The 72089-nt window shown below is 27.2% G+C and overlaps 2 protein-coding genes and 1 long non-coding RNA gene across 5 annotated transcripts in view; 2 read left to right on the forward strand and 1 right to left on the reverse strand.

Annotated features, from left to right (window-relative positions):
* The window catches only part of LOC135925028 (casein kinase II subunit alpha-like), a 10316-nt gene extending 3319 nt beyond the window's left edge, over nucleotides 1–6997 (forward strand). Inside the window, exons 8-13 of the mRNA XM_065460164.1 lie at nucleotides 384–485; nucleotides 2969–3069; nucleotides 3389–3678; nucleotides 4176–4310; nucleotides 4525–4602; nucleotides 6500–6997. Coding sequence (XP_065316236.1) covers nucleotides 384–485; nucleotides 2969–3069; nucleotides 3389–3678; nucleotides 4176–4310; nucleotides 4525–4602; nucleotides 6500–6594 — 801 coding nt within the window. The 3' untranslated portion in view covers nucleotides 6595–6997. The remainder of the gene's footprint in view (nucleotides 1–383; nucleotides 486–2968; nucleotides 3070–3388; nucleotides 3679–4175; nucleotides 4311–4524; nucleotides 4603–6499) is intronic.
* Nucleotides 6998–12246: 5249 nt separating this feature from the next.
* Nucleotides 12247–38924, reverse strand: LOC135923467 (transcription initiation factor TFIID subunit 4-like). Of its 3 annotated transcripts, XM_065458225.1 has the most exons (13): nucleotides 38767–38924; nucleotides 38640–38724; nucleotides 38398–38594; nucleotides 37987–38076; nucleotides 32492–32590; nucleotides 24653–24952; nucleotides 23772–23971; nucleotides 19788–19957; nucleotides 13524–13654; nucleotides 13282–13407; nucleotides 12868–12921; nucleotides 12576–12764; nucleotides 12248–12441 (listed from the first exon to the last, which is right to left on the reverse strand). In XM_065458225.1, exons 1-13 carry the CDS (start codon nucleotides 38794–38796, stop codon nucleotides 12334–12336), a joined length of 1779 nt encoding a protein of 592 aa, XP_065314297.1. In that variant the 5' UTR covers nucleotides 38797–38924; the 3' UTR covers nucleotides 12248–12333. The 3 variants fall into 3 exon arrangements, with proteins under 3 accessions (XP_065314296.1, XP_065314297.1, XP_065314298.1); XM_065458224.1 differs by having other exon boundaries at nucleotides 12247–12441; nucleotides 38398–38724; XM_065458226.1 differs by lacking the exon at nucleotides 38767–38924 and having other exon boundaries at nucleotides 12249–12441; nucleotides 38398–38598; nucleotides 38640–38669.
* Nucleotides 38925–64357: 25433 nt separating this feature from the next.
* Nucleotides 64358–64623, forward strand: LOC135923651 (uncharacterized). The gene is made up of 3 exons (XR_010571256.1): nucleotides 64358–64468; nucleotides 64512–64529; nucleotides 64581–64623. It is a non-coding gene; the product is annotated as an uncharacterized LOC135923651 (long non-coding RNA).
* The last annotated feature ends 7466 nt before the right edge of the window (nucleotides 64624–72089 follow it).

Here is a 72089-nt window from a genome sequence, read left to right on the forward strand (position 1 = left end):
TATGTTTAGGAATTTTTTAAGATCATGCAAACCTTATATGATAAAGGTTAAAATCTAATTAAAAATTATGAAAAATGTCAATTTTGAAATATTGGAAAAAGTTAACATTAAATACTCGCATAAGAATTTATATTAAATAAATGATTTTTACATAAAAGGAATGTTACTTATAAGGCACTATTAAAATTTCCATGCCAAAATAATATTTACCTTTAAGTTAGGCTAGAAAATATACTATGTGACTGATTAGTAGTCATATCTAATAAGGGGTATCTTAAAAATTGATTAGAAGTTTATTTTTTTTCTAAATAATACACACCCTACATTTATAATTTAAAAAATCAAAACCTGAATATAAATGTTAACATAACAAATATTTCAAGCAATATGACTATTCCTTAGACTTATGGAGTTTGGGATGCATGCTAGCCAGTATGATATTTCGTAAAGAACCTTTCTTCCATGGGCATGATAATGATGACCAAGTTTTAATTTTTATTGCTTATATTGAGTGCTTAAATGTTACTTAGAAGGTATAGCATTTTGGTTAGAGATTGATATAAACTGTCACAACTAAATAGCCTATACCTCATAATTATTTTTACCATCACTGGATAAAAATTATTTTTTAGTTATCTGCCCCTGCCTGTAATAATTTTTTCATGAAAGGGAATGACATAAATTTGCCTGATTATCATTTAAAAAATTTTCATCTGGCTCTAAGCTATTTTTGCTTTGCTCATACACTGGGCTTTTTTTCCCTGGTGACCTCTTGTCATTATTTTTATGTTACTCTGTGGGAAATAGTTACACAAACTATTTGTTTGCAAAAAAATGGTCACAACTTGTTATATTACTTTTCAAAATAGTAGCCTTAAATTAAATGTTAGAAAAATTTCCTAGATATTATCTTAAATAAAAGCTATATACTATAATTATAATTGAAAATTGCTGTTATCAATAAAAATCATGAAAATTTAGAATTTACTAAATAAATTATCTTATAAAATATACATTTTTTAATATATTTTAACTTTGGTTTTCAAAATTTTAATAATAAACATGAATGTTTAGACTTAACACAACTTTTGCAGTGTTAAAGTTACATTCAATTAGTGCCAATGATGGAGTGTAAGTGTCAGAAGTGTTACACAAAATTTTAGAAACTTCCAAAAAATAAAAAAGTGATATAAAAAATATTATGAAGCTCATGACAAATCGACCTTAATAATCCCAAAACAACACCAATTTTAAACCATTAGTATATCATCATAGATAAACATGGTTAGAATTCATATAAGGACAAAAGTTATGCTATTAATTATATTGAAATGTTAAATAAAATGCAAATAATAAGTGTTATTATTGTTAAGTGCATGTACAGCCCATTAAAAAAATATTTTCAAAAATAAGCCCCACTTAAGTCCATGCAATAATTTATTGAAGCAATTTTATTGGCCAATATTTGGCAACATAATTTTAAAAATTGAGACTGCTTACCTTTCCATTAGCCCAGACTAGTTTGTTCATTTTTCTTCCAGCATCATTCCAATTTAATAAAAGCTGACTTTAAGCCTACTGATCCCTGATTTATATTATTTTAAGGGATGCACTAATACCAAAGGCAATACTTTGCCAAACAATAACAATCCAAAATTTTATTATTATTTTTTTAATTCTTAAATTTCTCATTTATTAATTATTTTTGTTATTCCAATTCTTTTTCACAAGATAGTTAATTTAAATCAATAATATTAAATAATTTGTAAACTAACAAATCAAAAAATAAAATTAATATAATTTTGGGCTTTTTTTATATAGATAAATAATTTTTACTATAGTAAATTGTTGCAATATAAATCAGTGATATGGGCATAAGTTTCCATGAATATTTTATATAGGAAACAGTAGTTTCTCTTTTGAATTAACCTAGTTCTCACTATTTCTTAAATAATTACTTTTAAGGCCTTAAATCTATAGCAATATATAACTTACAACTAAGGGTGTTCAAATCCTGATTTAGGTATATTTTTAAAACGACCCAATTAAGATTTTATTCATAATTACGTAAGCCTGGATTTGCTCATAGATGAGAGAAAGGGTTAGACAACTACAATTCTCTATTACTTAATATTATTTTGGCTAAAATCTTGATTGGTTAATTTTTAAAATCAACATGAATTGGGCTTTTTAACACCAAAGAAGCCACTTACTTAATCAACAGTGCTACCTGGCATCTATATAACAACTACATCAAGAAATCATCCACTTAATATAACACAACCCTGATTTGGCACCTTTTCCATTTTATTTCAAACCATACCACTATTCATTCATTACAGTTATTATAATTGCTAGCTTATAAGCAGTAATAGAAGCTCAGAGAACCCATTTGTTGGGTTTTGCATTTAATAATACATACTATCTTTTGCTCAATTGAAATTGCAAAAGAAATAAAGCAGAAGAGAACCTAAAATTGAATTTTGTTTTACACTATATATAACAGAGTTGTTAAAAGATACTTTTTAAATGGATCTAGATACAGATACAACGTGTAAAATAATATCTAGATACAGATTATTTAATCAAAAATCTATCTAGATACAGATACCACATTTTTATATCTAGAGTATCTAGATCCTTTAACAACTCTGATATATAATAACCATGAATTTGCATAACAATGGTTGTTAAAATTAAAACAAATGTTATATATACAAATCAATATATAATATATTAAACTATCTACTAACGATTTTTGCATATCAAATTTTATTAAATCTTTATTTGCATAACCTTCCAATATGACATGTACTATCCATCAATTTTGTAAAATCTTATTTATGAGTGAGCGCCTTTCACATAATTAGCTTACCACCATTTCTTGATGGTTAATTTTTATATCTAAATATGACAGTATAATTAATCAGAGATATTATTTTTATGTCTCATAAATATTATGTTAAAGCTTGTTAGAATAGCTAAAGTTCTAGGGACAGAAGAACTATACGATTATCTGGACAAATACGAAATTCAATTGAGTCCTAGGTTCAACGAGAAATTGGGGAGGTAAATTTATTTTACCTTATTTTTTTTATATATTCATAATAATCTGTTTATTGGCAAATACATCATATGCTAGAAAATAGCTTAGTAGTTAATGTGAAGAATTTATAATAGGCACAAATTTTAATCATTTATTAAATTATATAGTATTAGTTATTAATTACATTGATTCTCTCTTATCAGGTGTCACTATCTTTCATTTATTTACTCCTCTCAACCATATGTCACTACTTCTTCCTTGAACCTTTTTATTTGTGCCTTAAATTCTCTTGCAATCATACATTCCTTAATCTTAAATCTTCCCAACTCGTTCCATTATAAGACACTCTAAAAAGCGTTGGGAAAGATTCGTTCATACAGAAAATTCTCACCTGGTTTCACCTGAAGCACTAGACTTCCTTGATCGGGTTCTCATATACGACCATGCAAAGAGACTCACAGCTCGGGAAGCGATGTCTCACCCTTACTTTACCCCAGTAGCCTCTAACAATAAGAATAACTCATTGCCAGTAGCCGGAAATTTTGACATGAAATTGGATGTTGGGACACAATTTAATCCATTAGAGGACATAGGTGGGAGTAAAGGCAGAGAAGATATTAACAATCAAAATGGTAATTACAAAATTTATTTATTACACGTTCCTATTATAATACCAGGGACCTGCATAAATACCATTTAAAAAAAAGACCTGGCTCAGGATTTTTAAAAAATATTCTGGCCTGGTTTGGATTTTTTTTCAACATTTTTTTCGGCCCAGCCCAGTTTTTTTAAAATAAAAAATTTTCAGGCCTGGCCCGGATTTTTTAAAAAAATGTTATATTTAATTTTGATTTTTATAACTAATAATAGCGATTTCAAATATTTGGTATTAAAATATATAGCCCAGCCTGGTCCGGATATTTTTTTAAAAAAATTTCAGGCCCGGCCCAGATATATTTTAAAAAAAATTAGGCCAGGCCTGCAGGTCCCTGATAAATACATAAGGCCTTTATACGCGTTTTAAAATTTATAATACTAGAAATGAATAGAGAGTAAATATCAATTCACTATACATATAAAATCAAAGATGAATATAAGATAAGAAAAAAAAACAACACATAAAAATTAGGTCCTGTGAATGTGATTCACTATCCCGCTAATCAAGATGCTGGAGATTTCGACCAAATCAACGAAAATTCTGTCAAGGATGGCGATGGTGTCAAGGCTTTTTTAGCGCCATCATCATCGGACAATTCGGATTCTAGTAAGAGAAAAAAATATATATGTGATTGGGGGCCAAAACTTTAGAGTACGAAGTTTACCAACTAGTGTTTAAAATAAAAATCGATAGTCTTCTTTTATTTGCAATTTGTAAAGAATATTTTCTATATCATTTTTGTACAATATGTTCCTTTTCATATTTTTAATTAAAATAAAGTCAGTCTACCTTTATCTAAATTAAATTTTTTATTACTTAGTAACCCCTTCACCATCAATAAATGTGTCCTTTTCGACGACTAAAAAGAGTGAGCCTATGCATTCGCTTAAAGAACTAGGTTGTATCTTTACCTGAAATTTTTTTTTAGTTTTTTTTCGCTCCAAATTATCATGCTTTATCATTATAATAGAGATGCACGATACATGAAGTTGACATTATTTTAAGAATCAACTGATTTCTAAAATTAATTTAACTAAAGTTTAGATTTTTTAAAATTTAGATAGGGCTCATATGAAAAATAACCTTTAAATTCTTATTTGTAGGACACAGCTTTATAATTAGATTTGAAGATGGGCCAGAACCTACCCATGGGCATTTCTGAAAAGATTTATTTACGCTAATTAGTCAATATTTTATGAAAGAATACTACAATGATTGGCCTAATTTTAAGCTTAAAAAGAATGAAAAATTACTCTGGTCCAAAGATATCTTTCACATGCCTGGCCTGACCAGATATTTTTGCCAGGCTTCAGGTCTGAATTGCATATTTCAATTTGCACATGTTCCTTTTTTAGGTTTTTAAACGTAGATATTAAAATAATTTAAATATAAAATATGTCCTAAGGAATTAACAATTCGGAATTCAATAGTAAAAAAAAGAGAAGAACCAGATTGTCCATTAACTAGTAACACTAATACCTGTGTTTCAGTATGGTATTGGATCATTTTTAAAGGTGCTATTAAAAAATTTAACCATTCATATTGATTTTAATTCAATAAAATTCAGTATTTAAAAGTCAATCACAAATTGCAACAAATTAGTCAAATGATAAATATAAAGATTATAGCCATAAACCACAACTTCAAGAATATTGTTTTGGAGGGAATTTTTTATGAGATGCTTAAATATTTACATAATCGTAATTATAGAGAGAGTTAGTATGCATGTATTAAATTATATATTTAAAAGGAGAATATATAAGAATTTTCTGTACTATTAAACAGTTGGTTACTCACTGAATACGGGGAAATTTTTGATATTATTTTTTTTATATAAAATAATAAATAAATAAACGGAGTATATTTAAAAATTTAAAAAAACTTGTGAAAATTTTCATAATTTCACAATAAAAACAAGGCGTGTTCTATGAAGCTATTAAGTTATGACTATTAAATCAAATACTAAATTATTAATCAATTTTTTAGAATAATTTTTTTTTTGTGAAAAAGGTTGATATTTCAGAGAAGAAATAGTTATTTTTAGATTTATAAAATATAAGTAAGCACTTGTTTAATTTGGGGCATTGTTGGGTTTGAAATCTTTGAAATTGAATGACCCATAAAATTAAATATAATTTAATTGATACTCATATATATAATATTGTTTTCAGTTATTATAATTTTATTAAAATTGTATCGCATAAATTACAAACAATAAAATAGTAAGGACTATTAAATCAAATACTAAATAATTAATCAACTTATTAGAATAAAAAAAATTTTATGGAAAAAGGTTAACATTTCAAAAAAGAAATAGTTATTTTTAGATTTAAAAGTAAGCACTTGTTTAATTTGGGCATCGTTAGGTTTAAAATTGTTGAAATTGAATGACCCATAAAATTAAATATAATTTAATTGATATTCTTATATATAATATTGTTTTCAGTCATTATAATTTTATAAAATTGTATTGCTCAAATTATTAAAATACCAAATTAGACAATTTATAGCTAAATTGTTAAAATTAAAATATGACTTCATTCTACCAGACCAAACAATAAAAAAAATTTTTAAATTTAAAAAAAAAAATAATGTTAAAAATTTCCCCGTGATTCAGTGAGTTACCGAATTGTTATATATAAGGAACCGGTTTTAAAACCCAATAAAATCTGTAAGAATAACTGATCCTAATATTCAGTTTTACATATATTAGAATCGAAAATCTGAAATCGTACATCTCTAACCATAATTTAGCCTACTTTTGTACGATTTATAATTTTTTTATTATTAATCAGTGGCACCACCAACAAATGAACCCTTTTCAGTGATGAAAAAGATCAAGACTCCATATTCACTCGAACCACTTAAAAAAGGTCGCATCCTTACCTGAAAAAACATTCTATTTCCCTTTCACAACACAATTTTGAAGGAGAAAATTTACTTACATTGCATCCTAACTCTTTATTCCCCGAATATGAAATTACAATTTTTGTTTGTTTTTATTCATAATTTCTCCGCTTTTTTTAACGTGTGATTAAATGTCATTAAATATATTGACCACATTTATTTACATGTATTCATCAGTGCGTTTAGAAAAATGATTTCATGAATTTCTTAAAAATTATTTTTCATCGTTTTATTATATCTCTTCCCTCCCATAAATTTTTCTTATATTATGTATAAAGATTTATTTAAACTTTTTTTTCCTTATGTTTTTTTAGACTTAATTTGATATTAAAAATAACTTTTTTAATAATATGAATATTAAATTTATGACACAACTAATGCATTATTTTGTTTACCCATTTCGATTATATATTATACCATTACTATATATAATAAATTTATTTACCAAATTATTTTACTAAAAATTCTTATTGTGTATCATTAGAATGTTTTAGAACTAGTGACAACAACTTTATTCGCATCCCCTCCCCCATCCTTCGAATACTTTTGGATATTATCTAAAGTTTACCTTTTTTTAGATATATAATAGTCCTTTTTAATCAGTTATTTTGAATATATTATGCTAAATTTTAAGCTTTCTTTTCATTTTAAAATTATATAAGTATCATGTAATAATTTGATTATTTTTTTTATCAAAGTACTATTTTTAGGTTCACTACTAGTTGGTATGATCTAATCAAATTCTGTTAAACCTAGTTTTTAGCAGAAACTATTACATAGCTCTTGGGTTTCGTCCAAAATATAGTTTATATGGGTCACTACTTATTGTAGTCATTCTAAGATCAGTTTTCTAATTTGCATAAGCAACTAAATTAACTTAAGTGGATATTTTTAATTACCGTAAAAGACATTTTGGCAATTTCTTTCAGTAAAATAAACGGCATTTTAAATACTTTATTCGACTAGGTTTTAAAGCAATCAAAACGGCTTAAAATTTCACAGTAAAAAATAATACTCGACAAAGTTACTAAACTAAAGATTTGAAATGGAAATTATTTTTTTAATTTCTCCATTTTTTATTAAAAAAATATATTTGTAAAACCAAAACCAATGACGAAATTTACACTTGAGTATTTTTTTCATGCCCGATTTGCACACTCAAAAAGGTAATAAAAGTTATGTTCAGCATAAATTTTTTTTCAAAAAAGTCCCGGGAAATTATATGCTTCACACACTATTTAATCACATTTTTTCAAAATATTTACAAATTTCAAAATTCATTGAGGGAATTCAATAATATAATATTGGGAGAAGACCTCCTTTTTAAGAACATTTTATGGAAGTTGAATTTAAAAACGACCTATAAATCATCTAATAATGATTAATGAAACGATCCTCCCGAAAAAATTTGAAAATCAAAATATTACGATCTGAATAAGTGCAAATTCATGACAGATATTTCATATCCAAAGCAAGCCTGTAACTGTAAGGAGGGTTGGGCTAATTTTCAAAAATCTGTATTTGAATATAAGCAACTGCAAATACACTTCAAAAAAAAGCAATTGAATATAAATATAAAATATACTCACAAAATTTTTTCGAAAAAAGTATTTGAAGTCGATTTTTATAATAAGAATAAAAATTAAGGTGAACATTCTCTAATTAGATTTCTATATTTATCATTAAAATATTTAGTGACATGGAAAATGTTTAGAAGCTAGCAATTCGCAATAAAGATATAAGGTTAAAAAGACTTACAGGTAAAGTGGGATTTATTATGGAACACATTTTCCTAATATTATTAGAGACCTGCAAGTCCGGGTACCCGGGCCGCATTTTAATTCGTCATTATTAGCTATAAAAATATAATATATTTTAATCCATGCTGGGTCTGAATATATAAAAACTGAGCCGAAATTTTTATTAAAAATCCGGTGTGCAGATCTGATTATTTTCACAATATATTCTCTTTTATTAATTTATATTTATAAATATTCATTTTGAGAAAATATGTATTTTCTAAAATATTTATGCTATCTATGGTTCATATATGTGTCAAATATTATCTACAACTTCCACGTGAATAAGTTTTATATTACATATCTCAACAGAACTATGCTTGGTTTTGACATTTAAAAAAACCATTAATCTGGGAAATTATAAGGAAAATTGTCCCTCATTTATCTTTACTAAAATTTTTACCAATATTAGAAGAATGCTCTAATATGAGAGCGATTCTCGCTAAACATTAAATGAAGTCCATTTATGTAAACAAATTAGTAAAATTTCGTCAACGCACTGAAGATGATACAATGATAATCAAAACCCTAAAAACAGGACATTCTTTTACAGGAATGATTTATTATGCTGCCACTACATAAGCTAGGCTTAATTCTAGATCCGAATTTCAAGTCTTAGGTTTTTAATAGATGAAGAAAAAGAAGATATATATATATTAAACCTTAAAATGCTAAATGAATAAAATTAGATATGCATAAGTATCTAATTCTTCTTACACATAAAAATCACGTATTCCAAGTGAAACATTAAGAGAATTTCAGGCGATTATGATGAAGCATCAACATCTACCGATAAAAGTTGTGAGAATGAACTTAAAAGATTCATCGCTCATAAAAATGACAATATTTTGAAGTTTTGGGAGCAGGAAAATTCATTTCCTTTTTTGAGAAAATTAGCTAATAAAATTTTGTTAAACCCAGCAAGCTCTTATAGTGAAATGTACAATTAATCTTCTTATTAGAAGAATGGCGAACACAATTGAAATATGACAACATAGATATTACTCTTTTTCTAAATAAAATTCGATTACCTTATTTCGAGTCTTGATATGAATTTTTATATGTTAATCCATTTAGCAATCTTAAACTTGAATTGGACAATACGAGCTCAGCTATGCTCTATGTAACAGGCTCAACATTCCCTTTTAATTACCATATAAATGCAGCAAATGTCATGATGATGATAATATGACGCTTCATCCTTTACATTGCAATCGTAATCCCGGCACTCGAGGTGCAATGGTCATTCCCAATGGTAGGCGATTGTGTTACACTAATTCCATGGTCACAAGGAAAGTTTATTGGGATTTTTCTTGTTTGGACATAAGGACGCTCTGAACGGAGGTCAATATTTTACTATCACCAAATGCAGTGCTGATTCTTCTAATTACATATTCATACCAATCATCTGCTCCACTTTGACAACATATGATGATTTGGCAAAAAAGTTTTTTAAAGACGTTGGCAGCCTAATCAGATATTCTGGAGAACCTCGCAAAGGCTTTTACTTAAGGTAGAGGATAGCAATAGCTATTATTAAGGCTAATTATAGTTCGATCTCTCCTGATGATTGGAGGAAGAGGATTTTGAATAATTATGCTGGTTCCGCTTTTATTTATTTTGTTTTATTATTTATGCTCAATATTGTCTTTTTATTATGATTTCTTTTTCTAATTCGTAATAAAAAAAAATTCAAAAATTGTAATTATTTATGTCAGTCTTGTTAACGCTCCTTTTTAAAAGTAGCGACTCCCGCTCCCGCTCCTACCTTCTCAAAAGGAGCGAACTCCCGCTCTCGCTACTACATATTAAAAGGAGCGCTCCCGCTCCAACTAATGGAGTGCCGCTCCATAACCGCTCCTTTGATTTTCATTTTTTTAGAAGGTACACGAAACAAAATCATATTTTTTTATCAAAACGTTTTATTTATATTATATGATATATCAAAATATTTATAATCTTTTATTAGCTTTTAAAAGTAATAAATTTTCTAAATTAGAATCTAACAAACACCCACGCTTCTCCCCTAAGACCTGTTTTGCGATACTAAACGCTCCACAGGAGCACTAGAGGGAAGCGGGGTATTGTATTTAATATAAATATTTTTTAATTCATGGAATTGTTCAAAAATAGTAATTTTGCTATCATTATTTAAAAAATATCTATCCAATATATTATTTGTTTCTTCTTCTATAATCTCTAATAAATCCATAATATCTAAAACTATTTTTTATTATATATCTATAAAATGAATATTAATATGACTTACAAGATTTTTCAAAAAATTTTCAATATAAAAAGGAAAAACTGATGTTTAATGTTTCAAATGATAGATGAAAAATCAATATAAAACTCGGCTCAACATTTAATAATGAATAAATTTAAATAAAATAAAATTTTATTTTCATTAAATTTTAATTAACAAATATTATTAATATTTAAAAAATAATATAATTTATATATTAAATTTAATTCCAGCCCTAAAAGGAGCTACTCCCGCTCCCGCTCCTCATTTTTAAAAAGGAGGGGCGCTCCAGCTTTTTTTGAAAAAATGTAGCGGCACTCCGGAGTGCCGCTCCTTAACAAGACTGATTTATGTTATATAGAATTAGAGAAATAAAAACTATTATAGAATTAATTCAAAAAAGCAAAACAATAAAGTTCGGAAAAATTTAATAACACCCTGAATTTCTAATCTTGATCAAAATATTGTCTTTCGTGAGCTGGCAGGTCGGGTAAAAATTTTTAGTATTAAAGCGTGAAAATTTTTTATTGCCACTTTAAAATCATCTGTCTTAAAGAATAAAAATAATTATATCATTTATATTTAATTAATATATTTATTTATTGTGCAGTCTTTCTTACTACATAACTTCAACTTGATTAATAAAATAAATGAAGATATATATAATTATTTTAATACTTTTAAATGGAAACTAGAGGATATCGCTTCATTAATTATTTTTATTTTAGCATAAATTATATTTAGCTTTCACTATATCATTTATTATACTGGTGATTATAAAAAAAGCGTCACTACTTGACCCTGCCTGTATTCTGTCGAATCTTTTTATATATCATTTCTGCTAGGTTTCTAAAAAGAAATATACGTGTTCAAGATTTAAATATTTAGGTTCAAGATTCGACTCTGTTAAAGTTCATAACAGAGTTCAATTGCAGGAAATTTTTGAAATTATATTTTAAAAGGATAATATGGAAAGCAATTGCAAACGTTTAAAAGTCAGACTAAACGATTTATACCCATAAGTTTTATAAGAATTTTATCTCATTTCACGGATTTATATATGCGATTATAATTACAATGGATCGTAATCACAAGTGATGGGAGAATGTTTTTTTTCAATTAAAGAATGATTATTTTAAAATGTAATAAAATTCATTTTTTTATTAGCTCATTAAAATAATTTAAAACTGAAGATAAAGGGTTTAATAAAATAGATTCAAAACCATAAAACCAAAATAGGATTCAGGAATTTTTAACTCTATTTGGCGGAAATTTTGATAACAAGATCTTAAAAACAGATTTTCTGGAAGAGATCTGAACACGCCACCGGCCAAACACTGACTTTCTTGTTAACAATTCTTTTTAATACTACTTGATTTTGCGTAAATGTTTATGAAAATATGTTGATAACAAATGATTTATATTTTAGTGTATCAAAATTTATATCAATTTTTTTTCTATTTTATTAAACTCATCAGCAAATATGAGCATAGTATTTTAAGAATAAGTAAACATAAAATATAAAAAAAATTATATACGTTTTTAAAAAGATATGTTGTATCAAACTTTTATTTATAATAATAATATAAATTATATAACAGTGTTAAATCCATATATTAATTACTAAAGATAAAAAAATAATACATCTTATATAATATTGGTCAAAATTCAAAATAAATTAACGCAAATAACATTTGTAAAGGAGGGTAGATCTGCATGTATCCTTTTCTTGTTCGAGGTATAAGATAAAATCTTTCAAAGTTACTCGCTTATTTCTATTTTTTAACTAAAAAAATATATAAATATAAATAATGTTTAATTTTTAAAAATAGTAAAATACATTAAATTTATAAATACACGCATAGTCCATCAATATATATTCATAATCAAGATTAAAAACACGAATTAAAATAAATTTACATTGCTTGATGTATTTAAAGTTCCGGTTCCATGGCTTAACCCTTTGATATCGTTGAAATTAGATGTACCGTCATCTGAATTGTTGAGAACAGAGTTGGTTAGAATTTTCTTCTTCCGTGGGCCTATGGCAGCTAAAGCAGTTAAATTTGCCTCCATCTGCCTAGTTTCTTCCATTTGAGCGATTTGCATCTTATTTTATTTTTGTTTAAAAAAATCAATCATCAAGATTTCAATTTTTATTTCAAGTATAATTTAGATATTTTATGTTTCAATTAAAAATCTTTATTATTACCTCCTTGACCTTTTGTTTCAATTTCAATTGTTCGGGGTCTTCATGCTTGGCACGCTAAATTATTAAAAGAAAAATTCAATAAGTCAAACTAATCATCATTTATAATAGTTAATATTCAATATTATTTTATAAAATTCAGAAATTTAGTTAGTAAATAAATCTGTGGAAAAGTTGGGTAATTAATATATTTTTGTCGCTTAAGCAAATTTTTAGCCGTTTAAAAAATCGGCTAAACCTCCTTTGCAGGGTTCTTCTTAAAAATATAGCAGCTCATATTTGAAAAAATCTATTATGAATTAAACGCCTTAAAAAAAATTTTCTACGGCATGTGCCTGAGATTGAGCCAAGTTAGCCAACATTTAGACAATACCCAACTATATCATAACTAAAAAATTTCTAAAAGAATTTAATTACTTTAGCTAAACGGAACAAAATTTCTTTCTCTTGTTCGTCCTTGCGTTTTTTTTCTAAGTGATCTATTTCCTCCAGAAATTTGAATTGAGCTTTAACGTCTGACACTGTCTCGTATCTATTATCCATCTTGAAAAAAATATAAAATAAATGTTAATGCTGAGAAACAAAATTGAATTTCAAAAAAGAAAACTAAAAAACAAAAATTTGTAATTTTAATTTTATGGGCTTCATTAAATCTTAACTTTATAAATATCCTTCCTGTGATCAGCTATGATAGAAAGCTTGGACAATATCATCTTAAATCTATTCTCTATCGCGTGGGATACAATCCTAGCCACGTCCGGCTCGAAGGAGGCCAAACCTTTTGAGCGAACTGGATAATCGATAAAAATATATAAAATATAATCGTGATTATATATGGGATTTTTATTTTCAAGTCGTAAGGAGATCGCCCTATAACTGTTGCATTCATTAAAGAGGTCTGCAATAAGTAGGTTTCTAGTTTAAAAATGTTAAACAGTGGTTGGGTGGGCCTTCGGGCTAAACCCCGCTCATTACACCTCTAATTCATTGTGTTATTTATCAAATTTTTGGAAAACAGATTTTGAACTAGCACACCCTATTTGAAAGAAAGGAAGTATACATTAAATAAATATTAATTGTTATATATATTTTTTTAGCTCTCTCCCAAAATCCTACCTACAGCCTTATCGTGGCGGGGGAGTGGCAACGTCTTTTGGCGGCAAATGGAGGTCTAAAAGGTTCCCTGTGATCTGGGTCTAGAATAGGATCACCGTCTCCTCGACGGGGTGTAAAAACCACTTAAAGAGGTTGATGTCAGGAAGGGCATCCGATTGTAAAAACCTTGCTACAAAAATTTCCCTATGGTTACAACAAAGCATGGGCGGGGTACAGCCCAAAGTACCCCGTGGGCCTCCTCATCCGCCTATGACAAAAAGAAGGATGGGAAACCTGGTGGAACCACTATTCATGAAAATGAAACCTATGACGGCCATAAACGACCTGATAAAAAGTGGAGAAACCAGTTTACGGGTGATCGAGTTAGGGTCGCGACATGGAATGTTTGGAGTATGACGGAAAGAGCGGGAGAAGTCGTCGATGTATTGCACAGAATACATATAGATGTGTGCTGCATACAGGAGACTAGATGGAAAGGAAATGGGACCAGAATGATTGGCAAGACTAGCGAAAAGTATAAATTCTTTTGGCAAGGAGGTAATGATGGTAAGGCTGGAGTTGGGGTATTGGTTGCGGAGAAATAGGTAGACAAAGTAGTCGAAGTGAGAAGGCTAGACAACCAGATAATGGTTATCAAGATGATTATTGGTAGAAAGCTATATAATATGATCTCGGCATATGTTCCTCAGGTTGGAAGAAGTGAAGAAGAGAAAGATGTATTTTGGGACAGTCTATTGGGGGTGACATCGAGACTGGCAAATGAAGAGGGGATTATCCTGGCTGGCGATCTGAATGGACATGTGGGAGCGAGTAGTGAGGGTTATGAAGGAGTACATGGAGGGTTCAGTTACGGCATGAGAAATTTGGAAGGAGAGAGGATTTTAGAATTTAGTGAGGCTATGGATATGATTGTTTGTAATACAATGTTTAAGAAAGAATCAGAGAAGCTGGTGACTTATAAGTCGGGTAGTACCAAAAGTGTTGTGGATTACTTGTTATTAAGGAGATGTGATCGATGTATAATAAAAAATGTGAAAGTGATACCGGGAGAGGAATGTATAAATCAGCATCGACTAGTTGTAGGAGATCTCACTCTTAAAGGTGCCAGGGTCACTAAAAGAAAGTTTGTCCCAAGGCTGAAGGTTTGGAAATTGAAGGAGGAGAATGCTAGACGTCAATTCAATATGGCATTGGCGATTAGGGAGGCGGAGGTGGCACAAGCATCTGGGGTGAATGACAAGTGGGAAGCCATGAAGAAAGCTTGGGTAATGACAACTGAGGAGGTATGTGGATGGACAAAAGGGCCGCCTAGACATAAGGAGACTTGGTGGTGGAGCCCGGAGGTAGCGAAAGCCGTGGATGAGAAACGGAGGTGTTTCAAAGTATGGTATAATAGCAAAGAAAATAGTGATAATGATATTTACAAGATGGCTAAAAGAAATGCTAAGAAATTAATAGCGAAGGCTCAAGAAGAAAAAAGACACGAGTTTGCTAAAGAAATGGAATGCGCTGATGGAATTGGAAATATGGTTAGAATGGCAAAACAGATGTCAAAAAAGAGGCAGGATGTGATAGGTGTAAAGTGTTTGAAAAATATGGAAGGAAAAATGACGATTGATAGTAGTGGTATTAAGAACACCTGGAAGATTTACATGAAAGGACTTTTGAATGAAGAAAATGAATGGAATAATAATATTAGTTGTGCAAAGGTAGAAGGTCTAGGGTGTAAATTTGGCAAGGACGAGATAAGGAGAGCAGTGAAAAAGATGAAGAAAGGGAAGGCATCGGGTTTAACGATGGTGGTATCAGAGATGTTTAAAGGTTCTGATGATTTAGGGATTGAATGGTTAATGAATTTAGCAAATCAGATTGTCACAGAAGGTACTATTCCCGAGGACTGGCGAAGAAGTATAATTATCCCAGTATACAAGGGGAAAGGTGATCCTTTAGATTGTGGGTCTTACAGAGCTATTAAACTCTTGGAACATGCAATGAAAGTATTTGAGAGAGTGTTAGAAAAGCGGATAAGGGAACAAATCAAAATTGATGAAATGCAGTTTGGTTTTACATCGGGAAAAGGCACGACAGATGCAATTTTTGTGGTGAGACAAATTCAGGAGAAGTATCTTGCGAAGGAAAAGAAACTCTATTATGCGTTTGTTGATTTGGAGAAAGCATTTGATAGGGTGCCGCGTGAGATTACAAGATGGGCCTTGAGAAAATCCGGTGTGGAGGAATGGTTAGTTACCGCAGTGATGGCAATGTATGTTGGAGCACAAACAGCAGTACGGACGGATTATGGTGATAGTGACAGCTTTGAGGTGAAGGTAGGACTTCATCAAGGATCCGTGCTGAGTCCATTATTATTTATCTTAGTAATGGATGTGGTGGCTAGAGAAATGCGTGAAGGACTTCCCTGGGAGATATTATATGCAGATGACCTTGTATTAATGGCAAACAGTGAGGGAGAATTGAGGGATAAAGTTAGTAAATGGAAGATGACTATGGAAGCAAAGGGCCTGAAAATGAATGCATCAAAAACAAAGGTGATGATTGGTGGGGAAAATCTAAAGATAGAAGAATCAGGTAAGTGGCCTTGTGGTATATGTGGGAAAGGAGTTGCTAGAAATTCTATCCAATGCACCAGATGCCAGAAATGGGTACATAAAAGATGTAGTGGGAAAAAAGGCAGTTTGCTGTTAGAAAGAATGACCTTTATTTGTAAAACATGCATGAAAGGGATACATAATAATGATAACCTAAAAAATGGTGGTCTGGATATTGGCAATGGGTTAACCCTAGAAAAAGTGGATAAGTTTTGTTATTTAGGTGATATGCTAAACGCAGATGGTGGTGTAGATTCTGCTGTTGTTGCAAGGATCAGACAAGCTTGGAAGAAGTTCAGAGAGATGTCGTCTATTCTTACAAATAAAAAAGTTTCTCTGAAGTTAAAGGGGAAAGTTTACGTAAGCTGTGTGAGGAGTTGTTTAGTTTATGGCGGTGAAACATGGGCAATGAAAGCAATTCACGAAGCCAAATTAGAAAGAACAGAGATGAGGATGGTTAGATGGATGTGTATGGTATCTCTGAGAGAGAGAAAAACTAGCAAGGAATTGCGAGCAAGATTAGGTATAGAAATGATTGGTATGGTAATGCGACGAAATAGACTAAGATGGTTTGGGCATGTGGAACGTATGACAAGAGATGACTGGGTAAAGAGATGCACAATGATGGAAGTAGGAGGATCAAGACCTAGAGGAAGACCCAAGATGACGTGGACAAAGATAGCGGCGGATATGAGAAGCTTGAATCTTACAAGTATTGATGCTCATGACCGTCAAAAATGGAAAAGAAAAATCAGAGGGAAAACTGGCCTACCCGGGTAAACCTGGAAATCGCCATAAAACGGAGAAGAAGAATATATATTTTTTTAGGTATAAATTAAGTATACACGGTAAATCTAAATATCCTCTTCATTAGACAGCCTAAACGTATTTTTCATACTAAATTTTGATAAAAATATAATACAAATTATAAAAAAAGGTCTAAAGGCAGGATTTCTAAAAAATGAATTAGGCGCTTATTGTATTACTTATATACTTCTTTACCCGAGAAAATCATACAAGAATAAAAGGGTTTACAGATTAGCATTTTAGGTGCGATAAACAGGCTAAATAAGCAAATATTTTAATATATATTTTATAAACATACCCAAAGTATGTAAGTAGCTCCATTAATAAGAAGTAGAGACCTACAAGGGTTTTAAAAAAATTTCGACGCAACCCGACTCATAGGGGAAAAAAATTTTCACCACACAATCATATAATTGCTTAAAGACAGAAGGAGGTATTTTTTTAAAAAAAAATTAAACAAAAAAAGTATCTTAATAAATCATATATTTGGAATTTAAAAGTAATGACATAAATTTGATATAATATCAAATATACGTTTCCATGATTTTTTTTAAAAAATATTTTAAATATTAAATTGGATTTCAACTGAGGTTTCTCACAATTCCGGGGAAAATGGAAGGTTTAGATTTGTATCCATTAAACTTTATATTCTACCTTTATTTTTGGTATCATGTTTGAAGCACAACGCGATGATATCTTCTTTTTCACTCCCAAATAACACTAAACTTGGCCTCGACCGCTTGAAATTTTTTACCTTACCTGAAGCTGTTTTATCCAAGTTTTAACAAACCAATTAATTTTTGAACCTTTAATTTAAAACCTTTTAAAATACTTTAATCGAACACCCCCCCCCCCCCCCTGAAATAACAACTATTAAAAAATGCTAATTGCACTATTGGTTATGGTTGGAAACATTACCAAGCAAAAAACTAGGAAACCACTCATCAGATGAACAATTAAGAGTTGTCACAGGCCACCGAATTGAATGTAGTATCGTTCCATCATAAATCCCAAAGGGAGGCATGAATTAAATTGTATATACAGTCAAGGTTGATTTGCAAGGCATTAGGAGACTCGAATATCAAATATGCTGGATCCTGATAATTTATAAAAAATTGATGATGGCCTGATGTCATATGTTTAACTTAGGTACATTGGTCTTTAGGTAAATTCCAAATTTGCGAATTTACATGCGTTTCTTCATTCCAAAATGTAAATTCTAATCGAGTTGATATAGCCAAGAAAAAAAATATTCTAAATTAACAATTATGTTTTTTTTACCAATAGTTATCTGTTTCTTTGAACATATGTCAAATAAAACTTTAATTTTTTAAAAAATATAGCCGACAAAATAAGAACCCTTACATCAGAATCCAAAATTTAATAAAATAAAAAATTCAAATATTATTTTAAAATATAATTATCCTTGTTTTTTTGAGAACTTGTAGTCCCAATTACACTTTTATAAAATGAGTTTTTTAAAAAAATATTTTTATTATTCATATTAATAATTGTTAAATGTATTTCATAAAAATATTATATTTATAGATATAAATTTTAAAAAAATTTCCACAAAGATTTTTTTTTGAAAATATTTCATTAAACTTAGTTCAATGATTTTTACCCATATTTTTATGTGAATCAGGGATTGAATATGCTGCCCAAAGCCCGTCAATGTTTATGAACATCAAACACATTAATTATTTTATTAGCCCGATTATCAATCATTTCATATACATGAGATGACGACTTCTTTCACACTCAGCAGTATTGAAGGATGCATTCAAACACTTAGGGGATTTTTAAAGTTGTCAAAATGGACATTTATACCCAGCGACTATTAAGAAATTTAATTTTCTTCTTATTTGATTTTCACGAAATCGAACCGATTTTCTTTTTGGAAGTTTATTGTAAAAACAAAAAATTTAAAGACATATTTGGAAAAAATTAAGAAAAAATTTTTAATTAAATTTTACATAAAAATGCCAAAATCTTCTATAATTCTCAGGCATAATCAATTTTTCAAGATGAAATCAAAATCCCGAGCCTTGCATAAAATTTTTGCCTAAAATATTGGGTTAGCCGTTTAACAACACCAAGACAAAGATATGCAAAATCCTTATTTTTAAAATTTTACCAAGTAATGGTCTCTGTTTCAAATATTAGACTAATGCTTTTAAATCATTTTTTTTGATTACACTTGATAATTACAAATCCAGACCCAAATTTTTTTCCCCAACCTACTTAATAAACGTCACGACTAGGAAATTAGTCATAAGAGGTTTAAAATTGCTTTTTTCTAAATAATTTAACCCCCCCCCCCCTCTCAAAGATTAATAAATCATGAAACATAATATAAAAGCGTAAATTAAAAAGAATATTAATAACACTAACCCAAAGAATCTATCCTATTTGACAGGAGAGGTAAATTGAGAAAAGTTTGATCGGCACAAGATCTGATCTGAAACCCAATGAAATCGGAAGAACCCGCCAAAATTCTCTGTTTTTCCTCACTGATGTTTATACCCCCCATTGCTGTCACATCGTTAATATCGTCCTCATCTCTTTACGAAGGGTTGGACGAAAAAATAAGAATAATTATTTGCGTAAAAAATAATGTCATATAATTGTGTAATATTCAATTTTTTGGTAATCTTATGACTTATTTCGGAATATTATATGGAATGTCTATTATTATTTCTATAAGCATTTCTAAAAAAGTCGAACGCGTTCGCGTTCAAAGTTCACCTTCAAAAGAAACGCGTTCACGTTAGTTCAAAACTTTATGATTTTTTAAATTTCATTTAATATTTAATTTAATATAAATAAATAGCATATATTTTTTAACACAATATATTAGCCATGTTTAAAATTAATAGTTTTAAGTGAATAAAAAATATTTTTATTTATTAAAATTTTTAATTTTTAATATATAAAAATTTTAAAATTTCATTATTTATAAAATATATAAATTTATAATAAATTGCGTTCAACTATTAAAATATAATCCCTAAAATAAATTCTAAAAGATATTAAGTATTTTATATCTATGAAATATATAATATTTAATTATTTTTACTTCTTATGTCTAATCTATTATCATAATTAGTGTTGTTAAGCGGTTCGTTTTAACCCTTGTTCCTTCTATAAATAAAATATTCAGGGTTGCGTAATATTATTTTGGATGAAATATTGAGTTAGCCGTTTTTAAAAATCGGCTTAAAACGAGCCATTTAACAACACTAATCATAATAATAATAATTTTAAGCATATGAAATACAATAATTTAATATAAATTATTAACAGGATACTTATAGTTATGTTATATAATATAATAAATAATACAATTAAATATATCTTTAAATTAGACTTGATGTTATCTTTGATCAAAACTTGAAGATTTTGAAACTGATATCATACTTTTGGACACATTTTAAGTTTATTGAATATATGATGTTACTGTTAGTTATTATTTAGGCCATGGTAATGTTAATTCAGAATCAGATGATGATGAAATAAAAACATCCATGCTTAGGCTAATCTATAAATAATAATATTCAAGTTAATAAACTATATTATAGGACAGAAATAGCGGCTGATTAAAAAAAATTCAAATGTAATAAAGGAAACAGCGGATTAAAAAATAACCCTTTTTCATAAAAAAAATTGATTATTATAAAATTAATATTTTTTATTTTCAAATAAATAAAAATGAGATTTTCTAAAATTAAACGAATGTAAAAATTCGAGTTCATAAAAAAAAGGAACGCGTGAACTTTCAAATTAAGGAACGTCGTTTAACATTTTTTTCACAAAATTTCATCATTTGACATTTTGATTTAATCTTTTACGTTAGATATTCATTTTTTTATAAATTATAGTTTGAGTAAATCAATTTATTATTGTTATATTTTTAATTATATACTAAAGTATGTAAATTTGATGGATAATTTTATTATATAGAGAAATTCAAAAATACCCTATACAACCATTTTTGTTTCTACTTTTTTCTGAATATTTCATATTAAAATGTTTAAATTAGCTTTTAAAATTTAGTAACAAGTTGTGATTTATTGAAGAGGTTTTTTTTTAAAGAAAGAGTAAAGCAGAAAGGGCATATATGTTGTGAGAAATTTAATTTTCGGTAGCGATGTTTTATGTTTCAGTAATATGGGGGAAATAGTGATGAAAAATATTGAAAAAAAGAAAATCGAAGTAGAAACTGAACAATCAGGAACCTGTTCTAGACATATTAAACAGGTAAGACCAAGAGTTTAACCGCTAAAATAATGAATAAAAGGGAAAAATATTTCAGTTGTTTTTCAAAAACGAATGTGCGAAAATAATGAATAAAAGAGAAATATATTTCAGTTATTTTTCAACAACGTGTCTTCACGAAAGTGATAAGGGAATAAAAAATTGGAAACAATATGTTAACAGAAATAAGATAAAGGAAAGTGATAAGGAGAGTATATGACCTAGAGGCCGATTTTTTTAAAATATACCCGGGTCGGGCAGGGCCTGATTTTTAAAAAATATCCGGGTCGGGCCGTATATTTTAAAACCAAATATTTGAAAACGCCATAATTATCTATAAAAATCAAAAATAAATTAAATATATTTTAAAAAAAAATCCGAGCCGGGCTTGAAAATTTATAAAAAAAAGACCCGAGCTGGGCCGAAAATAATTTATAAAAAGAAATCCGGGCCGAGCCGAAAAAATTTTAAAAAAAAATCCGGGCCGAGCTGTACAAATGGTACCTCTGCAGGTCTCTGATATAAATACATTTTAATTCTAATCTTAGATGGCTTCGTATTTTTGATTGGAAAATAAAAATTTGTGAGATAAGCGACTCAGCTTAATCTAGAAATTGGGATAATGATACCAGGGAAGAATCGGTATGAAAAAATAATCAATGATACGCCAGTCAGCCAACAATCATATAAGGTAAGGAAGGGATTACAAAGATCAGCATACAAGACCGTTGACTATAAGCTGCTAGGCATGTGGTGATAATCACCTCATACGATACTGTACAGTATCCGCTTTCACTGTAAGCAAAAACTCGTTATTAACTGAGCAAAATTAAGTTCAACAGAGGAACATAAAAGCGACGAATACAGCCCAGAGTGACTAAGCACTTCGAGGAAAAGGGTGTCATAATATTGTGCAATATTCAATTTTTTGGGTGATATTTTGACTTATTTCAGATTAGTATATTCAATGTTTTTTATCATTATTTGGTATAGTGATAAGGGTAGAAATCTAATTTTGTCTAAAGTTTATATTAAATATATTAAATTAACGTTTGACTATTCATTTTTGAGTTAATATTTTTCGTCTGATATTCATTTTTTATAAATTATAGTTAAGGTAAATCGAATGATTATATATTTGTATAATTATAAATTTCTATTATTTTTTTTATCGGAGTATATAAATTTCTGATGGATATTTTTAATTACATAAAGAAATAAAAAATTGTACCTTTTGTTTACCACTTTTTTGTTTTTAATTTTTTGAAATCACAATTTACAATTTCATATATCGAATAAATGGTTAAATCTAATTTAGTCAAGTTGTGATTTATTAAAATAATCAGCGTATCCTAACATGTATATGTTATATATATTAAAAACAAGTATATTACAGTAATGTAAATGGCTCGTCTTGAGCCGATTTTTAAAAACGGCTAACTCAATATTTTATATAGGAAAATATTATGCAAGTCTGAAGATTTTGTTCATAGAGAGAACAAAGGTCTAGACATATATAATATCGAAATTTCGAGACTTAGACAATATTTTTCTGGCTAAAATATTATGTTAGCCGTTTTTAAAAATCGGCTCAAAACGACCCGTTTAACAACACTAATAGTGAGTTCCAGAACTCTATCACAATAATAATGCTGAGCCTAACCTATTTTATTTTTACCAAAATCTCCTTTTTTTATGTGTGTATTCAAATTCACAAAATAATCCAAAATAATAAATCAACATTTTAAAAATATAAAACAATAAATAAACTAATAAATAATTTTAACTACCCCCACTCCTCTTGAAATTTTGATGATATAAACAAAAACATAATTTTAATTTAAATCATATTAATTAACAAGTTGAAAAATACGTGACTGATCATTAATATTCATTCAAATCTGATATTTTCCTTTATAACCATTTATTGAGCCAAGATGATTTAGAATGACCATATTTAAAATAAATCAAATAAAATATCGTCTGGGCCAAATTTAAAAAAAAATCAAAGCCGAGCCTGGGTTCCCAAAAAAATTAAACCTAAGCTTGGCCTAAAAATAAATGGGACTTCTTTCGAATATTTCCAGAGTACAAAAATATATAGTTATTACAACTATTCACCTAGTGGGAGAAGAGGGTTCTGCTATTTCGCTCTTGACCCGGCCAGCCATAATATTTGGATGGCTCAAAATGTTTAAAGTATTAGTGGTGGTATGATTGGCATTCGAAATGTAAGGCAAACTGAATGAGCTTTGGTTTCTTAAGATGCTATTCATTCCCAGGTTTTGGGTGACGTTGGTAATGGCCGGCAATTGTATAGGCTTTAGTAATTTTATTTAAAAAATAATCTAGAATCTATTTTTTCAGGTACACCAGATTCAATAAAATAAATCTACATGACCAATCAAACTATTTTTTTTTCTTCAAAGATTCGGTCCGATAATTTTCATTTTAGAAATTTGCCAAAATCCATTTAACACAGAACTCTAATATTTACTCACTTGAAATTTTTAGATTCTATATTTTATTAATTCAATTAAAAAAATATAAACAAAATAATACTACAAGAATTTGTATGAATAATTTATTTTCAGAAAAAAAAATATATTTATCAGCTAAAAGGAAAAATATATATTCATGTTTTTATAAAAATTCTCAAAATTTTAAAAAGTAAAAATCAAAAATTATATCGATTTAAAATTCTTAATTAAAAATAATATCATTATTATTAATATTTTTCCAACCAATCAACATTATATAATATTGTGATTGACATTTTACAATATTCCAAAAAAAACCTTGCATAAATTGATCAGATTACGACACCATTCAGAATTTTTTTTGAGAGCCAGGTCAAATCTGATCTGAATAAAACATCTGGCCCATGTTCATTTGATTGAACATGATCTCGCAAGGCTCTAAAAATAACTACAATTAGCTAAATTTTTCCAAAAAAATAACCAAACAAAATTATTTTTATAATAGTACACACCAAAACTAACCTTTAATACAGCAGGGCTCGATAAAATTTGATTTTGATTGACAACGGTATTGGCATTTATATTCGTGTTTAATTTTCCCATGAGGGATAAATTGCGTTGCAGGAGTTGCAGTTGTTGTAATTGCCCGTTGAAATCGGTGATGGAAGAATTGGCGGGAAAAGCAAGTGAAGGAGTGTTGGGAATGGACGAGAGAGGGTAATTTGGATGCAGTGTGGTTTGGGGGGCTGGCCCCGATGAAGTAATTGGCTTGTTGAAGGAAGTGTTAATAGCGGTTATCAGGGATTGAATCTGTTCCATATTCTGCATGTGTTTAATAGAAAAATTTCCCAAAGGTGAACATATTTGTTTAAAATGGTAAATATGGATGGAAATGCTTTATGTAAAAATTTTCCTTTTTAGAAGGGTAAAAATGTTGAAATTAATTTTAAAAAATATGATAATCAAAAGCAGAGATGCATCGATATTTTCAATATTAATCAATATACCCCCTGTAATTAATTCATAAATTTGGGCCTATATTTGCCTGTGATTTGATTTATTAAAAATCTAATAGAAATCTGAATCGATAAATGAAATATCGCGAATTTGCGGTGAAGTTGGCAAAAATGTCAAAATTCGCAATGCAAATATTAGCAAAATTCTATCGCCGCGAATTCGCGCTAACTGTCAATGCAGGGTAAATTATTAAAAGGGCGTATTCTTTAAAGAAAAAAACCACTCGTTATAAAGATTTTCATGGATGCGAAGTAAATTGTTTGCGAAGGCAACTTTAATTTCATCACAATTCTAATTTTTTTGTTGGTCATATCTTATTTATTTATAGCAATGATATGTATATACCACTTGATTGGCGATTCATTTATTAAATGCATATAAAAATGTCCATACATAGAAATCAGCTGTAAGTGCCATTTTGTGGTTTGCATGCCAATTAAATGACATATGTGCAATTCATTAATGATAAATAAGACCATTAATCAAAGCGGAAACCACAAAATGGCGCTTCAGCTAACACCTACATATATGGACATTATAAATTAATGAATCGTCAATCTAGTAGAATATATATACATCATTGATTATTAGATGGTCCAGAATTTGTTATAAGATGTATTAAAAATGGAATTGCGGGATATGAATGTACTTGTCAATAATATCTCATATGGGTGATTCCACGTCAAATCGACCAAAAAAACGAGATTTTCGGCCGACCATCCCAAAAATGAATGAAACTTGGCATGTTAGTTATTTATGTTGTAAATGTTAATAAAATTTAAATTTTAGAGTGCTAGCCCAACCAGATCCAAAGATATACGCCTTCAAAGACGAAAATCGCGAAGTGCGTGATTTCATTAAATCTTGTTATTTTAAAAAAATACTTAAGATAGTTACAAATTATATATCTTTTATAGCCCTAAAAATTTTACGTTGGAAAATATAAAAAAAAAATTTAAAAAATTCATGTGTTTTCTTATTTCCGGTAAAAATAAAAAATTAGCATTGTTAGGAAGGGATTTTTTTGGGTGTTAATATTCACTAAAAATGTTTATTACCTTTATATTAAACGATTTAATAAAAAATTTCGATAGCTATTTTTGTTTTTTTAATTTTATTTAAATTTTTATTATTTTTATAAATAAAAAAATGCAATTATAGATAGTGTTATATTAAATATTTTTTATAATATATAATTTTTAATAAAAATATGAATAGTATTATGATTAAAATTAAAAAATCAATTGAGTATAACCAAGAATGATGTCCTGGGGCGATATGTAAGCAGGCAGCCTATACAGATAGTATTTTATTGATGCTATATTCTAAAATAAACATATTTTAAAATTTTATATTCAAACTATTATAATTTTGCGCTTATTGATAGAAATGCCTAAGGCCATAATTTGTAGATATATCCTTTCATTGTTGTGGATATACTATCGTTATTATTTGAAAATAACGATTTTATCAGTTAATTTTATTTATTCCTATCATCGCTACCATTCAATCATCATATATTTCAAAACTTAAAATTTTTTACAACCAAATGAATTTATGATAATTTGTGATTTCTCTGAAAATTATGCATTTATAATCCAAGACGCTGTTCAAGGATTCCACTGGAATATCAAGCCACTATCCATCCTATGATAGCATATAATAATAATGGCAATATAGAAAACCTTGATTATATGGTAATATCAGAGTCACATCAACATAATGTTATTGAAATACATTTATACCAGACTAAAATGATAAAATTTTTGACCAATCAATTCAGCAAAAAGCCAAACAAAATATATTACTGCTCTGACGGAGTTACGAATCCTTTAATATCGGCAAAAGACAAATTATCAACATTCGAGATATTGTTAATTTGAAAGTCCTCTGCATATGAATATATTTTTGATTTAAGTTTACTTTAACTCAAAGGAAATACAGCATGTATTTCCCGAGTTCCTGGAATGGGAGGAACTAAATTGAATCTTTCTCGTAGTTTAATCTCTTGTAAATTGTATTGCTCGTTGGTTATATATGTAAAATTTACTAATGGCATGTTTTGTTTTGCAAATTGATATAAATCAACGTTAAAATGTGCAGAACTGATGCGCTGAAGGCTTGAACGTGATGCTAATCTTTTTAATGTTCCGCCAAGGCCGTCACATGGACCTTATCCATGGGATGTAGCTGAAAAATTCCATTCAGCTGCTACACCAAAATCTGATTCATAATAACACAGATTTATAAAAAAAATTCAGTTTTTATATTACGCAGCTGACTAGTCAGAGCATTAATATATTTTCCTTGACTTTTTGCTGAATTGATTTGTCAAAAATGTTATCATTTTAGTCTGGTATAAAGGCACTGCAATAACATCATGTTGAAGTGACTCTGATATTACCACATAATTAAGGTTTTCTAGATTGCCATTATTATTATAATATGCTATCATAGGATGGATAGTGGCCTGATTATTATTCCAGTGGAATCCTTGCACAGCGTCTAGATTATAAAGGCATAATTTTCAGAATCACAAATCATCATAAATTCATTTGGTTGTAAAAAATATGTTTAAGTTTTGAAATATATGATGACTGATTGGTAGCGATAAAGGAATGACGTAGCATAGGTGAATTTTTTCCAAAAAAAAGTTAAGAATTCTTGAGAAGATTTGTTATTGTTTCTAGTACCCACTGTTTAAAGGGTATATGATCTATGTCATTTTGGGTAAATACATCATCTAATTGTTCTTTAATTGAGAAAGAGTGACAATAGTTACAATCTCCCAGGAGGGCTGGATTGCATATTGCTTTGGCTAAAATATTTTTATAATCATGTCTAGCTAATAGTTTTGCCAAATTAGCCTCTACAAACATAAGCTTAAAATTTTAATGAATTACAATATACTGTATATTTTACTGGATCAAGCCAGAATACAATTATTTGGCCGTAAATATGCAAATTTAGAAAATCCAACATTAATTGGGTGCCTCTCTTTAAATCGTTCATATAATTCTTTTAAATTACTTAAAATTAATCTTTTTTGAGACTGCTCCCTTTTCCCTTTGATTATTAATGATTTATTGTCTTTCTTCTAGGTCATCATGCGGCGAACTTCATCAGAGGAGTAAAATTTTTCTATAATATTCACGATTTCCTGATCAATTGTTCGCCCAGGTTCTATATTGTGAGATAACATAAATCCTTTTAATTCTATTAGCTATTTAGATTTTCCACCAAGTAATTCGTAGCTTTGAACTCCATAATTTTTTTAAAGGTCCAAGATGGGGGCAGCATAGTAAGAAGTTGATATTTTTTTTCCTTAAAAATAATTGCATAATTATGGTTTAAATTTTGAAGAAGTTCGTCATTTTTTTTAAATTAATCTTTTTTGAGACTGCTCTCTTTTCCCTTTGATTATTATTGATTTATTGTCTTTCTTCTAGGTCATCATGCGGCTAACTTCATCAGAGGAGTAAAATTTTTCTATAATATTTACGATTTCCTGATCAATTGTTCGCCCAGGTTCTATATTGTGAGATAACATAAATTCTTTTAATTCTATTAGCTATTTAGATTTTCCACCAAGTAATTCGTAGCTTTGAACTCCATCTGAATTTTTTTAAAGGTCCAAGATGGAGGCAGCATAGTAAGAAGTTGATATTTTTTTCCTTAAAAATAATTGCATAATTATGTTTTAAATTTTGAAGAAGTTCGTCATTTTTATTATTTTGCATATCAAACACAGGAAGGCTGCTTCTTAATATGTTTTGACTTAACGCTTTTGTTATTTTTTTAAGTTTTTCTTGCGGGTATATCTTTTATTTTCTTCTATTCTTTTTTATTGGGGATTGACCCAATTCTTCTAGCGATATCCAACGTTGAACTGGATAGGGTTGGTTCGGGCTCTTCATTTCAGATGTATCTTCAATGGATTCCATATTTATCAAATATAAGCAACCTGAATGACATAATGAATGACCTATTGTTAATAGACCTTTGGATTTTTTAATCATGCTTGGTATCACCTATTATATATATTTAAAATACACTATATCCATTAATAAAAAAATATTATATTAGTAAAAATCCAAAATTAAAAAGATTTTAATCCATAATCTAAATAAACTTACTTTTTGTAGATTTTTTGAAATAGATTTGTGGCCCTCTCTAAAGAATGGATTTACAAAGTGATTTCATTATTAGACTTTTACTAATTTTTTAAAAAAAATTTAAGTTAAAAAAGAAACATTATTTTTAACCTTATGTTCTTTTAAATCATTGATTAATAATTATTTCCTATTTATCGATTAAAAAAAGTAATAGAAATTAAAGGAATAAAAAAAATGTAATAGAAAGAAAAGAATAAAAAAATGAAATAAGCTGAAAAAATCTTTTGTTAAAAATAATAACGATAGTAGATCCAAAACAATGAAAGGATATATCTACTAATTATGGCATTATGAATTTCTATAATAAGCGCAATTAAATACGATAAATAAGAGATATGTTTTTATAATAGTTTGAATATAAAATTTTAAAATATGTTATTTTACAATATAGCGTCCTAATAACATCATATCTAGCTGCCTACTTAAATATCGTCCCAGGACATCATATTGGTTACACTCAATTGATATTTTAATTCCAATACTATTCATATTTTTATTGAAAATTATATATTATAAAAAATTTTACTATAACGCTATCTATATTACCTTTTTTTATTTATAAAAATTTTAATAAAATTAAAAAAACAAAAATGGCTATCGAGATTTTTTTATCAATCGTTTAATATAAAGGTAATAAACATTTTTAGAGAATTTCAACATCCAAAAAAAATCCATTCCTAACAATTTTAATTTTTTATTTTTACCGGACCGGAAATAAGAAAACACTTGGATTTTTAAATTTTTTTGTTGATATTTTCCAACGTAAATTTCAAGGGCTATAAAATGATATATAATTTGTAACTCTATCTTATGTATTTTAAAAAAAAACAAGATTAATGAAATCACGCACTTCGCGATTTTTGACTTTGAAGACGTATATCTTTGGATCTGGTTGAGCAAGCACTCTAAAATTTTAATTTTATTAACATTTACAACATAAATCTAACATGCCAAGTTTCATTTATTTTTGAAATGGTCGCCGAATCACTGGTCGATTTGTCATGGAATTAATTATACTTATATTACTTGGTTTAAAATAATATATATATCATTGCTTTTTTCGTCTTCTTCAATAACCCTATATTATAATAATAATAATAATAATAATAATACGTTTTTCGTATCCCGATAAGGGTAATCGGATAATAAAAACATTGCGCGCACCTCTGGTTAAAAGGAGGTTAAATTATATTTTACTATGGCAAAATAATTCTTTTTATTATATAATGATTAAAAAACAGGCGGTAGCCAGGAATTTTCTACCGGTTGAGAATAATATTTTCTTTTGAAATTAATTTTTGGAACTTAAAAATTTAAAGAGGAATATATTGTTAAAAAAATATCATAGGTATATGAACCGGTATGTAAATAAGGGTAAAATATTCAATTAAGCATTATATGATGTAATAAATTTAATCTTCTTTATGATTGGGCAATATTTCAATATTTTGTTCTCTATTGGGGATTTAATATCGATGTATATTAAGATATAATCCATTCGAATGATTTTATGATGTCGTACTTTTGAGATAAATTTTTATTCTTTGTGATGAAGAAAAGGTCCTTTCATTTGCGCGTGTACTAATTGGTGTAAAATATACAGTAATTTTAATATATTTGGAAAAAAAATATTTTAAAGTATGATTGTGTATCTGAGAAGATGCCCTTCAGATACATTTATCATTCGAATAAAAATTTGCCATATTTATTTTTAATATAAAGATTTAGTAAATATTCAGGATATCAAGATAATAATATTAGTAAATTGGATAGATCTATTTGATGAATCAGAAATCGTTCATTGATTTGAGATAAAAATTTATCCCAAACCAAAAGTGAAATAAAAACAGTCATTTTAGTAAAACTAAATTGTCCCCGTTAATATTGGAAGCATTTGTTTGTCTAGGTGCAAGTCGAGTCTTGCGAATCTCAAAATCATATAATTTTGCCTTCGTCTCAACAATCACCTACTCGTGATATTCTTGGTCGATATTGTTTCTTAGTTTTTTTAAGTTGTAGAATTATATAGCGATTCTCACTATCTCAACCAAATTAAAATCTTTTTCTTTGAAAAATATTATATAAAATTGTTATATAATTAAATAATTTATTATACATTTTAATGCAAATAAAAATCAGCATGTATTGGTTTCAGGTAAAATATATGGTTTCAAGCCATTCTGATATTTCTACAAGGGATTTAAAAATTCTGTAAAAATTTTATGCTGAAGTTTCCATCTTGTCGGGCATGTTTTCACAGTTTATTTCACTTGCAGCACAAGAAGCTTAGAAATAATTCTTTTGAGTAAATTCACTTTGGATATCTAAACTTTCAAAGAACTCTAGAAAATTTGTTAAATCATATAGAAGAGATATAATAGGATTTTTTGGTGATAAAATATTTTCATATCCAATCAGTGTCTAAGGTTTAAAATAGTGATAGAATATACTTTAAATTTATATGGCAAGGGATATTGATACAAGGAAGAAATATTAATATCAATTTTAACTTTTTGTTCAAATAAGAATAGAATACAGTTTTTTTGAAATAAAATACTTTGCAATTCACAATTTATAAAAACCTTTTACATTTTTTTAAAAAATTCTACGGGGTTTGGAGGGGGGGGGTGGACTACGCGCCTGTTAAAGGATTTAAAGGAAGAAAAGGCTGATTTGATTGTTGATAATAATAATATAATAAGTAGGGCTGTGCCGATATTAAATATAGGATCGGATCTGTACCGATATTTCACGTTTTACAACAATATCGGATCGGGCCGATATCTGTAAAACCGATCCTATCTTTTTACTTTACTTTTTTTTGTTATTTTATGTATATTTATTTCACATTAATAATATTTTCTAAATAATTTTTTTTTAAAACAATGCAAATGCAAAACACCCCTTAAATTTTATTTATTTTTTAAAATAAATTTATAGTACTTTTTTTTTAATTATTGTAGAATTAAAAAAATAAAATTAAATGCATAATTCGATTTTTTGCATAAAAAATATTTATATCTTAATTACATTTAATTCAAAGAGGGGAGGTGAAAAATCAATATTAATCGGTATAGGGTCGGTTTTAATATCGGCGGATCGGATAGGTAAAAAATGTGCGGATCGGCACAGCCCTAATAATAAGTTATAAAAAAATCAATTTTAAAACGTTTTGTTTCATCAATATAGCTTGAAGTGATGGTGGCTTGATTCCATCAATAGTTATTTCGCCTTGGCAGAGTGATATTTGTAAATATGGGAGACTTTTCTATAATATAAAATTATTATAATCAATTAAGCTTTTAAAAAATAATAATAAATGGAAATCGATCTAGTAAACCTATGTATTGATCATTTAAAATATGATTTGAGCCGATATAGAGAACAAAATACCCTGAAAGTTCATGGGAAAATAAAGCATTCCTTTGGGGGAATATTTTACCATAGATTTTTCCCATTCATATATAATATATATTATGTGTAATAACAGAACAAGAGATAATCATATGCCTCAAGCATATGAAAAACAACAAAGCTAGGGGTCCAGATGATATTCCAATAGAAAGCCTTAAAGCACTAGGAGATGATGGAATGCATTTTCTCACAAATCTATACAATAAAATACTTGGAAATGAAGAGGTTCCTCAAAAATGGAGGCAGAGCCTATCTAGTTCCTATCTACAAAAATAAAGGGGACCCACACAATTGTCAAAATTACAGGGGCATAAAACTAATGTCACATTGTCTAAAACTGTACGAAAAAATAATAGAAAAAGATTAAGAGACATAATCGAAATAGGAGAAACTCAGTTTGGCTTTATGCCTGGAAGATTAACAACTGATCCACGCAATTAGGCAAATGAGTAAAAAATACAGGGAAAAGAACAAAAACACATGGTCTTTCTTGATCTAGAATCTGGTGGGCGCTACGCCACAAAAAGGTTCCCGAAAAATATATAAGAATAATACAGGATATGTATATGGGTCATACAACAATGGTCCGTAGCACAACAGGTACTTCAGCAGGCATCACAATAGCCGAAGGAGTTCATCAAGGGTCGGCTCTCAGCCCAATTCTCTCCATTATAGTAATAGAGTATTAGCAGAGTCTATACCTCAAACAGTCCCGTGGAATATGATATTTGCAGATGATATTGTGATACTTGCCGAATCCAAGGATGAAATGAAAGAAAGATTAGTGAGTTGGATAAATATCCTAGAAAATCCCGGACTAAAAGTAAATAGAGAAAAGAAGGAATATATGGTGATAGGAGGAGATAAAACAGAGAGTATTGATATAAATGAATGGCAGATATCGGTAATTGAAAGCTGCAAATATTTGGGCCCCACTAAGAGATAAAGAGTAAAATTAATCAAGGGTGGTTAAAGTGGAGATCTTTATCTGGAGTGCTATTTGACAAAAGAATCCCACACAAATTAAAGGGAAAAATTTACAGTTCCATAGTACAACCAACTATTCTATATAGTTCGGAAACATGGCCAAGGAATCAGACGAGAGAAGTCTACAAACTATGGAGATGAGAATGCTGAGGATGATTGCTGGGGTAACAAGAAAGGAAAAAGTTCACAGTACAAGAATACTAAGTAGTTTAAAGGTAGTGCCCATTAAGACTAAGTTAATGGTAAACATACCTAGGTGGTATGGGCACACAATGAGAAGGCCTATGAACTACATAGGAAATAAGGTTGAGAGTTTGGAAGTGATGGGCAAACGTAAAAGAGGAAGGCCAAAACTTCAATGGGGCCATAAAGTTAGAGCCAATATAAAGAAGTATAAATTAGATAAAAGAGATTGTATGAATAACATAAAGTGGAGAGAGATGTTGAAGGAGCTTACCACCAGAAAAGGTGAAAGCTAAAAAGAAAAAAAAAATGTGTAATTATTACAATAATTTTTCAAATATTCTCTTTAATTTAAAATGCACCAATTATCGCTCTTATTTTTTTTATAACATTTGGTATTCTTTGTGGCCTGTTTTTATTTTACTGTCCTATAACTAACCCATGTTTATAACTACATTTTTAAACATTAAATATTGAGAAAATATATTAAAATTAACAAATATTTATTGTTATTTCCAATATAAATAAATAGGCTTCTAGAGAAGTTATGACAGTATATTAAAATGTGACAAGATAAGTATCAGACCTGTAGAGGCACTAATAGTATGGCCCAGCCCTGTAAAGAATAATTTTTTTTGGCTCATTCCGATTTTTTTAAAATAAAATTTTCGGCCCAGCCCGGGGGTATAACATTTTGAAATGATATAGGATATATGAGAAGTGACGTGATATATTATTGAATTACACAACAATTTTTAAATACATTTAATTTCATATATATAATAATCGTGATTTAAAATATTCGGTCTGGCCCGTGTATTTAAAAATTTATTTAGAAAAAACCCATGTACCCTGAAGCCTGCAGGTCTGATAAAGTTACTTAAATATTAGCATATTGTGAATTATAAGAAAATCAAATTTTGTTGAAGCTAACTAATATCTTTAGATACCACATCCAAAATGCAATATTTGGAAGCCTTCAGGTCTTTGATAAAATATTCAATAAATTACTTAAATATTAGCATATTTGTAAATTATAAGAAAATCAAAATTTGTTGAAGCTAGCTAATATCTTTAGATATAATACCCAAAATATGGATATACTTTTTAAAAGAGTATCAAATACTATATGTAAATATTGCAATAACAAATATAATTTCAACTCAACAAAGAGTCAAACTTAAAAAATACTGTAAATATCCAGGAAATAGAAATCTCCAAAATATTTCTGATAGTAAGAATTCTATAGCAAATATCAATATTTATGCAGATAATGAAAGTTACGATATAAAATTTTATCTGACTCTGAAATGGATACAAAATTATTGAATGCTAATACTTTTTACATTACATCTATGGGTAATAATTCTATAAAAGAACAAGCATAAAACAATTGCTAACTAACTAGATATGAGATCACAAAAATATTAAGCTTTATTAGACAGCACTTTGACACTAGCCCTATATACATCAAACCATTTTCTGTTGTAGATAATAAATATTGAAAATAAATTTGACTATAATGAGGAATGGGTGGACAAATATTAGAGGAGAACTTATTATTAAATTTATTAATCGCTACCCCACAACCCATATTCAACAAAACTAAAGGCACAGGGAGTAATTCTCATATAAGAATATATTTCTAATGAACTCATCAAAATAATTAAGTTAAAAGTAAAAATTTAATAGTATTGTCACAGATAATGAAAGAAATATGAAAAGGACTTTTGAGATATTATAAAAGATAAGTTCAAAGGAAACAGTATACTATGTTTTGACCGTGCAGCTCATAGGGTAATCCTACTTCTAAGATATAAACAATGAAATTTTGCTAAAACAAAAACTTAATTAAAAAATTCAAAAGCTTATTTAAATATATAGAATTTAGTAATATAATTTAATAATTTTTATGGAGATAAAAATTTCTATGAAATAGTTGGTTCGGGAGGATAACTAAATCAATAGCAGAGATAGGCTTATCCTGGAATTTCATTAAGCAGACTTCTGCAGATAGAAGAACTTTTAAAACTATTCTACAATCATCTGGCGAATAACTGCTGAATCAAAAGGTAATTATATATTTATTTTTAAGAAAAGATCTTTAATACTCTTTCGTAGAGATCTGGAAAAGTAGGCCCAGCCCATAGTTTTTGAAAAAAATCGGGTTTGGGCTTGGTAGGTAGGCCGGGTCAGGTCGGGCCTTGAATTTTTTTTTAAATATATCTAAATTTATCAATTTTATGTTAATTTATTATGTAAAATAAATATATTTGATTTTATTTATAGAAACTAGATGCCATATAACATATATCTTTTATTTTAAGTAATTATAAAAATTAATTTCTATATTTAAATAAATTCGGGCCAGGGTGGGAAATTTTTATAAATAAATTCGGGTTCGGACCGGGCCAACAAAACTTTAAAAAAATTTGGGGTTTGGTATGGGCGGGGCTTGAAAAATTAGGCCCGATGCAGAACACTACTTTATTTGACTGTTAGTTTTCTAAATTAATAATATCTTAACGACATTTTTTGTATATGATAATGAAATTGAATTATCATCCGTAGTATAAAGATTAAAGTTCTTCATATCTTGTAAACTTATAGGCCAAAATTAAGTAGATTCGGGGATATAAATTTGATTATTAGTTAGAACTAGACTGTGAAAAACAAATGAAACTTTTAAAATAATTTTTCAGATTACTAAGTGAAATTATAATATAACATAAGAATAAGATGCCAATATATGTTTTTTACTGATTACAACATACTTAATATACCTAAACAAAAAATAATTTGATTAAATATATTTGGTATTTATATTTGGAGGAAATAGTTTCTTTTCTGCCTTTTCCCCTCATATTCATAACTATACCTAACTCCAATACTACAATTGGATAGGGCATAGTTACACTCATTTTGATAACTATACATCTGAGTTAAAATGTTTATTGGTATCATTGAGAAAAAAAATCGGCATATACATTTTCGCTCACTTTACAGTCAAAAAAATAATAATTGCACTTTGAGCTAAAAAGAAAAATTATACAATGGTTACTTGTGTTAACAAAAAGAACTATATAATATCTAAAAATTTATTTTTTTGCTTAATATTAAAAAAATTGTTAAACTTAGTGACATTGGGTAGTTGAGATTTTTTTTATAGCTAGCATTAATAAATAAAACATCAAGCAGATAAACAATAAATTTCCGTGGGTATTTTTTAGGAAATATATGTATATTGTCTTGACATTAGGGCTGGTAAATTATTAATTGAGCAGGTATCAAATTTTTTAAATTTGTAATATCTTAGAAAAATTTCCTGAGTTTTGAGCAGCTATCAATATATTATGTTGAATATAAAAATAAATTATAAATCCAGGCTAAAAATGCAGCGATCATATTCATATACCTTCAAAGAATAAGACGATCATGCAAGCATAATATAGTGAACAGACAAATAGTAGGCTAGATACAATGATAAAAAAATTTCTATCATAATAAATAGATAATTTCCATATCAATATAAAAAAGAATTAGAATGGGCAATAACTGAACCCAGAGAATGTTATATAGATTTTGATATAAATACTTATGATAAGAGACTCCCTTTTATTTAATGAGCATTATATTATTAACTAACTAAAATTATTCTATATAATCATTCAAGCTCTAACTACATTACTTCATGCCATTTGGACAAATAAAATTAATACGATGGCAAATATTCTTAATTTATTAGATTAAAAAAAAAATCAAAAAGGATTACTATTAATAAACCTTGCTGACAAGGGTAAATTCCATGGAAAGAAAAGTCATGAAAACATAAATAAATTTCATGGCATTTTCCTGCTTGATTTGTAGAGTTTTAAAAAAATCGACTCAAGTCATAGAGATCTTTTCCAAATTATTTTTTTGGAACAGGTTGGGAATTGAGCATAATTTTATGAACAAGCTAAAAATATGAGTTGAATCTAAAAACATTTAAAAATTTTGATGGGTTAGTTTGGACTATGATGATTTCTTATATTAAAAGTTTATTGTCAATAAAATTATTAATAATAATTAATTATTTACCTTTAAAAATGGAATTAAACAAGGTTGTGGTGATGAATTAAGTTCATTCTGCAATTGTTTAGTGAATTCTTCTGGTGTTACATTATTATCCTTTTGAATTCAGAACAGATATATAAAAGTATAATAAATGGTAAAAGTAACAAATGAAGAGATTGGTAATAATATTTTGTATGCAAAAAGTTGATTGATATGATAAATAAAATTCCCTGTTATTATTATCATTATCTGCTAAACAAAATATTAGTTTATACAAAATCTTAATTGCATTTTATTATTTATGAAACATATCAGACCTGTAGAGGTTCCCATTAACCAGTAGGCCAAGTATGAATGAACATTCATGATCATACCATTTTACAGCCACTGTACAAAAGTCAACAGGTCTGTTTCTGAAATATATATTTAATATACCACTAATCCTTGAATCAAGCTTTTAACACTTAGAGCTACTTCCAAGGGTTGGTGAAAAGCCAACTTAAGGAGGGTTGATAAAAAATTTTTGCATTTCTTTTTTGCCATATCAGGAGTTATATTGGTGGAGTAAGTTGCAGCTACAGAATTAGCATTTAAAGTTGAGTTAGAAGATAGGTTAACGTTTATATTATTTTCTATCTTGATAGGATTCAAAATATTTAGTGTTGGATTGGTAATACTTTTAAATGTGGCATTTAAATTTTGACTTTGAAGATTATTCACGTTGTTTGATAATACCATAGGCATTGAAAGTAAATTTATCGTCTACAAGTTTATCATATAACTATATAAAGTATTTTAAAATACCTGAGAGGTGATATTTGAATAATTTAACATCGAGTTTGATTGTGGTCGATTTAAATTTGATATTAAAAAATTATTTTTAGTACTGTATACGTTATTTTGTAATATTGGTAAGGTAGTATTATTGGCAAATTGTATTTTTGTATCATTATTTTGAGATATCTTGCTATTTAGATAGCTTAAAGTGTTAGAAGCATCGTTTGAAGAATTGGCTGACATCTTTAAACGAATGAAAGTTTATATAAACTGCTTTAACATAGCATGCATACTTTATGCACTGCTTTAAACGCCTAAAGAATAAAAGATCTAACCGAAAATATTTTAAATCTAAATTTAATGAAACAAAATAGGATTAGATCTCCCAAAGTTCTTGCTCTCACTACCTTTAATTCTAGCAGTCTACTTTTGAATACGACAATTAAACCATACCTCGCGAAATAACTTTTTCTTAAATGTTGCTATAATCAAGACAAGAGCGAATATTGTCCTCTTGGGATTATTCCACGATCCTATGTTCAATCATGCACCATTGAACGCGTTAACACATCTCATCGTAGGTAATAACGAGTCCTTTATTAAGTTATTTGCCAATATTTCACGTGAGATATCTCCAATGCGCGATACACTATCCCGCCTCTCAGTACACCAAGCTTTCTGTCTATTAAAGAACTACTTTTTAAACTTGAAAATTTTATATACACTCCGATCGTAGCGAATATTTCAATACGATGTCAACTCGCTACACATGAGCTCGAGATCACACGCACAGAGGGAATACTCAATCTTAAATTTGGAAACCTATTTTGGTTTAAGAGCTACCTTACCAACAAAATCCGGAGGCAGAAATAAGGGTCGCATTCCCTATTTTCCCTTATTGCGTTCATATCCTCTCCTGTCTTGCGAACCCGTCATATACACACAAAATATCCTGACCCCTTGCTTCTGCAGGCAGTTGATCTATGGAAGTCTCTCACATTAGTCGATCCTCCCTCATTGGCACCACAGAAGGACTGGGATAAGCCTCTATGGCATACTTTAAATTGAAGAGTCAACCCGAGGACCATTCTCTACTCTTCTCCATTTCCATAGACAACGGGTACAAATTTCTCAAGGCTTTCCCATCACGAAACCTTGACCAGCTCTTAAGCAATGATGTGCTACGTCATTGCTTAAGATCTTAGACTTAATAGTGATATGGTAATACGCTATCACTGTATCCTCTGTCAAACATCGGTCTACTCTAAAGGTTGTCATTTTTTGCACTGCAAGCGCTGTAAAGGCAGATTAATTATTCAAAATACAAAGATATTATTGTCAGGGCCTTTAAATCCACCGGCATCATATCAACCCTCGAACCTACTGGCCTTTTCAATTCCGATGGTAAGCGGTTTGATGGTTTTACCTTAATCCCTCGGGGGAGGAAGACGTAGCCTGGGATTTCTCATGCATCGATCCTCTTACCCCTTCCAATAAAATAAGGATACACTACTGGACACCGAGAGGAATAAACTCGCTAAATATTTGCCATCGCTACCAGCCATCTATTCATTCATACCACTAATTGTCATACTCTAACATCGTTCAGCTCTCAACCCTAGCTTTCTTTAAAGAGTTGGGAAAACGGATCTCTGCTTGGACCTAGGATACCAACGGGGGATTCTCCTCATGTCCAAGGTTAGTCCTAAACATGATAAAGTGCAATTATCTTAGCTTTATATTCTCAATAACCTAAACCCTGATTGAACATCCTATGCGTAGGATAGGCTTAGGCTATTTTTCTCCCAATTATATGTTGAAGCTCAAAGGGAACTTGGATCTCAATCTATAAAAGACAGCAAAAATTAATGACTTTATATAATTTTGATTTATTAATTGTTAATCGAGATTGATTTTTTAAATTTGTTTAACTTAAATTGCTATTATTTTAAACATGTTAGCCTGTAACCATGTATTTCGTTTAAATTGTTTTTTTATAATGCATATATATATATATACACCTTATTTTATAATTATTTTTAGTATCATTTTTTAGTTTTAGATATATTTATAATAAATAAAACATTTTTTTTGTCCATACAACACCACCGTTATTGATATATAACATGGTGCTCCGCTCTGTATGGTAACGTACGCACAATGATATATAAAAAAATCTCATATATATTGTGCATATGCTGATAAATATAAAAAATAAAAAAATTTTTTTCGAATTATGTAATAAATTATAAAAATTATTAGATATAAAGGACACACACAAAGTAAAAAGAAAATTTTTTTATATGACTTTACAACGGGAATATATATCTTTGCTAATTTAAATGAAGTTTTAAAATAAAAATTTGCAATTTGGATTAAAAAAAAAATTGAATACATAATAGTGACAATATTTATCTTTGCTAATTTAAATAAAGTTTTAAAATAAAAATCTGCATTATGGATGATAAAATTAGCATATCGTCCAACATGGAAGTTAGGTTTCCAAAATTATAGGGGTGCTTGACAAACACTTATTTGGACAGACTTGACAATTATTTCTCTCAAACAATTTTATCCGACTCAGTAAAAATTGAAACATTGATAAGCAATATCTGATGACCTATACGATAAAATGAAGTCATTATATACTAAGGAAGATATCAAAGATCATAAAATTATTATTAAAAAATTAAAATTTTTATTACCCAGTCAAGATATTTAAATATTGACTGGGAAATTTAACCTTGCTTCACAAGGTGTTAAGGAATCTTTTTTGGATTGGTTTTTTAGACTGTCTAAGTTAAGTAGACAATGTAATTTCATTTAAGATGATCGCATAAAAGAAAAATTGAGAACATCTAGTTTAAATTACAATATAAAAAATATATTAAATAAAAATATTAACTACACATTAGAGGAAATTATTGAAATAGGAAGAAAATTAGATAGTATTAACATTAAATCAGAAAGTGACAATGTTAATTATGTTTTTGGGATAAAAAATTTAATAAAAATAATGTCAATAATAGAAATAATGAAAAGAATTTAGATATCCAAAGTACTTCTAATAGGAATGAGATTAATAGTAACTATAATAGACCTAATTATTATTCAAGGCAAAATTTTGACAATAGGAATAGAAATTATGGTGTTAACAATTTTAGTAACGTTAGAAACAATAACAATTATAATAATAATAACTATAGAAATAATCAGTATAATGATGGTAACTATCAAAATTACAACTATCGGTATAACAATAGCAACAGAAACTTTCATAATAATAATCAATCTTATAACAACCACTATGGTAGGAACAACGCCAGGTTCAATTATAATCAGAGGAGACAGATTCAATGTGACGATCAAAATCATAATAATTACCTATCTTATAACAACAATTCAAATAATTATGAAGGCAACAGGTGGCATAATAATGATAACCAAAGAAAACAAATCAAATATGACGATCGTAATCGGTGGTAGGATTTTAATCAAAGAAAACAAATCCAGTATGATAATCAAAACTTCTACGACAGCAATAATTTTAATATGAACATTGAAGAAGTTGGGGAAAATAAAGTTGGCACTGCCAAAGACAATAATGAGAATGATTTCAATGTCAACAACCTGGCTGAAAATACAGATAATGGTGATGACAGTGCTTTTATGACTACTTTGAAATTAAATAATGTTACTACAACTATGCAGGTTGACACTGGATCAAAATATACCATCATACCTCATGATAAGGCTAAAAAAATTGGCATAAGAGAAATGAAGAAATCCAGTTTGCGGCTTACAGCCTACGACGGAAACTTGATTAAAATCATCGGGACAACTCAAAGTAAGTTATGAAGGAAACACTAAATATTTACTAGCAGTAGTTGTAGAGTCGAGAAAGAACGCGTTATTAGGAAGAATCTGGATCAATGCCTTTAAAAATATTTTAAATAAATTCATAGGAAATGTCGACACCAAATATGAAGACGAAATCAATAAATTTATTAAAGATTGTGAATCCAAATTGACTAGCGAACCAATTAACAAAGTAAATGTCAAATTACATTTAAATGTGACGCCCAACCTAAAATAATACGACAAAGACGTATACCGTATTCAAAGATTGATCTTGTGGGCGAAGAACTGAATAGATGGATACACGAAAAAATTATTGAGCCTGTAAATGATGTGCGAGTCCTATAACCGCCGTATACAAAGATGATGGGAACATCAGGCTTTGCGCAGATTTTAAAGACACTATAAACCCAGCTCTCGAAGACTTTAGATACCCACTTCTACGTATAAATGATTTTATAGCTAAACTTTCAGAAGGAAAAAAATTTACCAAAATCGATTTCAAAAATGCTTTTCTACAAGTTCCGATCGATAAAAATAGCAGAAAATTTTTGACTATATCCACCCATAAGGGATTCTACCAATTTACCAGACTTCCTTTTGGGGTGAAAACTTTATCTGCTATATTCCAACAAATCATGGATCAGATTTTAGAGGTTCCACATCAATTTAGCGAAACTTTTATCGCGAAACACTTTTATCGCGAATGTCGTTAATCGCGAATGAATTTTATAGCGAAACTTTTATCGCGAATCCACATTAGCGAATACGCGAAGACAATATAGCGAAACAAATATTGCGAATTTTTTATAACGAAACTCTTATCGCGAAACCGTTAAAGCGAATACATTAGAGCGAAATTATAATCGCAAATCAATAATCGCGAAAATTTTATAGCGAAGTCAATATCGCGAAACATAGATCGCGAAGACAATATAGCGAAAACTATTTGGCGAAATATAACGCGGCCTATTATTATTTTTTTATTGATATTAAAATAATTTATTTTATTTATATTTAATGTTAATATTATATTTATGAACAAATAAACATATTATATGGTATAAATTTTTTATTTATATTATTATATTATGAAATGAAAAATGAAAAATGGATTTCTTTTATTTGATATTTTTTTAATAAAAAAAATGATAAGCTACTATTGTAATATTATTTTTGTTACAATTTATTAGTGATTTTCACACGCCCAAAATTTTAAGCAAAAAATATTTTTTGAAGTATAAAAAGATTATTAAAATATTTTGATAAAAATTTTTAATCTTTTTTGAGGAATTCTTTTGTAAATTTTATTATATATAAACAATCTTTTAGGTAAAATCTTTTATTGTTTTTTTTATCATTTTTGTAAAATTATCTATTTTTTAAGTATATTAAAAGAGATGGGTTTTCTAAATAATATTTTTAAAAAATATTTTTATTTAACTTATTTATGTATATAATTTTTTAAGGATAATAATTTAATCTGACAATTTTTATATTCGTTATTTAAGATGTTCCTTGGAAAAATGACAATTATCATAATCGGTATTTTTAAACATATTAGATTTTTTTATGGTAAAATATGTATTTTTAACATGTTAAAATAAAATTTCAGTGAAGATGTACCATATAAAAGTGACAATTATCATAATCGTTATTTTTAAAGTTTTTTAAATTTTTTCGTAAATCGGTTAAAATAAGTATTGTTAACATGTAATAATAAAACTTCAGTGAAAGTGTACCCTAGATAAGTGACAATTGTCATAATCCTTATTTTTAAAGTTTTTTGAATTTTTTTGATGCAAATGGGTAAAAATATAGATTGTAAACTTGTTAAATTAAAATTTCATGAAGATGTAAAACAAAAAAGTTATAATTGTAATAATCGTTATTTTTAAACTTTTTTTGACGTATATGGGCCAAAATAAGTATTGATAACATGTTTAATAAAAACTTCAGTGAAGATGTACCCTAGATAAGTGTGTCATAATCGTTATTTTTAAAGTATTTTGAAATTTTTTGAAGCAAATGGGCAAATTTAGAAATTGCTAACAAGTTAAAATAAAATATCAATGAAGATATATCATAGATAAGTAACAATTGTCATAATCGTTGTTTTTAAAGATTTTTGAAATTTTTTGATATAAAAGGGTAAAAATATAGATTGTAAAGTCAAATTAAAATTTCATGAAGATTTACCATATAAAAGTGACAATTGTCATAATCGTTATTTTTAAAAGTTTTAAATTTTTTTGAAGCAAATGGGCGAAAATATAAATTGCTAACATGTTAAAATAATATTTCAATGAAGATGTACCCTAGATAAGTGACAATAGTCATTTAAAATTTTTGAATTGTTTGACGCAATTGGACAAAAATATAAATTGTTAACATGTTAAAATAAAATTTCAGTCCAAACAAAAAAACAAATCAATATTTTCATTCTCAAATCGTTGTTCCTTTTATCCTGCTTAAAATTTGATAAAAATATGCAAAGTGATTATTAAAGATAGTTGTAACCTATGTTAAATTCTAAACTTTTAAGATATGGATTCACAATCTTATTCCTTTAATTAATAAATTTTAATTCTACCGTATAAAAATGTATTGGTAAATATTTTTGTATACTCGTGGCAAAATAGTGCTGAGTCTGAATTCAGGGTAGGATTTTTATAGAAAGAACTTAAAAACCATATGAATATTATTTAGTAATATGATACAATCAACATCTTATAAATTTAATGTTAAGATTTTATTACGGTTAAAATGGATAATATATTTTAACCCATTTACATCAAAGAACTTTAAAAAAAACGATTATAAAAATTGTCACTTTTCAATGGTATATTTTCATGAAATTTAATTTAGCATGTTTACAATCTTTATTTTAACCCATTTTCAACAAAAATATTTTAAAAAACCTTATTGAAAACGATTATGACAATTGTAACTTATCTATGGTACATCTTCACTGAAATTTTATTTTAACATGTGTTATATATTCAAAATTGAATTATATTTTTAATCTAATTTTTGTAACCTTACCTATTATTACTTTTTGTTTTTCGTTTAGAAATTTATATTTTAATCTAATTTTTGTAACACTTTTTATTTTTCGTTTAGAAATTTAACATAATTTTTGTAACCTTACTTTTTGTTTTTCGTTTTGATTATATGTATTCTAATTTATATTTTTAGATAATATATATAATATATAGTGTGTGTACGAAGATAAAGATATATAATAATAATAATAATAAATAAAATATATTTTTACTTACTCGCACGTTTATCATGAATCTCTTCATGGTGCTCCCAGTTTGGCAAAAAAAACTCGCCTTATGGAAATTTTTTTTTTAAAAAATAAATTTTTTTTTTCCTCTCTGTAAATATGAGTAATTATAAAACGTTACAAATGAATTCTCAATAAAAAAGGAAAAAAAAGGTAAAATCATTTTGATATTATTTCCATCATGTTGCTTTTAAACTCATCAATATGTGAAATTTCCGTTTACGACATATTATTCGAATTGACTTACAACTGTGACGTTCTCTACTCTAGAATATCGGGTAGTGACAAAGATATGATTAATTGTTTTGAATCATTGAATGGCAAATATTACGTATATAAGGAGTCAGAATTTATCCAATTAAATTGCATGTTTGTTAAAATATGAAATGTTATAATTTCCAATATATATTATTTATTAATAAAATATGGAAATAAAACCTGAATTAATATACAAAATTCCTAAATTAGTTGGATCACTTACTGAGATTTATTTAGATAGAATATTAAGTTATTTTTCGACCAGCACATTATCGGACTCTATTAAAATAAATACTTTGCTTAATAATTTATCAGACGACAACATTAAATCAATTTGTTCCGATAATATTAGATCTTAAAATTGTGACTAAAAAGTTAACTTACCTTTTACCTGTGCAAGATAAAAACATTTTAATAAATAAATTTAACTTATTACAGCAGAACTCGAGTGAGAATTTCATGCAATGGTACATAAGAGTATCGAAACTGCATAAAAAATGTAATTTTCTGGACGACAGTAGATTAAAAGAAAAATTACGTACATCTACCTTAAATGACAAAATAAAATATAAATTTTGTAAAAATATTTATTTAACTTTAAATGAGATGGTTGAGTTAGGGATTAAGTTAGACAGCATTAGCGATAAATCAGATGTTGGTAATATAAGTTATATGAATAATGATAAAAAGTTCGATAAAAATAAAAACTTTTACAATAGAAATGACAACAATAATTATTTTAGACCTGATAATAATTTTAGAAATAATTATGATAATAGAAATAGAGATAGGAATTACAATAATGATTTTAGATACAATGATAGGAATTTCTGTAATAATAATTCGAGATGCCACGATAATTATAACAACTATAACTACAATAACTATCGCTACAACAATAATAATCAATCTAATTATGGTAGAAATAATACATGGCATGATAATAATCAAAGAAAACAAATCCAATACGATGACGGAAATCGTAACAATTACCAATCTTATTACAACAATTCAATTAATTATAGAGCTAGTGACAAAAATCAGAGAAAGCAAATACAATATAACAACAACTTAAATAATTATAGAGGTAGCGACAACAATAATAGAAAGCAAATACAATACAACAATGATTATAATATGAATATTGAAGAAATTATTGAAGAGAAAGTTGACTCTACAAAGAACAAAGATGATAATGATTTCAATGTTAACAACTTATCTGGTGACATGCTCAATGACAAAGATAATGCATTTATGACTACTTTAAAAGAAGTGAACGATATTGTTACATGTATGCAAGTAGATACAGGCTCCAAACATACTATTATACCTCATGGTCTGGCTAAAAAACTTGGTATTAGAGATGTTAAGAAATTCGAGTTACAACTTACCGCTTATGATGAAAATTTAATCAAGATCATCGGCACCACTCAAGTTAAAGTGACTTATGATGGTATCTCAAAATATTTACAAGCGGTAGTCGTCGAATCAAGTAAAAATGCCTTGTTGGGACGTATATGGATTAATGCTTTTAAAAATATTTTAAATAAATTTATAGCAAATGAAAAAAATTGATTAAAGAGTGTGAATCCAAATTGACTAATGGGCCAATCAACAAAGCAAGTGTCAAGTTACATATAAGAAGAGATGCCCAATAAAATTATACCGCTAGACGTATTTTTTATTCAAAAATTGATCTTGTTAGCGATGAACTTAAAAAATATATGCATGATAAAATAATTGAGCCGGTGAATGATGTCCGATGGGCAAGTCCTGTTACCGCTGTCTACAAAGATGATGGGAGCATTAGGCTTTGTGCTGATTTTAAGGACACTGTAAACCCAGCTCTAGAAGATTTCAGATACCCTCTACCCAGGGTTGGGCAGTATCGCGGATATTTGTATCTAAGATATACTTTTGTATCTTGTATCTTTTTTAAAATTTTGAAAAGTATCTTGTATCCAGTATCTAAGATACATATTATTTAAAAGTATTTGTATCTTAACCAACTTTGTATTCAAAAAGATACAGATACTTTAAAAAAAATTTATATTGGTTAATTTAAATAGTATTAAAATTTTAAATGATATTGTTTTAAGATTTAAATGAAAAATTTAATCAAAATTTAGATATTTTAAAATAATTTTTGATATATGACGTTGGTCGTCATATAGCAATTTGCTAACAATTAGAACTACCATATTTGAATCGTTTTATATCTGTCTATTTTAAAATTATGGAAGAAGAAAATAGAATAATATGTTTATCTTCGTCTTCAGATGATTCTTCAACCGAAAATTATAACAATAAATTTAAATTAAGCATACTTAAGGGCAAATTTTTTAAAGTACTTCAAGATGATCATAATAAAGAAATTCATCGTGACTTTGGTATTGACGAAAAAGTTATAGCAACTGTTACAGATAACGGTTCTAACTTTAAGAAAGCTTTCAAGGAGTTTGGATTCTATGGAAGCTGTAGAGAATGACTTTGACATCAATGATGATGAATGTATAGAATTCAAAATCATTGGAAGTATTATTAATACTTCTTTAAAATTTATTATGATATTGTAAATTTAGTAAAAATTTTTATTCAAATAAAATTATTTATTTGTTTATTTAAGGGTCTAAAGAAGCCTTAATAACATTGCCTCAACACATTCGTTGTTTGTGCCATACGATAAGTCTAATTGCTACAACAGATTTCGAGAGAGCTATTAAGGATTCTCCTAACATTTCTAAAATTCATCATCCTGCAATAGCTAAATGTACTAAGCTATGGAATGCAAATAATAGGCCTAAAACTGCAGAACTTATCAAAGCAGTTTTAGGAAAACAATTAGTTACACCTTGTTGCACTAGATGGAATAGTTTGTATTAGTTTATTAAAATTTAAAGGCGAACTTCCTAAATTCTGTCAAAAATTAGAATTTCCTAAATTAAGAGATATTGAAATTCAAAATTTAGAAGAATATTGCAATATAATGGCCCCATTGGCTATAGCGATTGACAAAATACAGAGTGAAATCAACTGCTATTATGGAGAATCAGCTCCAATTTTAAATGTCGTTAAAAAAATTACAAATTTAATTCAAACCAGTCTACAATTTTGCAAACCAATAGCTATTGCTATAGAAAATTATTTAAATAAAAGATTTAAAAATATATATGATTTTGATAACAATTTTAAAAGTGCATTTTTGGCAACTATTTCTCATCCTTATTTTAAAAATCGTTGGATTGATGGTGAAAAAGAATAAAAAATACCTTCAGGATTTGTTATTACATGAAGTTTTAATTGTTTTTAAAAATAACATTGAAATTAATACTTCAACAAAATCTTCAATTGATGAAGATGATGATTACTTTTCCCTTAAAAGTACCACATCCAATTCTAATAATTCAATAAATGATATTGAAATAGAGGTCCTAAATTATATGAAAGATGACAGGCGGAGTATAAATATGTTAAATTGTAATTTCTATAGATTTCTAATGGTGCAGACTTCAAGAATATAATTTTTAATTCAATTTATTGATATTTAAATTTAAAAAATATAATGTCACATAACTCAAAATAGTTTCCTATATATATTGACAATTTAATTTAAATGTCGTTTATAATAAATTGATCTTTTTTAAAGTTAAAATATAAAATTGAACATTCGTTTTTTAAGTAAATTGATTTACATAATATAAAATATAAAATTTAATATTAGTTTATAAGCAAATTGATTTTTTAAAATATAAAAGTTGTTTTTAACAAAAAGAAAGAAACAATTCTTATTACATTTGAAATATTTTAAGTTACGCCATAAATAGCTTAAGGATGTAAAAAAAAACAATTTTTTAAAGTTAAGATAAAATACATGAGTGTCACTGTTTAACATTTCACACTTTTTTTTTTATTTCTTATTTGCCCTCTGTCTATAATTTTTGTCGTTTGTCATTCTTGCTCGTTAACCCCTTCGTTGATCTTTTTTTGTTGTAAGTTTTATCAATTTAGTTCCACACAAAAAAAAAACTAATTTTGTTTTAATATAAAGAAGAGAAAAAAAATTTATTATCAAATTTAATTCATTATAAAATTTTCAAATTTTCTAGGCAACACACTATTTCTAACTGGTCTTTGAACGTTGCGATTCTGATCATTCACTTGTACATTTTGGTTTAGTTATAAATATATAAAAGAAATATTTATTAAATATAGCACAATGTTACCCTCCTCAGCCCCCGTTGAAAGATTATTTAGCTTTGCTAATATGGTTAATAGACCAAATCGTCAAAGATTGAACGATAAATCATTTGAAAAATTAATAATATTAAAAAATAATGCTGATATATGATGCTGATTTATTATTATTTACTAATTACATAATTATTAAATGGTATATCGCATTATCTTTTATAATAAATTTATTATTTTCTACAATTTATTTTAAATATTTTTTTATAAATTTATATTATAGATAAGAAAATAAAGCTTTATACATTTGGATTTTGACTATTTAAAGTTTTTTAAAAAAGTATCTTGTATCTTAGATACTTTTTTTTAAAAAAATACAAGTATCTTGTATCTTATTGAAATTTTTCTAAAGTATCTAGTATCTTGTATCTTAAATACAAAATTTTATAAAGTATCTGTATCTGTATCCGAATACAATTTTCTGAAAATTTGCCCAACCCTGCCTCTACCACGAATCAATGATCTAATAGCTAAACTTTCTGAAGGAAAGAAATTTACGAAGATTGACTTTAAAAATGCTTTCTTACAGATACCAATTGATAAAAGTTGCAGAAATATTTTAACCATATCTACGCACAAGGGATATTACCAATTTACTAGACTTCCTTTTGGGCTTAAGACCTCATCTGCAATTTTCCAACAGATCATGGATCAAATCTTCGGTGATATGGATGACGTCATATTTTATATTGTGATTTCCTTATAACTGGAAAAAACGACGAAGCCCACCTTAACAACATAAAAAAAGTGTTTGATAGAATATCATCGTTTGGGCTATACCTAACTTCAATAAAAGTGTGTTCTTTAAAAACAAAGTGAGGTTCCTGGGTCATGATATTGACGCTAAGGGGATTCATGCTAATCACGACAAAATTGAAGCAATAATTAATATGCCAGAACCAAAATCAGCGGCTGAATTATCAACATTTCTGGGAATAGCTGGCTACCATAGAAAATTTTTGAACAATTTTTCAGAAATTGCCGATCCTCTATATAAGATTGTCAGCAAAGAAAAATGGGCTCGGAACCTAGAACACTCTAAAAGTTTTAATGATCTTAAGAAGTTGATTAGTCTTCCACCTGCTTTGACATATTTTAACCCTGAATTACCTATTGGGATAGCCACTGACGCATCGAAATGTGGTTTAGGAGCTGTACTATTTCATACTGAAAAAGATGGTAAAGAAAAACCTTTAGCTTTTGCTTCAAGAACTTTATTAAAATCCAAAATGAACTATACCAATATTGAGCGTGAGGCTCTCGCTATTATGTTTGCTATAAGGAGGTTCCAGGAATACTTAATCGGCACAAAATTTACAATTATTACTGACCATAAACCTCTAGTTCACATTTTTACCAAGGGTCTTAAGGATAATAGCGCCATGTCCTTAAGACTCCAGAAGTGGAATATTACATTAGGAGGATATGATTTTAATATAAAGTATAAAGCCGGTAAATATAATGTTGTTCCTAATTGTCTCTCGAGATTACCACAAGAATGTCATGATGAAACTATTGAAAATATCACTATAATAAATGAATATGGGGATTTACCTATTAATTTTAATCAAATTCGTGATGAAACTTTGAAAGATATGGAATTAAAACAAGTCATAAATGATATTAAAAACAACAGGCCTATAATGAATAATATTTATAAAAACATTGAATTGGAATTAAGTATAATTAAGGATTGTCTTTACAAAAGCAACAGAATCATAATTTCGTCTTCTATGAGAAAAAATATACTACAGTCATTACATGAAGGTCACTTGGGAGCAGGAAAAATCAAATCCTTAGCCAAAGATTACATGTGGGGGCCTGGTATAAATAATGACATAGTAATGGAAGTGAAAAGTTGTGACGATTGTAACATATATCATGATAATCCTATAAAGATACAAAAACCATGGGTTTCGGTAACCAAACCTTTGAAAGGAAACACATAGATTATGCGGGTCCGTTTTTCACAAAAAATTGGTTGATAATAGTCGATGTCTACAGCAAATTTCCAATTATTATTCCTGTTAAAAATATTACGACTGATGTGACTTTAAAAGAAATCTTAAAAACTATTTCGCTATATGGAATACCTGAAACTATAGTTACTGATAACGGCACTAACTTTTTTGAAAAATTTTGCAAAAATTTCGGTATCAAACATGTGCTCACATCTGCTTATCGCCAGCAATCTAATGGCCAGGTAGAACGCATGGTGAGAACGTTCAAAACACATATGAAAAGGAATATTAAAATTGACCTAAATATCGCACTTGGCAAATTTTTATTTAATTACAGAAATACGCATAATGATACAGGAGTTACACCATCTCAGAGAATATATTAATCGAGATATTAGAACTAAATTTAAAACCGTTGGAGGAGAAGGAGAATAAAATAAACGTTACTTACCACGTAATAGAACCTTTAACGTAGGAGATTTTGTTTGGTACAAAGTACAAGGTGATGATAAATGGTGCATAGGTATGATCGCACATAAAGAAAGTGACATGATGTTCCAAATTAAGACAGAGAAAGGTATTTTGAGGAGACATTTGGATCAAATAAGAATTAGAAACTGTTTTAACACAATTGTTAACTATGACTCTAAGGATTCTTTTAAGGAGTGAAGTGTGGACAAAAATATAAAAATAACTGATAATAACGATATAATACCTATTTCTAGACCTGTGCGAATTAAACAAAAACCTGTTTATTCAAAAGACTACATAACTTAAAATATTAAATTGCATAAAGTAAAAAAAAAATTAAAAAGCTTACACTAAAACGCAAAAAAATTAAAACGCTGAAAATATTATAAAACAATCTTATTGATTTATCATTCTTCGTTTATTCTTATATCCAATATGATGAACTATTATTTCTTATTATTCGCAACTTACTGATGATAATAACAATTTAGAAAAATGATAATAATAACAACTGAGTACTACCAAGCAAGCTATATGACAAAATCATGATTTACGGAGACAACTTACGATAAGGATATCAAGCTTGCGATTCAAACAAACCAACGTACAAACACAGTAAACGATTGGGACAAGCCAACGATATGATGACTTGTGAAACAACTTGATGAACAAACTAACTACGATAACATAATTAAAGTGTGAAGGCTTTTTAGAAGAAGGAGAATGTTATATATTCAAAATTGAATTATATTTTTAATCTAATTTTTCTAACCTTACCTAACATTACTTTTTGTTTTTCGTTTAGAAATTTATAATTTTAATCTAATTTTTGTAACCTTACCTATTATTACTTTTTATTTTTCGTTTAGAAATTTAACATAATTTTTGTAACCTTACTTTTTGTTTTTCGTTTTGATTATATGTATTCTAATTTATATTTTTAGATAATATATATATAGTGTGTGTACGAAGATAAAGATATATAATAATAATAATTTTAAATAAAATATATTTTTACTTACTCGCACGTTTATCATGAATCTCTTCAACATGTAAGCAATTTATATTTTTGCCCATTTGAGTCTAAAAAATTCAAATAATTTTAAAAATAATGATTATGACAATTGTCACCTTTCTATGGTGCATCCTCATGAAATTTTAATTTAACATGTTTACAATCTATATTTTTATCCATTTGTGTCAAAAAAATTCAAAAAAGTTTAAATATAACGATTTTGACAATTGTCACTTATCTAAAGTACATCTTTGAAATTTTATTTTAACATGTTTGCAATACTTATTTTAGCCCATTTACGTCAAAAAAATTCAAAAAGTTATAAAATAACGATTATGACAATTGTCACTTTTCTATGGTACATCTTCATGAAATTTTAATTTAACATGTTTACAATCTATATTTTTACCCATTTGGTCGAAAAAATTCAAAAAACTTAAAAAATAACGATTATGAAAATTGTCACTTATATAAGTTACATTTTCACTAAAATTTTATTTTAACATGTAAGCAATACTTATTTTAGCCCATTTACGTCAAAAAAAGTTTAAAAATAATGATTATGATAATTATCAATTATCTAGGATACATCTTCACTGAAGTTTTATTTAAAAATGGCAATATTTATTCTAGCCCATTTTGGTCAAAAAAATTTAAAAAACTTTAAAAATAACGATTATGACAATTGTCACTTATCTATGGTACATCTTCACTGAAATTTTATTTAAACATGTTAGCAATACTTATTTTAGCCCATTTACATCAAAAAAATTCAAAAAAGTTATAAAATAACGATTATGACAATTGTCACTTTTCTATGGTACATCTTCATGAAATTTTAATTTAGCATGTTTACAATCTATATTTTTACCCATTTTCAACAAAAAAATTCAAAAAACTTTATAAACAACGATTATGACAATTGTAAATTTTCAATGGTAAATCTTCATGAAATTTTAATTAAGCATGTTTACAATCTATATATTTACCCATTTGCAACAAAAAATATCAAAAAACTTTATAAACAACGATTGTGACAATTGTAACTTATATCTAAGGTACATCTTTACTGAAATTTTATTTTAACATGTAACAACTTATATTTTTGCCCATTTACGTCAAAAAATTGTAAAAAAACTTTAAAAATAAAGATTATGACCATTGTCGCTTTTATATGGTATAGGGTGGGACCAATACAAATATAATATTGGTTTACAATACCAATACCAATATAAACCAATATATATTTAAATATTGGTATTGCTTTTACAACCAATACCAATACCAATTACCTAAATATATTGGTTTTGATATATTGTTTAAATACAATTTTAACCAATACAATATTAAAAATAGCATAATTATTTGGGTTTATCGTGGATAATTATATCGTGGTATTTTTTTTACTTTCATTATAAAAACTGATTACATCTGTTATTTCTTCCAAATACTACTGTGATATCAATATTTCTGTTATTTATAATTATAGTTTATTTTATTATGGAAGTAAATTTTTTACATGATATCTCACAATTTTATCTACTTATTTTGGATATTATAATAAATGAAGACCAAATAGAGTTAATAAATATAGATTCTGTTGGTATTAATAATAATAACGATAATGAACAAGAAGAATTATCAATATCTAATAAAAGACTAAATTCAGCAAAAATCTGGGAATTTTATACTACTTGTGATAATAAAGAAATAGGCAATTTGTAATAAATGTAAAAAAAAATATCACTTCCCAATTTTGGAACCTCAGGATTATGGACACATCTTAAATCCATCCACCCAACATTATATAAGAAATGTGAGCAAATAAATATCGGCAGTAAAAAAATTAAGACAATAAAATCAGTTTTACTTAATAATATAAATAATAAAGCTAATTTAAATAATTTAATAATAAACTTTTTCATTCAAAATAATTTAGCCTTTTCAATAGTTGAGGATATCACTTTTAAAAATTTAATAGCATATGTAACCCTTCACTAACATTAGCTTCTATAAAAACACTAAAAATAGAAATTATGAAACATTATCATAGTTCTTTTATCAATTTAAAATCTGTTACATCTAAATTTTCCTTAACAATGGACATTTGGTCCTCTCCAAATAAAATACCCTTTATGGGCATAACAATTCATTATATTAATAATGATTTTAAATTAAATAATCATTTATTAGATTTTATTCCTTTTAAATCAGCACATAATTCTATTAATATTTTTAATTCTGTATTAAAAGTAAAATTTGAAATTGATTTTTTTTTGCATTACATTAGACAATGCAAGTAATAATTTAGCATTTCTAAAAATTTTAAAACATAAAGATAATTTTGATAATGTGTGCAAATGCTTTTGCCATATTATACATTTGGCGGTCATGACGGCATTGGAACCCTTAAATACAACTTTAAAAAAAATAATAAATTTTTTTAAAATTTTTAAACTTTCTATACCAAAATTAATAAACTCGAAAAAATTTATCTTGAAAAAAATCCACACTTAAAATTTCCTCACCCAATTTTGGATATATCAACACGTTGGAATTCAACATACCAAATGCTTGAAAGAACAATATTGCTCAAACCCTATTTGACAACATATACCAATCATTTACAAAATACCAATCAAGAAAATTATATTAGTGCCTTAGCCTGGAATAATATAGAAATATACCGAGAATTTCTGGAACCATTTAATTTTGCTACAGAGATGGCCTCATGTGCTACTCCATCAATTTCAACAATTATTCCTTTATATTCCAGTATTTTTGAGCATGTGGAGAGTTATAATAATAATCCACTATTTTAAAGACAGCTTCTTTATCTGCCTTAACAAAACTTAATAAATACTATAATTTTAATAAACACCTCTTTATTATTGCAACAATTATTGACCCAAGATTTAAACTATCAAGTCATTTATTACAGCATTATAATATGAAAACTCTTATTGGATATCTTACTAATGAATACAATATTTATAAAATAAATGATAACAATTCAGCGGAACTTACAGATGAAGCACAAAATAACAAAAAATTGTCCTTTTGTGACAAAATTTATCAGGTGAAACCTCATAATAATAACAACTTAGAAATAAGTAAATACGTAGATGAAACCACAATTTCCAATGATACAAATCCATTAGATTGGTGGAAATTAAATAAAAATAGATATCCAGTATTATCAAAATTTGCCAGAGATTATCTAGCAGTTCCGGCCACCTCATCTAGCTCTGAAAGGGCTTTTTCAGAAGGACGGTATGTTATAACAGACCAACGTTGTTCACTAGATGAGCATACTATACAAGCTTGCCTGTGCCTAAAAAGTTGGATGAGCATGCAAGATTCTTCTTAAATATATTTCCTCTTATATTAAAATTATATCATTCTTTTGCATTATATTTTGTATAAATAGACAGTTATGTTACATTTTTAGTTTACTTATTTTGCTATGTTCTTTGTGATAAATAAAATGGTTCAAAATCAATACGTTTATTATTGTTGATACAAAAAATACATGATTAAATCAAAAATTTTATATTCACATCACCTAATAAATTCCTAGTTTAAAAAAAGAATTTGAATTCAGTAAAATTTTGAGAGTTGGTTCTTAGCCCTGATTTTATGGTATCATGATTTTTTTCCCCATGTTTATTTAAAATTAGAAATTAAGGGTTTTATAATCACTATTTCTATTCTTTTAATTAGTAATTTGAATTTAAACCAATACCAATATAAACCAATAGTTACCAATATAAACCAATACCAATAGCAATACCAATACAAGAAATAGAAAATATTGTTTAAACCAATACCAATATTTTAGACCCAATACCAATACAATATTTTGTTAATATTGGGTTTTTACTATTGGTTCCCAACCCTAATATGGTACATCCTAATTGAAATTATAATTTAACATGTTAAAACTACATAATTTTGCACATTAGCTTTAAAAAAAATCTAATATGTTTAAAAATACCGATTATGATAATTGCCATATTTCCAAGGAACATCTTCATTGAATTTATAATTTAACATCTTTACAATATAAATGATATTTTTACCCTTTTGAGTCAAAAAATTTCAAAAATCTTAAAAATAACGAATATGACAATTGTCACATTAAAATATTATCCTTAAAAAGATCATAAAATAACATAAATAAGTTAAATAAAAATATTTTAAAAAAAATTATTTAGAAAACCCATCTCTTTTAATATACTTGAGAAATAGATAATTTTACAAAAATGATAAAAAAAATTATAAAAGATTTACCTAAAAATTGCATATTTATTTATAATAAATTTCACAAAAGAATTCCTCAAAAAAGATATATTTACAAAGAAGATTAAGTTTTTATCATAATATGTTCAAACTTTTTTAACTTCAAGAAATATTTTTCACTTAAAATCTTGGGCGTGAAAATTACTAATAAATTGTAACAAAAATAATATTAAAATAGTAGCATATCATTTTTTATTTAAAAACATCAAATATTAAATAATATGTTGTTTTCTTTTAAATAAATGCATTCGCAATATATTTATTGTTTCGCGGTAATGCGCTCGGGATAATGCGCTCGCGATAATGACTTCGCGCAAACAATTCGTGATAAAAAACTCGCTGTAAAGTGTTCGCGTAAAATGTTTCGCTAAAATGTATTCGCTCTAATAAATTCGCGGTTAAGGTTTCGCGAAAATAAATTCGCGACAATGGCTTGGCAAAATTGTTTTCGCTATAAATGTTTCGCGGAGATAAATTCGCAGAATTGGTTTCGCGATTTTACCTTAGTTATAAAAACTTTTCGCGATAAACGACATTCGCGATAAAAGTTTCGCGATAAAGGTTTCGCTGAATTGACCTGATACAGATTTTCGGTGATATGAAAGATGTTATATTTTATATTGATGACTTATTAATAACTGGAAATAACGATGAAGCACATAACATCAAAAAGGTGTTTAAGAGAATATTATCGTACGGGTTATTACCTAACTTCTCCAAAAGTTTATTTTTTAAAAACAAAGTGAGGTTCCTGGGTCATGATATTGACGCCAAGGGGATTCATGCTAATCACGACAAAATTGAAACAATAATTAATATGCCAGAACCAAAATCAGTTGCTGAATTATCAACATTTCTGGGAATGGCTGGCTACTATAGAAAATTTTTGAACAATTTTGCAGAAATAACCGATCCTCTATATAAAATCGTCAACAAAGAAAAATGGGCTTGGAACTTAGAACACTCTAAAAGTTTTAATGATCTTAAGAAGTTGCTTCCTCCTGCTTTGACATATTTTAACCCTGAATTACCTACAGGGATCGCCACTGACCCATCTAAATGTGGTTTAGGAGTCGTATTATTTCATACTGAAAAAGACGGTAAAGAAAAACCTATAGCTTTCGCGTCGAGAACTTTAAAAATCCGAATTGAATTATACCAATATTGAGCGTGAGGCTCTCGCTATTATGTTCACTATAAAGAGGTTCCAGGAATACTTAATCGGCACAAAATTTACAATTATTACTGGCCATAAACCTCTTGTTCACATCTTTACCAAGGGTCTTAAGGATAATAGTACCATGTCCTTAAGACTCCAGATGTGGAACATAACATTAGGAGGATATGATTTTAATATAAAATATAAAGCAGGTAAATACAATGTTGTTCCTGACTGCCTTTCAAGATTACCACAGGAAATTAGTGATAATGTAATTGAAAATTTTGAAATTGAAACATTTGCATACCACGACTCTCCTAAGAAGGACGGAAGTGTGGACAAAAATATTAAAACTAATGATAAAAATATTGTAACACCGATTCCTAGACCGAAACGAAGTAAACAAAAACCTGTTTATCTAAAAGATTATATAACTAAAAATATTAAAATATATAAAAATAAATTAAATACTAAAACACGAAAAAGTAAATTAAATACTAAAACGCAAAAAAAAAATTAAAAAAAAACGCTAAAAATATCATAAAAAAAAATAAAAACGCTAAAATATTATCTAACAATCTTGTTGATTTATCATCCTTTTATTATTCTAACATCCAAATTTGATCAATTCTCTAATTATTCATATATTCTGAAATCCTATTTAATAATGATAATTTTACAACTGGTGATAATAACAATTTTGTAAAATTGACAATGATAACGACGGAGATTGACGATAAGCCTACGTACTTGGAACGATATTATCAAGCCAACGATTACAAAGACTATGAATGACTTGAACAATCAAAATGAACAACCATTTGAACGACAAATTTTCCATGACAGCTCAGATGGATTATGGGAAGGCTTTTCAGAAGAAGGGGAATGTTAATCGAGATTGATTTTTTAAATTTGTTTAACTTAAATTGCTATTATTTTAAACATGTTAGCCTGTAACCATGTATTTCGTTAAAATTGTTTTTTTTATGATACATATATATATATATATACCTTATTTTATATTTATTTTTAGTATCATTTTTTAGTTTTAGATATATTTATAATAAATAAAACATTTTTTCTTGTCCATACAATACCACCGTTATTGATATATAACATTAATATTATATTTTTTTTCAATAATGGTGAAAATTATAACTTATTTGTAATTTTATAGTCATTTTTGACTTTATACTAAGCATTTCTATTAATTGAATTTAAAATTATTATTAAATAATATTATCCCAAAAATATATTGAATAAAATTTTTATTTAAAGATACTTGTATCCTTTGCTTAATTAAAATTCTCAAATACAAGATACTTTTAAATTATAGTTACAAATTAAATTAGAATAGTTTATAAGATACAGTTTTTAATATTTATTTGTGAAGAACATAATATACACATATATAAGAATGAATATTTGCAATAATTAATAAAACTTTTAATGATGAGTTAATTATAATATTCAAGCATTTTAATATTAGTATTAGCTCATTCTTAGCATAGATTGAGAAGGGAGGCAAGTATTTTTAATAGGAGTTGAAATATTAATTTGCATAAGAATATTTAAAATATATCATTATTTTTTAAAATAATCATATAAATATTTATCATAAGATCTTTGCCGTTTAGGCGTGTACCAAAACTATTATGTGGGTCGTTTTTTTTATGTTAAATTGTGAATTCATTCATTTATGGTAATGAATATTTTTTTGATTATTTTGAGTAATCATTCTTTTTGCAAAATAAATAAAAAGAATTTATATATTTGTAAATTAATTATATTATTAATCAATTTATATTTGTTTTGTAGTAGATATAAAAAGAGAAATAAACAAAATTAAATCATTGTTTCCTTTCAATTTTTAAAATATTATTTTGAAAAAAAAATTTTTCATCAAAATTTATTAGTTTCGGGTCAATTTTTAGAATAATAAAAAAACAAATAAGAAGAAAGTAAAAAATAAAAGAAAAATAAAAATAAAAATAAAAAATGATTAAAAACAGTTTAAATACACATATATATTTTGATAAACCGAAGAAAACCCACCGATTCCTCTTTAAAATAAAGTACCTCCCAGTGTAACATTTAATTGTCTTCCCTTTTTGTAAAATTTAATAAAAACTTAATAACCTTTCTATTGAAGCTGATGAAGGTATTGCAGTATTATATGTATAAAATATTTCCATAATGGAAGGATAATAATTAAGCATTTACAATGTTCGACTTTCTTTAGTATAATTTAAAACCTCCAGCTCAATGTTATTTGTATTATTGAACTCAGCAACATTTCCAAAGGAAAAATATCTTTATTAGTTAATCTATTGGTGTTATAATGTGGGCTTGATTATATATTCTGTTTCTTCTATTAATATATTTTGAAATAAATTTATTTATTATCCGACTCAATCCAAAAGTTCTTAAAATATGGATGTGATATTGATGTCAAAAAATCTCATTATATTCAAATCGAAGGATAATATTTTCTTAAAGTCTTTAGCCCACATCATCTTAGGCAGCTTTTAAAGGAAGACAATATTAAACTTGAATTTTTAAGATAACCTGTGCCCCTTTTAATTACATATAAATAATATATTTTAATATGTTTAACAAAATTTTTGTTTAACCCTTTTTCATTTTTTTTATTTATACAGGTTATAAATCTAGCCTGTAAATTGTCTTTTAACCAATGATATATATGTCATTGCTTTTAACTCTTATTATGAAAAAATTTCCACATAAAATTTTAAGATAGGGATATTATTCAGGGGACCCTATTTCCATAATTTAAATTTCACTACTTTCTTCTTCACTATCATGAGTGTTAGTCATCCTACAAATTAAAAATATTAGATAAAATTGGCAATGATATTCTATCGAGTTACATTTATTTATAAAATATAATCTTTATTTATTTCGTTTTATTTTTCATCAATCTATCTTAATATGAGTTGTCCAGCTAACTTTGGCTGTCAATATATTAAAATATTGTGGAAAAAATAAGGAATTTAATACAAGATTCTTGAAGAAAAATATATAATGTGATATGTAAAATTTTAAACATGAATATTAAAAGTCTGTAATCAAGAAAATGAAAATGAAAAACAAGATTCTTTTCATAATAGAGGATCTTAGATACGGATACTTATTTTCACTCGTATCTTATATATAAATATTCACGGTACTACCCAACTTTGGAGGGCACGCGTGAATAATGTCCCATCATCAGATATAGATAAAAGGATTGGGATAGACCAGTTAGAGCACACTGCGCTAAATCCTTATTATCTAGCATGATCCCAATAAAGCGTTCTCTCTTCACCTCCTTACTTAATGAATCCTGGTATTTGGAATTAATCCCTTCCATTTAACTTGCAAAGAATAAGGCAACTAACGATAGGTGCGTGGTGCGAGTCAGTAAAAATATATTTTATTAACTAATTTCTTTTTCTTTTCTTAAGGTATATATACATTTTTTTATAAGTCCAAATTAGAATACAAACGAAAAACAAAAAAGTAAAAATATTATAAAATATAAAAAGTAAGGTTACGCCGAAAGTTATAAAAATAAGGTTACGCCGTACATATAATAAAGTTATTACAAAAAATAATAAAAAATTACATTACAAAAAAATAATAATTAGAATAACTCAACATTCTCCCTCTTCTGTTAATTTCATCGGAGAAGTAATAGAGAATTTGTTGTCCAAGTGGTTTATCGTTTTGGTAATCAAGTTGTATCACAAATCATCATAACGTTGGCTGTCCCAATCGTTGGTTTGTTTAAATCGATTTTGCACGTTAGCTTGTTTAAATCGCAAGCTTGATATCCTTATCGTAATTTGTCTCCATTAATCATAGCTTGTTTGATAGTACTCAGTTGTTATTATTATCATAAATAAGTTGCGAATAATGAGAAATAATAGTTCATCATATTATAAAAATAAGTGAAGAATGATAAATCAATAAGATTGTTATATTTTTAGCGTTTTAATGACTTTTATTTTTTCGCGTTTTAGTGTTTAATTAATTTTTGCATTTTAGTATTTAATTTATTTTTATTTATTTTCAATCTCCGAGGTTAAAATATGCAAATAAAATATTATTCACATTTCCCTCTCTTTAAATAAAAAATTTAAATTTCACACCCTAGTTTTAATTCAAAAAGTGTTACTTCAAAAGCTTTATTTCAAAAACATTTTTATCATATTAAGTATTACTTATAAGGGTTATTTAAATCAATCCCTTTTAATTCATATGTTTTAATTACATTTTAATATATTTAAAATTAAAGTTTTATCTTCTTGTTTAGGATTTTTAATGGTTTATATTTAATTATATCTAAGAATTCATCTTTAGGTTTAGTTAATTTACAACAATTGGTCATTATTCAAGAAATCAAAAAATATCAATAATTTTCTAAAGGCTTTATGTGTGGTCTATATCCATTATGATTTTACATTTTAGTATCAATATTTCACTAAGAAATTATAAATAATTTTTTAAAGGCTTTTTGTGTGTTCAAATATATCCATTATGATTTTACATTTTAGTGATTTTAAAAATTTATAACATGCCTTTATCCTGGCATAAAATCTTAATTTTTAATAACTATTCTTCTTACGTGGATTAGAATAATAAGTAATCATCATTGGTCTCACAAAATAGAATTCATAACCTATCGTTCAACTTCCATATCAGTTCTTTCTAGGTTGTCACATTAGGTTAGGTGCTGGTTATCATATTCCAGTCCAACATCCAGAGCCGGTGTAATATTGTAGAAACAATACCATCTAAAATCAATACGGTATTGATTCTACAATATTGTAAAAACAATACGGTATTGATAATTTATGACCGAACCTCAGCTTTTACGAATCAAATTGAAATTTTTTAAGAATACCGTATACAAATTGTTACTACCGTTTACAATTGAAATTTTTTAAGAATATTGTATACAAATTGTTACTACCGTTTACAAATTTTTGAATATCCATATATAGAAACAGGAGAACAATCAAATTGAAATTTTTATACAAATTGTTACTACCGTTTACAAATTTTTGAATATCCATATATAGAAACAGGAGAACAAATTAGTACACAGGAGAACAAATTAGTACACAGGAGAACAAATTAGTACACAGGAGAACAAATTAGTATATTTAAATTATAATTATAAATTTATATCAATTAATATAGATACAGGAGAACAAATTAGTACATTTAAATTATAATTTTATATTTATATCCATTAAAATACTAAAATAGAGTTTACAAATTACTACTTATATAGAAACACAGGAGAACATATTAGTACATTTAAATTATAATTATAAATTTATATCAATTAATATAGATACAGGAGAACAAATTAGTACATTTAAATTATAATTTTATATTTATATCCATTAAAATACTAAAATAGAGTTTACAAATTACTACTTATATAGAAACACAGGAGAACATTAAATTATAATTATAAATTTATATCAATTAATATAGATACAGGAGAACAAATTAGTACATTTATTATAATTTTATATTTATATCCATTAAAATACTAAAATAGAGTTTACAAATTACTACTTATATAGAAACACAGGAGAACATATTAGTACATTTAAATTATAATTATAAATTTATATCAATTAATATAGATACAGGAGAACAAATTAGTACATTTATTATAATTTTATATTTATATCCGTTAAAATACTAAAATAGAGTTTACAAATTATTACTTATATAAAAACACAGGAGAACATATTAGTACATTTAAATTATAATTATAAATTTATATCAATTAATATAGATACAGGAGAACAAATTAGTACATTTATTATAATTTTATATTTATATCCATTAAAATACTAAAATAGAGTTTACAAATTATTACTTATATAGAAACACAGGAGAACAAATTAGTATAATTAAATTATAATTATAAATTTATATCAATTAATATAGATACAGGAGAACAAATTAGTACATTTAAATTATAATTTTATATTTATATCCATTAAAATACTAAAATAGAGTTTACAAATTACTACTTATATAGAAACACAGGAGAACATATTAGTACATTTAAATTATAATTATAAATTTATATCAATTAATATAGATACAGGAGAACAAATTAGTACATTTATTATAATTTTATATTTATATCCATTAAAATACTAAAATAGAGTTTACAAATTATTACTTATATAGAAACACAGGAGAACATATTAGTACATTTAAATTATAATTATAAATTTATATCAATTAATATAGATACAGGAGAACAAATTAGTACATTTAAATTATAATTTTATATTTATATCCATTAAAATACTAAAATAGAGTTTACAAATTACTACTTATATAGAAACACAGGAGAACATATTAGTACATTTAAATTATAATTATAAATTTATATCAATTAATATAGATACAGGAGAACAAATTAGTACATTTAAATTATTATTTTATATTTATAAAAAGAATACAGTATCAATAAAAGAACCTTTAAATCGACAATTATAGAGAACTTCACAAAATTTTTCATGAATCAAATAGGTACATTTAAATTATAATTATACATTTATATCAAGCATTAACAGAAAAATATAATACAATAAAGGAATATTTAGTTACAGGAAAGTATCCTATATTTCTTAAAAACCATCCAGGGAAAAAAAGTAATTATAAATGCATGGCAAGCAAATTTATTGTTAAAGATGATGTTCTTTACAGAAAAATAAAGAATAAAGAAAGTAAATATGATCACAAAATAATCATTTTCTATTTATTTTTTAGCTTTAGTAATAATGGAAGAAGAAGAGAAACAAAGAGTAATATCTATTATTCACCAAGGATCAGATATATCCTTAGAGTCTAAAGCTATTGGTGCCCACCTAGGTATTAATAAAACTCAACTTAAACTCTCTGAAAGGTACTTATTATGATGTTAGAATTCTTAATTTTGTGTTTATAGATATTGGTGGCCAAAATTATTTCAAGACACTATTGATTTTATAAAATCATGTGATAGATGTCAGAAGGCTAATGTAAGATTTACCAAAATTTCTTCCACTTTGCATCCAATAGATGTACCACCTTTTCCATGGGCTCAAATAGGAATTGATCTTTGCAGCCTGCCCACTTCAGAAGAAGGCTACACGTGTATTGCCGTTGCCTCTGATTATTTCACAAAATGGGTTGAGGCAGAACCCATGAAATCCAAAACAGCCAATGAGACATGTAAATTTATATACGGTGTGATTTGCCGCCATGGCTGCGCAAATGTAAATCAAATTATATAAATACATATCGATTAAAAAATATGAATTTATGATAATTCTATCTTATAAACTTTTCATTTTATACAATATAGATACAAATCAATGATCAAGGAAGAGAGTTTGTAAATGAGATGGCTACTAGACTGCATAAAATGACCGGGACAGAGCAACGCATTTGCAGTGCGTACCATCCTCAAGCTAATGGCTTAACTGAGAGAAATAATCGCACTATTCAAAACCTAATGTTAAAGGTTTTAGGAAATGATCAGACCAGTGGCCTAAAGTTCTTCCAGGTGTACTGTTTGCAATGAGAACAAGTGTACACAAATCAACAGGATTTACCCCATTTTATATGTTATATGGTCGGAATGCAAAGCTTCCATCAGACTTAAATTCCACAACTAAGCCTGATATTTTAAGGAAATAAATAATGATCCTGAAAACTCTTATGTAAATAATATTGATAATGACTTTGACGAGAGTGAATTGTTAAATAGAATAATGAGCATGTCAGTCGTATGGAAAAAGGCGAAAGAAAATATAATTGTTGCCCAAGATAGACAAAAAAGAGATTATCAAAAAAGGCAAAAGGATAAAATATCGTATGAAGTTGGACAACTGGTCCTAATCTGGAACTCCCGTCGTGCTGATCGAAAGGGTGGAAAAATGTCTGATCCTTGGCTTGGTCCATATGTAATTGATAAAATACATGATAAAGATATTTATAGTGTGAGTAATAAAGATAATACTCCATTAAAGCAAAAATATAGCGGGTGTAACCTTAAGCCCTACATCCAACAATCTAATAACGGAGATGAGGCAAAAGAAGATTCTACCGATATTAAGATAATATTATATAAGGAGCCTGATACTTCTCCGTTACCTTACCTTGCCACCAATTATGCATGAAAGAAATATCATGCTAAGAGGTTGGGCATCCCATATTCTTTATTAACAGAAAGCAATGATAAAACTAAAAATTTAAGTTATCTTCCTAATTTTGAGATAGTTCTTGGTGACGGTAATTGTTTTTATCGGTGCTTAAGCAAAGAAATCTCAGGGAGTGAAGATCACCATGCAATTATAAGGGGGTCTATTACCTCTTATATGATGCATTTTGAAAATAAAGATATTTTTAGTGATTTTATTGGAAAAGATATAATCACACATATAGTTGATACAAAAAAATATCAACTTGGAACGTGGGCAGATGAACTAGATATTGTAGCATCTGCCACATTTTTTCAAACATCTATCATTATATATTGCAAAAATGGAAATGAGATGAAATACATTACATACTCCTCATTATTAAAAAATAACTGTATAAAAAATTTTAATTTAAATATATATTTAATAAATGCGACTTCTGATCATTTTAATCGTGTTATAATATAATATATACTCAATTTGTAATAATCATGTTTCCGTTATTGGGATATATTTTCTTTTTATAATATTTTTCTTGTATTTTTGAAATAAAATGATATATCCTTTTTATTTATATAGTATTAAGAAATCAGTCTTTTATTGCAATAAAAAAAATATATACAACTAAAAATAGTTATTACAGAAGAATAATATAAAACATAATTTGATTTTATAAAATATTTTGTGTTCCATAAATATAAATGTAATTTTAATCAGATAGAAATAAAATTATATATGCATCTAAAAAATGAAATGACGATTAAGAAGCCAACAGGAAATGATTAAAACATATTTCAATAATAGATATTTATTGAGATGCTTTGACTTAATTTAGCTTTTGTCTATTAAAATTTTAAGGCTTGAGATAGGAATGAAGATTTTAAGATGAGCCAACAGGCAATGATCGCATAATAATAGTGATAGATATAATGATTGAGATCCTTTGTTGTAATAGAAACCCTCATATCTGTGATTAGCTTAAGCTTGTTTATTAAAATTTTAAGGCTTGATCCCAATAATAAGATGGTAAATGAAGAAAATTTGTGTACATTGTTCTTAATTACAATTTTCTACAGGATGGAGTTGAACAAACAATATCATTTTAACCATAAGGAGAAAATTAATAAATATGAGTAAAAAAATAAAAATATACAGGATATAAAGAATAGTAAAATATAAATTCCTTAAAAAAATTATATAAAAGAATAGAAAATCATTTAAATATATTTTAACTATTAAATATATTAAATAGATTTTTTACAAATCTAAAATGGCCGTTAATATTTTTGACGCGATTAAAAAATAAATATTTTACAATATGACAATTGTTACTTTTGGTACATCTTCACTGAAATTAATTTAACATGTTTACAATATATATTTTAATCTATGTAATTCAAAAAATTTCAAAAAAGTTAAATCTATTTAAAATAAATATTTTACAAATCGAAAATGGCCGCCAATATTTTTGAAGCGATGAAAAGAATATATAATAATAAATATTTTACAATTTTAATGGCCGCCAACCAATGATATTATATGTCATTGCTCCTACATTAAAAGCAATATATGAATATATACATAATTCTTGAATAATTAATAATATATAATATATATCACTATTTGTATAAAATTAATTTACATAATAAATATTTATTTTTATTATTTAAGGATGATAGAGAACCAGATACAGATCTTGATGATCTATCTGACACTGATTATGAAAGCAATTACAAGAGTACAGCTGACAATATGGAAGTCATATTCAAGACTGCAACAAAAAATATTGCAAAGGCTCAGCTTAACGAGATTATAAAACTCGTAATGCTGCTAAGAATGCACTTTATCACATAAATGATAAAGTGCTTGTATGGAATAATCGTCGAGCTGACAGGAAAGGAGGGAAAATGTTGCAGCCTTGGGTAGGCCCATATACAATTGTTAAAATTGTTAATAGTAAAATCCTAATTTTTAACAAAATAGTTATACATATTTAGGCAATGTTGAATTATCTTCCTTAACGGGAAAAATTTTACTTATAAAGACTAACCTCAGTAATTTAAAACACTATATTGAGGGGAACAAAGGTATTTTTTAAATATACAAATATAACTTTTTTAATGGTAAAGAAACAGTTAAAAAACCTAATAATATGGTACATTGTGAAACTATAGTAGGTGTTCAAGATCAAGGTAATATATACAGTTAATTCATAAAAATAATATTAAACAAATAATTAAGTTTGTAGGCTTCTTAAAACTATAGTTGGAGAAGGAGAAGGTAATCAAATGCATTTGGAAAAAAGGAAAATATATTTTTAATTATTATATTTCCATTAGAAGAAACACTATTTGAAGAGATGCCCTGTGAAATAAATGTTGCAGAAGAAAGTTTTATTTTTAAAAAATTGTAAAATTTTTATTTTTGATAAAGCTAAATTCCTAGGGTTGGAAATTGGAAAGGAGGACACCAACATAAACTATGTCAAGAGAAAGGGTATAATATATAAAATTATTTAATTATTTTTTTATATGCAGATACATTTGGTGAAGATCCAACAAAAGCTTATAAAAGTATAGTAAGAGAGGGAGGATATGTAGGCATACAAGATCAGGGTAAAGGTAATATATTTTAAAAATATGTTATTATTTAATTATCAAATTTAGATGACGAAATTATTGTTGATACAATAATACCAAAGAAAATTGGTGAGGTTTTTTTGCCCACAACTAGAAATTGGAAAGTATACCACTCTAAACGGTTCAATTTCAAAGTAATTGGCCGTTATCCCAAGATCGAAAGTGGTATATTAAAGGAAATATTCACAACCGATCATATTGTGTAGTGTTGTTAATCGACTGAGTCGAAAACTGAGTCTAAGTTTTGGGTCGAAAAAATCGACCCAAACTGACTTGAGTTATGAACTCGAGTCGTGAACTCAAGTCGACTCAAGTTGTGAACTCAAGTCGTGAACTCAAGTCTATATACTTGAGTCGACTAGAGGACGAATATTTTTATAAACTTGAATCGTTGACTAGAGGACGAATATTTCAAATTAATTATTAATAATTAAGATTTGTTCTGTTTTTTACATTTTTTTATTTTAGACTTCCAACTTGAGATTTAAATAGGAATTATATACTTTAGGTAGTCAACTAGAGGACGAATAGTTCTATGAACTTGATTCGACTAGAGGACGAATATTTCAAATTAGTTATTATTAATTAAGATATTTGTTTATTACTTTTTTTTATTTTAGACTTCCAACTTGAGTTGCAAATAACGTAAATGGGCTAAAATAAGCATTGCTAACATGTTTAAATAATATTTTAGTGGAGATGTACCATAGATAAGTGACATTTGTCATAATCGTTGTTTTTAAAGTTTTTCGAATTTTTTTGACGTAAATGGGCTAAAATAAGCATTGCTAACATGTTTAAATAAAATTTTAGTGAAGATGTACCCTAGATAAGTGACAATTGTCATAATCGTTGTTTTTAAAGTTTTTCGAATTTTTTTGACGTAAATGGGCTAAAATAAGCATTGCTAACATGTTTAAATAAAATTTTAGTGAAGATGTATGATAGATAAGAGACAATTGTCATAATCATTGTTTTTAAAGTTTTTGGAATTTTTTTGACGTAAATGGGCTAAAATAAGCATTGCTAACATGTTTAAATAAAATTTAAGTGACGATGTACCCTAGATAAGTGACAATTGTCATAATCGTTGTTTTTAAAGTTTTTCGAATTTTTTTGACATAAATGGGCTAAAATAAGCATTGCTAACATGTTTAAATAAAATTTTAGTGAAGATGTACCCTAGATAAGTGACAATTGTCATAATCGTTGTTTTTAAAGTTTTTCGAATTTTTTTGACGTAAATGGGCTAAAATTAGCATTGCTAACATGTTTAAATAAAAATTTAGTGAAGATGTACTAAGAAAATCATAATATTTTTTTTATTTTTGTCAATTTTTCTTTAACTTTTATTTATTTTAGTTATTCCTTTTTAATTTATTTCTATTTTTTTATTAATATTTATGTCAAACTTTTTTTTAATGCGACAATTGTCATATGCGTTATTTTTTAAGATTTTTGAAATTTTTGGACACAAAAGGGTTATAATATAAATTATTTTGTAAAGATATTATATTATAAATTCAATGAAGATGTTCCCTGCAAAAATGATAATTATCATAATAGGTAGGTATTTTTAAACATATAAGATTTTTTTGTGACGCTAATGAGCAAAAAGTTGTTTCTTTTAGCTAAATAGGCTAAAGTAAGTATTGCAAACATTTAAATAAAACTTCAGTGAAGATGTTCCCTGAAAAAGTGACAATTGTCATAATCGTTATTTTTAAAGTTTTTACGCAAATGGGCATAAATATAGAATGCTAACATGTTAAATTAAAAATTATGAAGATGTACCCTAAATAAATTCTAATGACAATTGTCATAATCGTTATTTTTATTTTCAATATTTTTAATTTTTTTAGCCTAAATAGGCTAAAATAGGTATTGCAAACATTTAAATAAAACTTCAGTGAAGATGT

This window comes from Gordionus sp. m RMFG-2023, chromosome 2 (assembly GCF_954871325.1).
Source record: "Gordionus sp. m RMFG-2023 chromosome 2, tfGorSpeb1-WG-v2, whole genome shotgun sequence".
NCBI classification, from domain to species: domain Eukaryota; kingdom Metazoa; phylum Nematomorpha; class Gordioida; order Chordodea; family Parachordodidae; genus Gordionus; species Gordionus sp. m RMFG-2023.

Coding starts and splice junctions, on each gene's coding strand:
- LOC135923467 (XM_065458224.1), bottom strand. CDS start 38,796: ATGTTAAATTATTCAAATATCACCTCTCAG. Junction 24,953..32,491: donor CTATATTGATGAAACAAAAC/GTTTTAAAATTG, acceptor AAACACATGCAG/AATATGGAACAGATTCAATC. Junction 19,958..23,771: donor GAACCCTCTTCTCCCACTAG/GTGAATAGTTGT, acceptor CCCTTCGTAAAG/AGATGAGGACGATATTAACG.